The sequence below is a fragment of the Cuculus canorus genome, chromosome Z, assembly GCF_017976375.1.
Source record: "Cuculus canorus isolate bCucCan1 chromosome Z, bCucCan1.pri, whole genome shotgun sequence".
NCBI lineage: Eukaryota > Metazoa > Chordata > Aves > Cuculiformes > Cuculidae > Cuculus > Cuculus canorus.
Window position 1 is genome coordinate 72,732,823 of NC_071441.1, and position 72,089 is coordinate 72,804,911.

Sequence of the window (72,089 nt, forward strand, 5' to 3'; positions counted from 1 at the left end):
CTGCAAGTGATGTGCCAGGCTACATGGCAGAGTTCTTAACTTGGTGTAGGTCCTTTATTTTCTACGCAGGTCATACGAAGGTTTGGGCACCTACAATTTGGTATACTATAAACAAGTGCAGGTGCTGAAGACATAAAGAACACCACAGATATAGCAAAAATATATTTATGATTTCCTCCCCCTGGTGGGTTTGGGGGACAAAGATTGGAGACCTGAATAAGATCGAGGCAGGCTTTCCTAAAATATCCCAGCTCCCCGATTCCACTCCTGACTGGGAGCTGCTCATGAGGCTTTTTGCACCAAAGCATGTCTACATAAATTTGTTTCCTAGCGCCCTCACACCTGACATTTTGTCTTATTTGTCACAAATGTGGGAAGAAATAACAGAGGCACCCCCATGCACATTGCCTTTTTGCTATTCCTAGGCTTGCCTAGGAAAAAGAATTAAGGGTTTGAAGACCCTTCACAAAAAAACTCACATGGAACTTCATTTCTCATCAACCTGAGTGTGCAGAGCACAAAGCTGAGGCTTGGTCCAGGAGATGGTGCTACTACCAGCCACATTAATGGTGGAAATTACTGTGGCTGCCCAGCTAGGTGTTTGCTGCATGCCTGAAATGTGTTCTGAGTCATCTACAGGGCAAGTATTTTTCTGAGGATTTAAGCATGAAAAGATGAAGAAATTCTATTTTGAGCTGCCTGCTGACCTTCTTCCTATCTTGGTTGGTCACTACAGGAAGAAACGAAATTACCTCAGCGCTTGTATAACCAGGCAATTAAATTCTTTGTAAAGTTGAATACTGGACACCTACGTGCTTCCATGGATCAGGTGCTGGTATGTATTTTTCCGAGGCCACAGAGACTATCTGCAACGGATCAAGAGATTTCATCCGGAATTACTCACTCTGCCCTTGTCCTTTGCACAACAAAAGCTGCCACTGCTTCTCTGCAGCTGCCTGTTTCAATTGCTATTTGAAGGATGGCCTGGATTTTAAGGGTTTGTCTACACTGTCAGCTGGAGACAGAGGCATGCTGTGCTCTGAACTGGTAAACGTGAGCTACCTTTCCCTAGGATCTGTGCAGAGATGTAAATGCAAATTGTTGCCAAGTTAATGAGTCCAGCTGAGTGACATCGCGTCCTACCGGGCTTTAGGCACATGCATTTCTTCCAGGGAGAGCAGTGATGTAGTGATCAACATCCATCTTAAAACCACATTATTTTGTTTGGTGTCTGGGAGAAAAAGTATTAGAGAGACAAATAGGATTTTAAAATAACAAACAGCAGGAATATATATTTAGTCTTAGTTTTTCAATTTGATGTGTCACCGTGAGTCAAGTTAGATAGGCTCTGATTCCAGGAATGGGACTTTTTAATGTTCTAATAGAGCATCAATTTTCTTATGGAGTGGAGCTTATGTACCCTTTATTTTTGCTAGCATGCATGAGTTAACATTGAAATCTTTAGGTTAATACCAGAAGCATGAACCTGATTTAATATCAAAACAGACTGAGCAGTATTAAGTAAATATTTAAGTGCAGTTGCCATAAACACTATTCTCTGTGTTACCACAGCTACAATTTTAGTGCTTAATTTGAGAATTAAGTGTTTTAAAACAAGCACGGGATAGCTACAGATCCCCTACTTGCTACAAAGGGATTCGATGATCTGGATGAGAATGGATTAGAGCTGCAGAGACGCCTTACTTGGAGTACAAGCACTTGAGTGACTAATAGGAAAAGCAGTTTTCACTGGATAATTCATCTGATGGTTGCCTAAACTTCTCTCTAGAGAGAAACACTTTTGGGAGTAAATCTGTTTGTGAAATACAGAGCCATATACTGACAGCTACCGAAAAAAAAGGACTTAATTAATGAGACACTTGTCACACTAATGAGCACCAATTCATATGAGGAGTCTGACACTCCGGAATTAACATATTTGATTGTTCTTTCTCGTTCTTGTTATTTTCCCTGCAATAACCTTAGCATATAAAGTCCACAAAGAATGATAGGGTGTCTGTTTATAAATATCTCAGCGTCACTTGGACTAGCACGTGGAAGTGTCACGCACAAAGCAAAGCTCAGCTCAATTTAGTAGGAGGATTAAGCCATTAAACAGCCTATGAGCATAAGAAGCTCTGTACCTGCTCTCTCATCTGCACTACTGCTTAACCAGCAGCAAACGTGTCATAAATGCTGCATCATATGCCTACGCACTCCTGCCCTGGGTTAGCATAATAAACACCCTAAATTGTATTACACTGTGTATCAGTTGCTCAGTATTCAAGGTCTGTTCCTCCCTAACCTAATATTATGATTTATCCCTACCTTTGATTTTCTGTATTGACTGCTAGCTGTTTCTGTAAGGTTACTGTGGAAACAAGAAGAGGATCCAAAGATAGCAGTTTGTCTGTAGCATGTCTGTGCATCCATATGTCACATCTATATGGCCCAGAGGTGTTGACATGCAAGAACAAACGCTACCATAGGCAGGGTTTGCAAGTTAAGATATTGTAGCAGTCACTCTTCTGTTGGTATTATATATGAGGGTGCACAGTTGGCAAGTATATGGAAGTCTTAAATGCCATTTTTCCTGAAGGATGCTCCATGACATCTTATTCTGGACTAAGAAAAGACATTTACTTCTGCAAAATTCTGCAAAATACAGTAGTCTTTTCTTGATTTCCCCCCACCCAGGGGGAGGTTCGGAAAGCTTGCTTCCTTACACATAGTAGTATTTTGCCATTGTATCCTCCATCTATAAATCTCAAATAATCAATGTAGCCCTGTTTCCATCTTAAAAATCAGGAGAAAGAGGCTTTGAATGCTGAATGCCCAGCCCTCCCCCTGCCTTTGCTGCATAATTTCAGTGATTGAACTGACCTCAGTGGGAAAGCCAGTCCCACACACAGCCTTAGCCAGATCCAGCCTTCAATGCCAGTTCCCCAGATTCCCATCAGTAAATGTGACTCTGAATAAGCAGCAGGGTAGACACCTAACACTTTGGGATGTTTTAGCCCAACCAATATAACATATCCTGGGATCAGAAGAATTTCCTTCATGAGTTAAGAGTAGTTGGACCATATGTATACCTAAAAATTATTTTACCATTTGTCTAGGCTTGCTTATGCCTGTGCTCTGGGGGCAGATTTTTAGTACTGTAAGCTCCTTTCAACCACAGATATCCCCTGTATGACATTTCTGGGAAGGCAACTGCAAATCCTGAATGTAGGTGCTGGAACTGAGAGCACAACACTCCTGTAAATCTGAAAATACAGATGTCTTTTCCCTGCTGATGCTGTGTAATGAAGAGATTTACCTGCTAACGCCTTAAGAGAGAACATTTTCCTGCACAGGGCAAAGAATATTGAAAAACCTTTGGTGTGCCATGGTTAGAAGGAGATTAGGGCTCCCATGGCTTCAGATTTCTATGGCTCAGTTCTTTTTTCCATGAGATGGACCCCCTCCAAAGCAGATTTACCAGCATTGCTCTATGGGCTCTACTGCCTTACCGGCTCTCCTGCCCTGCAGACATCTGCAGGGATGCACACTGCAGCTGGCAGAACACCTGGGGTGGGGGATGGATTTAATTCCCCTGTGTACTACATAAATAATATTCTCTTTTACCCCACTTAGTTTTCTCTGTAACCTGCTTGCTTCAATACCATCTTAGATCAAGAGTTGTTATCACTGCTCATGCACAAGGCTCTCCTGTCCCAGGAGAAGTGCAGCACTCAGGCTTGGTTCATGTAGGAGATTAGGAGTGAGAGACTTCAGGAGAGACTGGGATTTCTTTGTGAAAAGCACTGTAAGAAGAAGAGTTCTTGCCCAAAGAAGGTGCAAGAGGCAAAACAGCAATGAGGGTGGGAGCATGCTACTGTTGCAGGCAGCCTAAATAACTTGCTGAAGGTCACACACAGGATTGATGACACCACTCAGATAATGATTTCTTCTCAGTGATCAGTTAGAAATTACAATTAGTCCCCTCTCAGAAGATGTATTCCAATTTCACACACGTGGAAACTGAGATACGATGCTGTAATACCCCAGCCATCATTCTGTGGTGAAATCAGGGGCAGTAAAAGATCTCCTTGATTCTTCTTTCATAGTCATCCCACTTTTGGGTAGATTTTAAAGTGAAGACAACTGAAACCACCTCTCATGTGCTGTGACACCACTTACTGAGAGCTGTGTGTTATACAAGCATTAGTTGATTCAGAAGAGAGAAAACATCATCTGAGTGCTAGGGAGATCCATCGGTATCCACTCACATGGCTGCAGAGCTGTCATGTTTCCTGAGTTATTTATAAGGTCAAAGGAAAAGAGGCAAAATATAACTCTCTCGACACCACCACACAGGCTTCACAGCCTCTCAGTATGTAAATGGTAGCTATCATTTCACTCAAATCGGTCTTCAAGAGATTTGGAGATGTTTCATTGCCACATGTCTAATAAGCTGGAAAGTCTCAGTGCATTCTCATCTACTTAAGACATAAGTAAAGAGAAAAAAAACCCACAATAAATGGGTATAAAGAATTGTCTCCTTGAGAAACCCCTTCAGGTTAGGGGTAAAGCCCATTAAAAGTTGCGTGGTTTTCAATGTAATTATGATTTTCATTTACAGCTTCAGGCACTATGGTAATATAGATGATTTATAATGACAAATTCTAATAAAAAGTAATAAAAAAGCTTTCTTTAGAGGCAGGATTCATAGAGGAAAAATTGGATGAACCACACTATTATAGCAGTATTCTTGGTCAGTTTAAAACAAAAATAAAATTGCTTATATTAAAAGATATTTCGTGAACAAATAGAAGTTTAAAGTATACTCAGCTTGATGTGAAGCATTCTGTATTTTGATAAACCAGGATCTACATGTTTTCTGCACCTCTATCAAGTAGTCAGCTTCTGTAGAAATCATTACCTTTATATGTTTGTACTTTTCAATTCATGTATTACTTTCTTGAAAGAAGTACACTCTAATTCTAAAGCTTCCCAGTGGCTGTGCTTTCTGCAGCTTTCCAAGCAGCACTAGTTCAGGGCTACACGTCCAAAATTTCTCCCCAAGTATTCAGAGCAAAAGGGCTTTCTGTGCCTGCCTTCGTTAGTGTAAGCAGGTAGTGCACTGAGGAAGTCTTAATAGGGCAAATGTTGTACTGGAAACAAGAAATCAACAACAATAAAGAGTGCCAACAGGCTCAGAGGTCAACAACCCCTTGATCCAGCCCAAAACAGCAGCAGATGTCAAAGGCACCTATGGGTTAAGAGCAATTCCTCTGAATTTAACTTTATTACATTGATCATTCAGTCTCATTTAAAAAAAAATAGCTTGTACATTCACAGCAGAGAAAGAAGTTAAAGCAAAAGGGTCATCAGGATGTTAGCCTCTACAGGATGGTGAGAGACAGGCAATATATTCATGTGAAATACACAGCGAGAGCTTAATCTGATTTAGAAATTGTAAAAGCTTCTCTCTTATTGATTGCCCCAAAAAAGTTCTCACAGCCTTAGAAGTAGGTTCTCTGGATCATTCACGTTTCTCAATATCTTTTTTTTTTTTTTTTTCATTATTTTTCTAGCAAAGTCCTTCTATAAGTTCAAGATTTCTTTCTTGTAGTAAGATGAATTATTGGTCCAAGGAAGGTGTACTTCACATCTGGGGATTGACTGTAATGTAAATGCACAGCAGAGCCATACTAAGGCAATATCAGTGAAAGGGAATATTGTGCCTTACTAAAATTGCTATAATTGATGTTGTGAATTACCCAGTTATTTACAATCAGACAGAATGATTGCAGAATGATGCATTTCAGAGCAGTAACTCCACTTACAGGCCAAGATACTGTGTTTGTATGCAGGAAATCTACAAAAGATGGGCGCTCTCTCAATGTGTTTGCAATATATTTGTGAATGGTCCACATGTAAATAAAAAGGACATATTCTACCTGAATCAGAATGGATATATATGTGAAATATAGGTATAGTAGATTTAATGATGACCATAGGTATGGAAAGGTGATTTTGGGAGGCAGGGAGATAGAAAAGTAGGCTGAGGAGCAAGAACTATGTCTTAGAATTAAAGCACTGGTTGAAGAGTCCTGATTCACATGCGTAATCTGCCCTTCCCTATGCATTGTTCTCCCTGTTTGTGAAGTGAAAATGATGATACTGGCCTCTTCTGCCAAGCATTTTGCTTTAGATATGGCATGATGTATCAGAAGTTATAGATTTCCTGGAAATGAGGGGGTATAAATGGACTACAAGTATAAATATCACAGTCTGGCCTTCCTAAATATATCGAAATGTTTTTCTGGCTTGGATGAGAAATATTTCATTAGCTCAAAGGATGTGTGAAACTGGAATTTGGAGTCATGAACCTGTTTCAGGTTCTGATTTAGACCAGCAGAAAAACAGTTTCCTGACCTTAAATGAACCTGAGAGAGACAGGTTTTGTTTCCTGTGCCTAGCAGATATTTTTTTCCTGAGCAGCTCCCAAGATCCCAAGATAATTCAAAGATTTGTCCTTGGTCAGATTCAATTTATCTATACATCTTTAATTCCTCTCATTTGCACAGGAAGGGCACTATTAAAACTGAAGCACAAAGTACTACTAAAACTGAAATACTGTGGGTTTTTATTTATTATTTCTGTAGTGTTAAGGTAAGAAGTTACACTTTACACAATTTTCTTTCCCGATCACTTAGCACGAGGTACCAAATCCAGCAGTCTGGCTATATATTTCAATTTTTTTTCATGCCAGTGTGAATTCTTGGTTTCCTTCAAACCTTTTCTTTGATATGTCTGTGGGAGTTTTCCTCATTTCTGCTTAGCTGTTCAATGATTGTTGTTCTTTATCTCAGAGGATTTTTCTTTTCTGTGGAATTTAAGTGATATTTATGGGAAAGGACCAACATTACAGATGCTTATTGCATCTAAGTAAATTCACCTGTGTGCAAGTGTACTGAAATAGCTTTTCCTCAGAGCTTGTGCTGGTGGTCGTGCGTGTGATTTTCCATTGTCTTTAGTGGGAACATTTCCTATGTAAGATGCCTTTGTGAACTATAACTTTACTTGATAAATTTTAAAAGAGCTTTCTTTAGTCTCTGAGTTTTATAAACTGTCTTTCAGTGAAGAAAATGCTTAAAAGTGTTCATAGCATTTCTTGTGCATTTCAGCTTGATATTGTCCGCACCGTGCAATGAGGTCTAAATTTTGGACCACGGATAATGGAACGTTTAAAGACAGGACTGATCATCACCAGTCTTTTGATAAACAAAAACCTCGCATCATAAAATTTTAGAACAATCTTTCAAATAACAGTCAACCTCAATAAACTGATGAGAAGTCATTTCTTCCAGGTTCTTTATGTATGCTCTGTAATACTTATATTTCTGTATTGGGTAGGCCTGTTCAGGAATTTACTAGTAAGCAATATCATCAGAAAATTAATATGCTTGGATATTCACATTGATAATGCTTCTCTGTTTTGAATTATTTCATTAGTTATACTTTTGAATAGTTGAAATACTGTATAAGGAATACATAATCTTACATTTAGGAATGTTTAGAAATTTTATGTTTAGAAATGACCTTTTGTTCTTTTAACTTTAGAAGTTTTAAAATTATCAAAATCAAAGTAAAGTAAGCCATTTCAAAGTCTGAAAAAGAAAAAAAGATCTATTCAGATGAGCAAAATTAAGTTTGGCAAGGTCAGTCCATGGTTTTAAGATCTGTATTTTCATCTCATGAGTCAGAGCAGAAAATCACTGTGAAATCTCAAAGTCAGATTTCTTCACATCCAATTCCAGTGAGTTTCTCAAAAAACCCATTTCAGCTCATCCTGCCATTTGAACATATTTTAAATAAAATGCTAAAAGGAAACAATTGCTTCACTTAACTCTCCTGTTAAAAAGTTACAGCAACTAGTCAAAGCTAGTCATATGTATTGCAATTATTGATGATATGTGAAGACAGCTGCCTCCAGAGGGCAATTCACTGCACCTATTTCAGAACCATTCTAGGGAGGAACTAATTATCCCCAGGAGTTTCTATTATGAATATGCGTTGCTCTTAATTACAGGGGCAACCAAGGTGACTCTCTAAGGGAAATGTTTCACTTCTATATGGTTAAACCCAACTGAGATGTATCCTGGTGATGAATAGGTGATGAAATCTTTTTGAGAAATTCTTTGGTTTTATTTTGTTATAATCTCATTTTATGCCCTATCTGAGCCCTGACCATAGACAATTCAGCTAACTGAAGGATCCAGTTGATATGAAGCTTTGTAAAAAAAGTCTTCATCAGATACTGCTGAGTGTTGATCTTGCAGCAGCTTTCAGCCCAACCGTTCCCAAGGACTTCAGCAGGTGGTCATTTGTATGGAAGAATCACTCTTGTTTGCTGCTTGGAAGCAGTAATGTTAACTTCAGAGAAAACAGTTCAAGAAGATAATTGGAACCAGTAATGCTTTAAATCTTTCCGTAATAAGTAACTGAAAGTAAACATAATTACACCAAGGATGGCGTTTATATTTATGTTTAAATTCTGAGCTCTATTTAAGAAGAACTCGCCTTTTGCCTTCTGTAGCAGATATTGCAGATGTCTTTTTTTGTGCTACCTGCCTATTTCTGACTTGCAATGAAAGCCAATACTTTCTGTTATTCTCACTGTACATAGTATCTAATAACCAGCTGTCTGGTCCAGGTACTTTCATTTTCCCTCTGCAGAAAGGAAGAAAAAAAAAATAATATTTCCAATTCAATCCTTATAGGTCCCTGAAATGTTCAATCTGGCAAAGTTATCATATTCTTTTATTAAGGAGGTCACCAGTTTCCTGAGGCCTTTTTATTCATCCTCAGAGTTGAATTCTGGCATTTACTAAATCAAGTATTGGTTACAAATTAGGAAAGAAAGAAGCGAAATGAGATGCAGCCTGGAGTCTCTGCTTTAAGGTTGAAAGTTTAAATACCATTTTGGGTGCAAAGATACAGAACTCCATATGTCATTGCCTTTGCAGAATGGGTAGGTACCTACTCTCCCAGTTTGTGTGGGACACTGTGCAGAAACCAGCATATGGACCTTTCAGCTGGAGTCTGCTTTAGTAATGAATATCTCTCCCACCTGATAATATTTCACATAAGTAAATGAGCTCCTCCAACCAGGGGAAGCAGAAAAGCTCAGAGGGAGTGTAGTAAGAAAAAGTGAATCTGTGCTTAGATCAATGGCTCAGAAGTGGCCAAAGAGAGTGATCTGAAATGGCTACAGCTGCAGTTCCTCTGCAATGTGCCCAAAGGACTGAGATCCAGTCCGCAGGCCAGCTGGTAGAAATTAGGTCATTGCTGTGCTCTTCAAGTCTGACACTGATTAAAACTGGCCATCTCCACACTTCCAGTAAGCTGTAGCTGCTGGCACAAAATGTTACCAGTTCTGTTCAAGGATGTCTTATGGACTGGAATACTTGCTTCATGCCAAAATATGCAGATAAAATACCACAGTAGCGTTGCATTCTCATGAGGTCCAAGAGACAGCCATGGAAAGCTGCCGTTTGACGTCAAATATATGTTTTAATATTCTCTTTGTCGAATTGTCATGTAAAGGCATATATGTGGTCTATTAATTTGCACGGAGCAAGCTCACAGGAGGCCGTGTAAACTAAAGTTTGTTCTACCAAGGAACAGAGGCTGCGTGAGATCCAAAGAATCTCATGGGGGTTTATATTTATATATGCAACTGGACTTTGGCGACCTGACTCCCCAGCATAATTCATTAGCCAGTTTCTAAGAATATGTAAAACGTCCTGAAACTATTCAAACTATTTTCATTTCAAGAATGACAGAAGGGTGACACTACTTTTCTTTTGCACGTTATCATCCAGCTGTAGGAGGTTTCTGGGAGGTGTGAAACAATGATCGTCCCTCCCTGGGGTCGTCTTAACTCTTTCTTATTATTTCTCTCTATAGCTCTCTACACTTTGCTTTCTTTTCCTCTGAGAGACAGAAATTCAAAATAAGATGTGGAGGTGCACTTCTGCAACCCAGCCTGGCCCTAACGGCAAATGCAAGCAGGAGCACTGGTACCAGCGACAGCCCTTGAAGGTCTATGGACCACTACAGACATCTTCTTTTCTTGGGAAACGCCTAGATTTTAGCTGCTGATACAGCTTTTCTTTCTTGAGTTACGTAGCATTACACTAGTTGGTCAGATAAAGAAACCCTCCTTATTTTTCAGACAAACTGAAGATTCTCATTCCTGTCTAAATAATAACCTTGCAAATCATGGAATCACCAGGTTGGAAAAGACCTCTTGGATCATTGAGTCCAACCATTCCTGTCTGCCACTAAACCATGTCCCTGAGCATCTCATTGACCCATCTTTGAAACGCCTCCAGGGATAGTGACTCCACCACCTCCCTGGGCAGCCTCTGCCGGGGCCCAATGACTCTTTCTGTAAAAAATTTTTCCTGATATTCAGTCTGAACCTTCGTTGGTGCAACTTGAGACTTTGTCCTATCACCTGTCACTTGGGAGAAGAGGCCAGCACTCTCCTCTCTACAAATTCCTTTTGCTCACAGTTCAGAAGTGCCTCCAAATCCACTTTTTAATACATGGAAATCTAACAGAAGTTCAGCTCCTGGTTCCTGCCACTGCAAGAGCTTTTGCATTGAAATCTGTGGGTTAATGGCAAGGCACTAAAGAACTGAAAAGAAAAAAAATATCCTAAAAATGTTTAACTTGCATTCTTTTTGGGAAGTGACTGTATTCCTGCCTCTAGAGAGTCATGTACTGAGTGAGATATTTTCTCTAACCCCAATGGGAAAAGAAGATAACTACCTGCTTTGCAGCTTTCTGTGCTCTCAAGGTTTGTAATTTGTGCTTCATAAACGAAAATACCACACTGACTGCAATTAGTCTTTCTTTTGTGTGTGTGTGTGCAAGTGTGTGCACTCAGGAAAACAAAGAAGCTTACGTTTATTGAAGAGAGAATCTGCAATTTTCCTCAAGATCATTGCCATTTATCACAGAAATGTTTTTTTACTTTCCACTCTCAATAATAACAACAGCAAAAAAAGTGTTTGTGTGTGTTAAAATTAGCTATTACTTTGAAAAAACTCTGCAAAACTTAACCGATCCTTGTCTTGATAATTATTGAATGCCAATCAGAACTGATTTTATTCTAATTGTTTCTGAGAGGGTGATGAATTCTCTGTCATTTGATGGTACAATGAGAAGTGCCAGCAGTTGGGCTACAGATACTTCAGACCCAGTTATTAATTTCTTTCCATTTGTGCTGATCCTTGTCCACTGGAAAATCTATCCCAACTGGATGTCTAGACACATTGTGCCCCTTACACTTATTCAGATAATGCCTTCCAGCTGGATACAGCACCAGCACAATGCTTCAGAGCACTCTAAGCTCCAACACAGCCTAAGAGGATGTGCTGGTAAGAGCTTTGTCCTCCAGCTTCTGAGAACTTGCAAAAACATCTCGCTGTAGAGGATGTCCTGAATAGGGTTTGCTTATTTTATCTTGCCTCCAGAAGGAAGAAACATCTTGTTCAGATGAAAGGAGGGAGAAATTTGTCTTAGTTGCATACCAGCCCTTACTGTAAGAGAAGTGCTCATCAAAGTGCTATTTCTGACTCATTTAAATTGAGAGGGATGTTTATAACACGTATCTGTAATATTTTCTGTTTAAAGATAGCAAATCTCAGTACGTTGTAACCCAAATTACATTTTCCTAGCTTTCAAACTTTAGGATATGTGAAGTACTCTTTCATTATAAGTCAGTGATGGATCCTGTTAGAGAAAATGATCATTATTTTTCTTTCTTTACTTCCTTTCCTACACAAATCTGAAGTTTCAAATGATTTATCCTGAACAACCTGATAGTTATTATACAGTATTTCAGATGGTTTACAGAGATATATTTCTATAGAAATAAATTTGCAGCAGTTTGAGAGGGGAGTACTATGTTATTAATATCAGTCTTTTTGCTATTCTAACTTCGGAAACTATGGAAAAACATTTGCATTTATAAAATCTGAAAGAAACCATACACACATATGTGTACATGTAATTCTTTATATACGAGCACATTTCAAAATGCTCTGCAGAACAAAGTATTACAAGCAGTGACAGATAACACAGAAGCGACTGATGTGAGTCAGTTCAATGAATTACCAGTTCATTTTGAATTATTCAGTCAGCTTTGCTAACAGTATCATAGATGATTAAAGCAGCAAAAATAGATATTGGCTTTCAAAGGCATGCCTGACACAAAGCATATTGAGATGCTCTAATGAAACAGAGTCCAACTGGCATGTACCGGCCTGCTTACCCCCCAAACATTGTGTTAAGAGTCTGTGAAGTTCAAAGCATTTTTGTTAAAAACAACGGAGGCTACTCGTGAACTCTGGCTGGCATCCTGATTCCAAGGAGCTAGGAAAACCAGCTCAATATTCCCATCCACACAACTCTGCTGCCTATAGTCCCCAAGGCCGTAACTCAGAACAAGAGCTTGATGTCTAAGTTTAAAGACAAATTTAATTGCAATGCACTCTTTAAGCAGACAAGAGGTCTGCACAATCCACGGGAGACCTATGGCTGGCAACGCGATGGTCTTTGAGGTGTTATGACTTCTGTTTCAACAGCTCTGCAGCTGCACCAGTCGTCAGGGACTGTCATCAGTAGCACATGCTAATGAAGCACCTTGTTGTTAAAGATGGGGCAGCCACATCCATACTTGCTTACTAGGGATGTTCTGTGGCCACCATACCTCTTGAAACCATAGTCAGATATATTTGTTTATTACTTCAGGTCAAAACTCTTAAAAATAAATGAACCTTACTCATAACGAGTTCTGCTGTCTGGAACTGTTGCCTTGTCTTGTTGGACTCAATACTCAAAATGTCACCAGAGATGTACTAAGCACCACTGAAATAAACACGGACTTCATCCTTCAAAGAATCTGTCTCACTTTCACCCACCCATCTTTCAATGTTATTTTATCTCTCTGAAAATGTAAACTCATCTCTCCGCATTACCAGCGGGTGGGTATGAACACAAGGTTGGGGTGAGGTTATCTGTCAGGCCCAATGACCAGTACACAGAAAAAGAAGCCCCATCACCTTCCGTGTCTGTAGAGCTTGGAACAGACTGATAGGGCAGCAAGGACCTGTGATTGTTCCTGCTGCTGGCTGATTTTTCAGAGCAAGAGACATTCGTTTTCCCTTCTTCCTCACCACCTGTGTCTACTTTTAATCCTTGTCCTTTAATCAACACCCTTCAAACTTGAGGAAACTTTCACATTTGATGATTAAAAAAACCCCACAAAACTCCTCCCTGACATGAAGGGCAAATAAGAAGTTGATATTTGCTGCTCAGATGACAGGTGCTGGGTGCCAGAGGCAACTGTCAGGTTCATGGAGCACCTAGTGAAGTCCTGTTAAATGCCACAGCCAGAATAAGAGCAAAGAAAAGAAAAATCCTTCCTTCAACAAGTAACTCTAACTTGTTTAAGGTTTTCAGATCTGTATCTGGTCATGGAGAAGGTTCACTGAAAGTTACAGAGAAAATGCAAATATCTTTAAGAATAAGAAACTATTTTTCCTCCTAAAAGAATTCATAAAAGTTCTTCAGAGCTGAAGGATGCTGTCAAGTGTCTCGTTTTTCTGCATTTTCCACCACATGGCTAGCAATAATTTTTACCTCCTGTGAAATAGAAGGACATGTCCATGGCATGAATTGGTATCAAAAAGTGATGAATTGCTGGAAATTTGGGAGGCAAATACCTATTAGCAGAGGATTTGGAGCCACATTACTTTGCAACAAAACAGATACAAAAAGAAGAAAAAGCAGGTAAACTTAAACAATAAATGAGACAAATTTCGATAGCAGAAGGAATTTTCTGCTGGCACAAAGCTCTCTGGGAAAAGGGTAACTCTCACTGTGTCTTCCAAAGAAGCCCATGGCTGTTTCTATTTGTATGGTTTATGGAAAGACAACTCCAATATGTATTTAATTAAATACTATGACCTGTAGGTATTAGCCTAGGTTTTATTTTGTTTGCTTGTAAGAAGTTCTGCAAACAGCATCTTCTGATGTGGGACAGGCAGTGAGAAAACTGCACAGATCTAATGTCAAATAGGGCATTTGATCTTGTCTTTGGATGACTGTGTTAACTGAATTCCATACAAAGTTAACTCTCAGTAAGTAGCCTAAGTTTTTATCTGTTTATACTTTACTGTCATCAACCTCATTTTCCCAGCTATAATTACAGTGGTAGCTCCACTATTGCTCTAGCTATATACGAAAAGAAAACATTTGCATATGTCACATTAGCCATTGATACGCAGAAATGCTGTATTTGCATAGATAATTGTGGTATCTGAATGCCAGAGAAATTAGATGTGCTGAGACCTGGAATAAAAAGTAAAAGACACAGAACTGAATTTATATGAAGGAGTTCAATGAAGTTTAGGCTCATATCCTAGCTACAGATTCAATTACTTTGTTGTCTTCAAAATCTGAATTTTAATTCAGAAGTAGGAGTCTAGATAACAAGGGAGGGGAGTAAAATTATCTGTCTTCATTGCAATAAAGTTTTTAGAATTGAGAAAATGACAAGCCTTATCTCAAAGGGCTTACAAATAACTATTTTAATAGATGGATGGCTCTATCTCCCTGGATAAATGGGTATCATCTGGAAATGTTTCTAATTATTATTTTATTCTGTTAATTGTTTTCATAGGTTTACAGCTATTGGAGCTATTATCCCCTCCTCTCCTCTCCTCTCCTCTCCTCTCCTCTCCTCTCCTCTCCTCTCCTCTCCTCTCCTCTCCTCTCCTCTCCTCTCCTCTCCTCTCCTCTCCTCTCCTCTCCTCTCCTCTCCTCTCCTCTCCTCTCCTCTCCTCTCCTCTCCTCTCCTCTCCTCTCCTCTCCTCTCCTCTCCTCTCCTCTCCTCTCCTCTCCTCTCCTCTCCTCTCCTCTCCTCTCCTCTCCTCTCCTCTCCTCCTCCCAGCATCACATAAAGTTTATGTATAATTCAATCAGTGCATTGAGGCAAACTATTTGATGATCATAATAAAAAAAAATAAAATCTCATTTTGCTGTACTTTGTAGAGCTACTTTCATTATCACATGTCACTTGGTTACAAGAGTTTATGGGACTGTAACTCTCCAAAGGACATTTTAAATACACACTTTTTATGGCAACTAAATTCCAAGGTAAACGAAAGCTTTAAAATAAGGTATTGGAATTGTTTCATTTTGTCTTTGAGTGATACAAATTGGAGCCACAAAAAGTCTTGTTTCACCCTTAAATCCCTGCAGCTTCCACCTCCCTTTTGAGCATGTTACCACTAGAAAGGTATATATAATTTGCTGTGGGAGTTCTGAATGAGTAACCAGGCAGCAGTGTATCCACTATGAGAAATGGGGATGGTGTCAAAACTGAAACTTGATCATACAGCACTAGTACAGGACTTGAATGGTAAGTCCTCAACAATAGGTTTTGTTTTGCTTTCCTTTCTGACCACTTTTAACCTCTATCTAAAGGTAGATTGATTTATTCTCACTAAAAGGAAAAACTCATGTTCCCACCAGTAAGGAATATCGGTGCTGCAGCAATCTAGTTGTTGTTACGTATTTACCTCTTCATCTCACTCCCAAGAATGAAGAAGCCACGAGATTCTTCCAGAAGCAGTCTGGAAAAAATACTACTCCTGGTCACATCTGAGCTAGCTGAAAATTGTGGAAGTTTTCCTGTTGGCTTATGTAGTCAATATCTGAGAGCATGGGCCAAGCACTTAGAGCGAAGAGCTGAGATGAAAAATTACAAGCAAGCAAGAAGGAAAAGCTTATTTTTTATATAGGAAATTTAAGATGTAAAACTCCTTCCTCAACTACAGACAATTTTTATGATAATCTTCAGTTTTGCCTCATAAGACACAAAAATAAACAAAATATCAGAAAAGAGAAGGCCAGATTTTTATTAAGGTGGCTGTTGTGAAATTCACTGGATTACAGGGAGAGGTGGAGAGAGGTCAGCTTAGCGGCATTGGTGAACAAAATACCAACAACAGGCACTTGCAGCCCAGCCCAACCATATCCTTGGCTGCATCAAAAGAAGCATGGCCAAAACATCAAGGGAGATGATTTTCCCCCTCTACTTGGCTCTTCTGAGACCTCACCTGTAGTACTACATCGAGCTCTGGAGCCCTCAGCACAGGAAGGATACGGAGCTGTTGGAGTAGGTCCAGATGAGGCCATGGAAATGATCAGCTGGCTGAAGAAACTCTCTGCAAGGACAGGCTGAGATAGTTGGTGTTGTTCAGCCCGAAGAAGGGAGGCTTCAGGGAGACCATATAGCATCCTTCCACCCTTCCAGTACTTAAAAGGGGCCTATAGAAAAGCTGGGAAGAGTCTCTTTAGCTGGGGACACAGTGATAGGATGAGCGGTAATAGTTTTAAACTCTGGGAGGGTAGGTTTTGTCTGGGTATAAGGAAGAACTTTTTTGCATTGAGGATGGTGAAATACTGGAAGAGGTTGCCTAGTGAGATAGTGGAGGCCCCATCCCTGGAAACATTCAAGGTCAGGTTGGATGGGTCTCTGAGGAACCTGATCCAGGTAAAGCTGTCCCTGCTCCTGCAGCTGGGTGGACTATATGACTTGTAAAGTTCCCTTCCAATCCAAAGCATTCTATGATTCTACACACTCCCATAAGGTCACAGACCAGATTGATAAAGGGACAAAACCATAATTCAACAAACAAGCAGGGGTGGCGCAGACAAAGCAAAGAACACTGATAAAACAGGGTAAAAAAGTATTGAGCCCGGTGTTTCTATTCAACCAAAATTAAGCCTGTAAGTTTGTATTGAGTATCAATGAACCAGGAACAAAACCAAAGCCTAAGGAACAGAGTGACATCCTGGCAGGGTAGACACAACTACATGGTAGGAACCCTCTCTTCTTTGAGAATGAGGTCTAAGGCATAGGCTTTTTCCCATAATTCCCTTCAGCGACAGATAGAGGTCTTTATGGCTAGCTTTTAAGCATAACACCATCAAGGGAAGCTCCTTTACTTTTGTAATAAACTCAGATAGAGTTTAGGTTTGGATTTTTTTTTTTTTAATTTTATTTCCTTCTTCATTATTCTTCACACAACATAATATGTTCAGTTCTTAAAAGGCCTAGAGCATGCGAAAGTAAAACTCTGAAGTGAATGAAAACACATCAAGGAGACAAACAAGTACAAGTATCAGACGAGAGAAGAGAGAGCTTTCAGGAAGAAAGTCATCCCGGCCACTGCTGTGCTGGGACCGTTTACTTGTCACATGGTGCTTAATCATAATAAATTAAGTTTTATTTTGCATTTTGTAACATGTTAACTTAGCTCAGCAGGTAATGGGAGGAGTCCTGGGTCGCCAAATGGTGTTTAACTGAGAATAACAACAATATCCCCCCTGCAGGCTGGCATAAATAATGAATTCAAAATGTGCCTCTTTTGAGAAGATTATTCCAGCTGCTTCTTGTTCCTAAAGCTCATTGGGAGGTTTAACACCAGAAAGTCAGCCCTCCTGAAGCTACAATTATCATCCTCAAGCAGCAGTCTTGGGAAATGGTTTTATCAAAGCAGTTTTAACACAAACTGCAAGGGATGCTGGAAAGTTCAGTGAAGGTCCAGCCAAGGTGACCTATATCCCACCTGAGGGTCTGCTATGGGATGGTCTCAGTGTGTCCAGTGTGTGCCTGAAATATCACCAAATCTGAGATGTGCTGATATTTCCACCTTCTTTGCACCAGCTAAAACACTAGTGTGGGGCTTCAGAGAATAATGCCCAGAGCAAGGATCCCAGGCAAGTAAAACAGCTAAGGAGTTTTAGGTCAGACAGTAGGAGAAGGAAAAATAAAATCCGAAATTTTCTAAGGCTAAGTGTAGATAAGCATGGCAAGAGATTGCCTCAGGAAACAGAAGAACCTCCGTTACTGCAGGATATTATAAGGACAGGTTAGACGAGCAGCTGCCAGGAGTGGTTTAGGAATAGTCTGCCTGCTTTTGAGTAGACAGATCGGACTAGTGACTCCCTCGAGGGCCCTTGCAGCCTTGTATTCAATGACTGATGGAAACTGTGACATGCTTGCAAGAAACATGCTTTCAGGTTCAAATGGGTCATATTCAATGTCCCCTCCTGTTCTCTGGAGCTATGAGATGTTTTGCGGCTCTCCACATTAGGATTGTGTTCAGATGCTTAATTAAAGATATGATTGGCCGAAAATACATTTTCCTGAGACTAATGACAGGCTTGCCACTTGTTAATAGCAGTTTCCTGGTGGGTATCTTCCCATGAGAAAAAAGAATAAGACCCAGTAACTGTAAAGAAGGTACTGATTGGCCATTAAATAATAGAAACAAATATGTCTGAGTATTTACAGTTGCCTGGGTTTTGCTGAATTTCTGGAGGCAGAGGTAGTTTTTTCAGGTTTTTCTCCCTTTTGTTGCTATGAACTCTTGCAAATTACCCCCAGGTCCTATCTGCCAGACCTCAAAATCAAATCTTAAGAGAACAGAGCACTCAAAATAATACTTCAATCCTTCTTTGTCAGCAAACCATCAGAATGTCAGTGTTAAATGCAGCCTCATGCCTGTGCAGTAGAGCTGAGATTAGCTGCGCTGCTGCCCAGTCTGGGTCCTGTAGTAGCTGCTGTGGAAAACTACAGGTGTTTATTTTCAGTCTTAAAAAGAGACTCCCTTGAGAATTGCTCTTAAGCCTGCTGGAGATTAGCTGTGCCTTGAAGGTCATCTTTCAAAATCCTCATTGTCACGGCATAAAGCTCCTCTCTATATCACAACCGCTTGGCTAAACTCAGTCCCGCCAGAACTATGTTTTTATCAGGCAAAGTACCTCCAGCGTAAATATGACTAATTTCTGTTCTCCATCGCTCAGAATACTGCACTTATCTCATGTTCTTGGGCTGACCCTCTTTGTTGTGGTGTCTTTGTGCTTATGGGATTTATTTTTATTTGTTCAGCCTCTTGCAAGGAGGAATGGTGATGCTCATAAAGAGAGAGATGACTTCCCATGCTGCAATGGAATTGGCACACGCAGTGTGCCTCAGTTACCCTTGCACAAATCTTGATAATAAGTACTGATAGGATGAGGGGTAATGGTTTTAAGCTGAAAGAGGGTAGATTTAGATTAGATATGAGGAAGAAATTTTTATCCTGAAAGTATTAAGACACTGGTATATGTTGCCCAGAGATGTTGTGGATGCCCCATTTCAGGAGGTGTTCAAAGCCAGGTTGGATGAGGCTATGAGCAACCAGATCCAGTAGACAGTGTCTCCACTCATGGTAGAAGGGTTGGAACTAGATGATTTTTAAGATAACTTCCAACCCAAACTAGTCTATGATTCTATGATTCTACCATTTTATGAGTCTTCTGATGATTCTAGGGGTTAAAATTTGCTAGCGCTCAGTCTGAAAGCACAAATTTCTTCTGTAGAACTACACATTTTCTATTGATATGGATTATTACATTTTCTTTTCAGGCTTTCTGTGCTCTAAAAAGGTCCGATGTAAATTAAAAAAGAAAATGAAATGAGGCTGATTTGAACAGATAAACAAAAGACTACGTGAATTCAATTTATGGTTTAGCTGGAAATACATGTTTTTTTCCTAGAAATCTCTTTAGTCCTGTTTCAACAACACAAATATGTCTGTAGTAATTCATAGCGTATAATGTGAGGTTTTATAGAGGTACTTTGTACTATACACTATATATTACTTGAGAGAGAAAAAAATATTTCTGTCTTACAATTGTTTAGTATAAAAATTATTCTGTTTCCCTGGCTACACTGAATGATCTTTCTCATACTCAATAGTGTTATTAATTTTAATAGAGTTGTTTAAATTAGGCTTTAGTCACCCTGTTTATTAGTTGTATTCCCATGGGATTCCCATAGCAGTAGGCCCGGCTCTTTTTACGTCTAAGGGAAACATGATCTGTATAAACACCAGCCTAAACGAAGAACAGAATGACTAAAGTCAGGAAATGGTAAATCTGAGGAAGAGATGATAAAGGTTGCAGGAGAGAGAGCTGAGTGTCTACAAGCTCCATTGGGAGGGCAGGTCCCACACAGAGGAGCCTTTCATCCAGTATCTTGCCCCAAGTTTAGGTTGATGCCTGGAGTTGTGTCCCACTGGGTATGTGGACTTGTCAGTGAGACCTTCCTGACTTAAGAAAACAGACTGGGTGCCTTAAATACATCCAGTAGCTGCATAGTGATTCTCAATTTATCAGAGTTATTTCCCTATAAAATTTTATTTCCATAGTTCAGTATCCCCCAAGAATCATGCCAGTGGGTACGTTCAGGTCTGTTCTTCCACTAAGACGTGCAGAGGTTCAGCCTATATGAGTTTAAGATCCCTGAGGCATGTTGCTGTTGAGTATTCTGCATGATGGACGCACTAGCTGCACAGTCTCTGTTGGAAAAGCCACCTGGCAAATAGCTTTCTGCATCCTCTTCTCTCTCCTATTTTTGCATTAGGTCGTCAGATTCTTAGAAACAAACATCTTAATTAGCTCAGTCCTTCTTAATGGCTACAAGTCACGTGCATGGACACTTGAAGTTATAAAGTTATCTTAGAAACTTCAAATGCAAAATGTGCACCTCAGTATAAAGGGCAAACATATTGAAAAGTCTCTAGAAATGTCAGTATGCAAAAGTACATAAAAGCACTTACTTGAAGTTCTGTAAAATTTGGGAATGATACTATACTCATGAAGATAAGATGATGCAGGAATTATGTTTAGGAAACAGGATAAGAATGCATGAAATGAGGCAACCTAGTCTGATTTTAACAGGGTGTGAGGACAGAATGATCCATGCTCTAGAACTAAGTGGAAAATGGCAAAGAGAATTTTCATGTGGATATGTAATAAAAAGTTAAATAAAAATTATACCAGTTTCTTGACCTAGGACTGATGTGCATATCCTACAGGAAAGCTGCAATCCAGTTGAGGATGGAAGGGATAGAAATATAATTGCCATGTCCATGTGTAAGTGAGAAGAGTAAGGCTCTGAGTTGGGAGATTTATACCAAGGGTCTCTGCCCAATCTTGTGACTCAGCTGGAAACAACCAGGGAGGACAAAGGGGAAGATTATTAGCCAGCAATATGGAAGGACCGTGAAAAATGCCAGAACTATCTGTCAGTATAAGTAGAGATAGGGAAATATTAAAGACATTGTACAAGGCACTGAGACATCTCAATGGGAGTTATGTGTATAGTTTGGCCATCTGTAATGGAGAAAGATGAAATAAATCTGAAACAAATGATGGGAGAGAAATATAGAATGCACCCATGAAGTGCAAGTGGATAAATAATTTCTGCCGAGAACATGAGAACAGGCGGGAAATACTCAGTCCTGGCTGGTTTAGACTATCACAGAGTGCTTGTGGGCCACAAATATGATAACATAATAAAAAAGGTGAATGGTATTTCAAGATGTGTGACACAAAGTATTTTTATCAGACACGGAGAATTGGTAATATTGTTGCTTGGGGTAGTGGCTAGACCATGTGCTTGAAACAGAAATGAGGGAAAAAAAAGTAAACCCCGAAACAACACCTCCCCTATTTACCTATTTGTATGATATGATTGCTATTAAGATCAACCTAGAGGACTGAACATCAGGAAAGGAGAAGATCTACTCTAACTCGATCAAATTGTTGGCCCAGGAATAAATGGTTATGAGTGAGATATGAGTGCATACATATATAATCCTAACATCTGAGGAGACTGTCTAGTTACCAGAGTAGGGAGGGTATAGAATCTGTTAGTTGGTGGAAGAAAAACAGGGAAATCTTCCTGGATGTAAAATAGAGTTTGGAAAACACGTGGCTGGAAGTTTAAGCTGAAGAAGCCTGCAGTGTTGAAGGGTTCTTGGGAAGTAAGTGGTTAAATTAGTTCAATCCCTTCAAATTTAACATCAGTGTAATGGCAGTTTAGGGAAGCGGGTGACAAAAAGAGAGAGAGAATTAATTTGATCTGTCAGTCCGAAGTGTAATTTAGATCTCTTTCTTTATGAAATGGTCTTAGAATTCTAAGGAAATAAGTCAGCTACTTATACTGTCATGAAGATCATCGGCATATTACCTAATTGGTACTAGTATTTTATAAAGGTGTGGAAACTGGAATTTTAATAAGCAATAATCACAAAAGCACAACTTATTAGCTTTCTCTCTGAAGCATCACCTTATTGTACAATCGGGCTAGTTTTAGAAAAATAATTCGGAATCATGTCTCCTTTGACTGGATTTAAAAGAAGATCTCTGTTGCATTTCTTACTCTAAAAAACAGAAAACAATAAATAAGTAGGAATAACGTTCAGTATTACCTGAAAGATAGAAGCTTATTTTAGCGAAGGAAACAAATAAATGTCCCTGATCTGTTACTATATGATTGCACAGTGAATAGAATGACTTCTTGTGATGATGATTGTTATTTGAAAAATTTTGCTTCATATCTCTAGCTTATTACAGACTTTCTCAGAAAAGTCACTTTATCTCTCAGTACCACCATTTCCCCCGTGTTTAAAAGAAATAATACCATTCCTTTGCTTGCCAGGGATGTTAAGAGGACAAATGTTTTCAAGACTGAAAGGCTTTCTTTAACTGTAGTGTAGGAACTGAGTTGTAAATAAAAAAAAAAAATCTAGTCTTGTAGACTCAGGTTTGTGGGTCTGTAAAGTGAAAGCTCTCATCTATTGAGAATACACGTGGTTGGTGGGAACTGAAGTGAGAGAAGATGATGTTATGGTAGAATTAGTCTGATAGATATCCATAACCGAGCATACTATCTCCATCTATGGAAAAGAAAAAAAACTTAAATGTCTTAAACTCAGTCAACTGTCTAAATGTAATGATGCTGTCATTATGTAGTCAGCACCCATTGACAAATGCAAGGCACTGCAGAAGCATAAAGCACTTCAAGTAAATAGTAACACAATTTCATCAGAGGTTAAAAAGCGCACCCTTAGCCCTTGCCTCATTCATATTATTCTGCATTTTTTATTTATTTTAGCAAGTTGGTTATTAAGGTTGTTATATTATGCCCTTCAATTTATCCCTGCACATCAGTTGACAACGGGACCCTCAAGTGATGAAAGAGCCTTTGAGTTGGGATTAATATTATATTTCATATAAAGAAAAAATTCTTCCTGTATTATAGCCACCTTCAAAGTGTACTAAAGACAGAAGTTTCTGTTGGTTTCTGAGCTCTGGCTTCTGCTTAAGAGGCTTGTCAATGTCAAATCGAAAATATACCGTGGAAACCAACAGAAAAGGAATTTGTCTTCAGTTTAATTTTTTTCATTATTCCAGTCATTCTAAATAATCAGGCATTCATACATGTGGACCTGAATGCGTGTGCATGACTGCATGCACAGAGAAATAAGTTTTTTAAATGATGTAAGTAGAAGATCTGAAGACTTGACAAGAATCTGACTTTTCTGATGGAGCTTTGTATGGCCTCCTTTTGCACATGGCATGTCCCTTTCTGCTTCTGAAAAATGAAGAAAACGCAGTGGCCATCTGTCCCAGTGTATATACAGTAGCCCCGATACATCCAGAGTGCTTAATGGATTTCTTAGTGGGACTTCTGGGCTGAAGATCTAGAAGGTTTATGCAAAGCTGGCTCCACAGTTCGTTCTTCTTCCTTGTCATTTACGCTTAAACTAATTCAGATTTTTGTAGCCTTCAAAAATTGCTTCTATTTCTTTTCAGAGAGCAAACTGTTCACACACCCAAATAAGAGAGAGATCCTCTAGTCCACTTATAAAACGAAACCCAGCACTTTCATGTATCATGATATCTCCCTAGTTTTGGGTGTTGTGTCTGAGCAATCTCAGAAAAGGGAGTGTAGGGACCATTTAGAGTGATTCTTTCACGATGCACTACAGACCATATACAGTAGCTGTTGAATAATTCTTCCCCTTTTGGTCAGATATGGGCTTTAGCAAAGAGAAGATGCTAGTGCTAGTAGATTTTCCAGAAACCCTGTGATGGTGGTGTGTTTCTCTTCTCTTTCTCTAGTTCGAAGTGGCTTGTTTAATAATTTTTAACTTTGATAACAATCCTGCAGTACAGTAGATCACGTCTCAGAGGTACATTTTTCACTGTCATCTCAAGGAGAAAAAAAAAATCCTGACATTCAGTCTGAATTAAAAGGCAATAAATGTTTAAAGAGATGAGAATTAATAAATAATCTTTTATTTCTTTCCATATAGTAATTATTCACTCTGGGCCTAATCTAAATACTAGCTTCTCCCTTCCCCCCAGGGCTTCTATGCAAGGCAGGTGAATGTAGACTTTGGTTCCTTGCTGATCAGGACAAAGCATTTCAACTTGGATGATGGGCGGAACTGAGAGCCTCAAGATCTGGTCTTGCTGACCTTGCTGGAACCAGAGGAGAAGAGGGTGGGAAGTGAGCCAGGAGCAGAAATGACCATGTATAGACGCACACGCTCCTTCCCAAAGGAGAAATAAGCCAAAAGTCAGTGTCTCACATGTCTGGACAGGCAGGTGAGAGGAAATGACTTACTGAAAGTCTTGCACTTATAAACCAGCAGATATCCCAAACTGCTGTCTGTGCACCCAGTCAGCAGAGCTCTTTATGGTCTGGTAGCCTGAGAATCTTGGCCTGTGCATGAGAGTGGCTCAGCTTCACCCTTTCTAGTGACCAGGTCTTAGTTTTACTTTTTACCTTCCTACCTTGTCCTACCCCAGATGACAGAAACTTGTGGACAAGGAGGAGAAGGATAGGCAATAAAAAATACAAAGGCTGATCGTTCAAGATAGATGATGCCAAACACAGGAGCTCCAAATTGCATAATTATGCTGTTATTTTTGATAAATTCTGTGTTCCTTTATTAGCAAATACCTAAAGAAACTAATTGTGATTTGGTTTAACTGAAAAGGTGGTGTGTAATAATAACAGAGCAGGGTGTAATAGTAAGTCCAGGTAACATATGATTACATGTATACAAGAAGAGAGCAATAGAATAGAGTCATAGAATAGTTAGGGTTGGAAGGGACTTTAAAGATCATACAGCTCCAATCCCCCTGCCATGGGCAGGGACATCTCGCTAGGTCAGGCTGCCCAACCTCATCCTCATCCAATGTCTCATCCAACCTGGCCTTGAACACCTCCGGGGGGGGGGGAGCCACAACCTCCCTGGGTAATCTGTGCCAGTGTCTCACCATCCTCATGGTGAAGAAATTCTTCCTAATGTCCAGTCTAAATCTGTCCCTCTCCAGTTTATACCCATTTCCCCTAGTCCTGACACTACAAGTGAATAGTCCCTCCCCAGCTTTTTTGTAAACCCCTTCAGGTACTGGAAGGTCGCTATAAGACCTCCTCTGAGCCTTCTCTTCTCCAGGCTGAACAAGCCCAGCTCTCTCAGCCTGTCCTCACAAGAGAGGTGCTCCAGCCCTCCGATCATCTTTGTAGCCCTCCTCTGGACCCATTCCAACAGTTCCGTATCCTTCTTATGTTGAGGATTCCTGAACTGGACACAATACTCCAGATGAGGTCTCACGAGAGAGGAACAGAGGGGCAGAACCACTTCCCTCCCTGGGCTGGCCACGCTTCTTTTGATGCAGCCCAGGACACGGTTGACCTTCTGGGCTGCAAGCACACACTGCCGGCTCATTGACCAGCACCCACAAGACTTCTCTGCAGAGCACCTCTCAATCACATATGATAGAATCACATACTAATATCACAATAATAGTAGCCCAGGCTGGGTAGTCCTATGCTGAAATAACAGCATAATTTTTGGCATATTTAGCAATGCCAGCATAATGTTGGCATTTCCTAAATGGCATTCTATGGATATTTTTTCTGTTTTCCTAAGCAGAAAGAGTAATTCTACTGAAGAACTAGCGTTTTGACCATTACTGCCCTGCAGCAGAATAACCATCTCTTTCATCTGTTGTAGTGGTAAATGGGAACTGTTATATATGGTGAAGAACAAGTGTTTCCTCATCTGGTTGGAGGTGGTTAGGAAGGAAAATTATCTCCAAAATATGTAGTCAAGCCTAAGGCAAACAGTAGGTAAACTGACTTAGTGGAGCAAGACATGTTTGTCATGCTTGGTTTTAGCAATCTTAAATCTTATTTAGTATAAACAGGACACAGTTGTTCATTTAGTGGTCAGTGGACAGACAAGAGAAATCTTCAGAAATTCCTACTAATAACTGTTACTGAGCTCCAACTGGAAGGAATATCTCCCGGGATTGTTCCATTTCTTTACAATGACAACAGAGGGACCATAGATAACTAGATTTTAGTAAACATCGAATCTTTAAATTGTTAAAATCAGGCAAGGTCAGTCTAATCAGTGCCTGTTCTGGGATTTCTCATGTAGTATGTGCCCAGCTGAAACAGGAACAGCAATACCTGCTTGTGAAGACATATAAAAAAGAAAGTCCATCAAGGCAGGTGGAACAGGAAGACAGAAAATGACAAGCTCCAGGCTACAGGTAATTTTTGACTAGATGCCGTCAATAGAATAACTTGTTGACATAAGATATCCCACCATCCTTCAGTCGCCAGAGCTATTTCAGAACTATGCTTGGACAAATGGAGTTTTGCAGGCTCCTTGAAAAAAAAGACATGCAGGGTGGTTTTGTGGTACCCTTCACAAGAAATGCAGAAAAGACCTACGTGACCCTGTGCTAATAAATTGCAAAAGAACTTTAAGGGTTTTGAAAACCTTCATTTCCATTTGTCTTTTCCTCAATTTGTTGAGGAGGAAGCATGATTAATACCTTCTATCTTGTGTTGTAGTTTGCATAGCTGGTGCTGACAGCTGTGGATTGCTTCTTACCAAGCGTTCTCTCTTTGCCCTGCGTGTGAACTGCAGGTGTTACTGTCACAGTGACAATCATACTTTTGCTGTGGAGAGAACATAATCTTTTCAGGGGATTTCTTAGCTCCTTTCTAACTGTACCCGTGCGTTACTTTTCTGCATTATACAGAAAAAAATTACGTGGAGGCATTACTTGTGAGATTTTTTTTTTGCCCATCCAAGGTCTGCATGAGCCATGCCTTCAGAAAGCAGAATTTTGTGTGTCTTTTCTCTGCTTTTCTCTTCGTATGACGTTTATTAGCTTGGCCTTGACCTCTGACACTGTGAAGAGGATGAAATATTTAATTTTTTTTTTCACTTTTAGCTTATGATGCAATCTAGGTCATTGCAACCTGCAATGTATTAAAACATTGGGACCTCATTAAAGAGGTTTAACTCTATTTTATTTCATTTCCTTCCTTAGTCACAGCAACTAGATTAATATGGTAACACTTTGCAGTAAGTGGACATTAATTAATGCTGAATTACACCAGAATTCCTCTGGAATCACATATTAACAGTCACACTAAGTCCAAAGGAGCTTACTATGATTAATGTTATTGTAAGGAATTCCAAAGAAATTAATAACCATTTGTCGCTTACAATGAATTGTTGCCAATTAATTTCATCCTATTTTCTGGCAAAGTCCTGGTTTTGCCATGAAAATGAGAAGCTGGAAGTTTAAAGCCTAGTACATTACAGAAGTGTGAGCTTCCACTCTTTGACCTAGTCAGGACTTTTCAGTGCAACTTATCCAGTTTCTACCCTTTGTTTGGGAAATAGAGCAAGTGCCCCTTGGTTTGGGATACAAAACCTGGGACAGAGGAAGAGTAATTTTAATTCATGTGCCATAATTCACTCCTCTGTATTGGAAATTCGAATCCTCAGACTATTCATTACCTTGACAAACACTGTAATGAGTGCAGAAAATGGCAGCACATAAATCCATTCTCCTGACAAAGAACATAATGAGAATGGGAAGTGATACAAACCAAATAGTGATTGCTTTACAATCTGGAGACTGTATATGCTTGCTTCTTGTGTCAAAAAGGTTTTTCCTTCTTATTTCCTTCCCTCTCTATCAGCTGATGACTGAAATCTAGCAAGAGGGTGAAAACCTGTGCCTTTCCAGGACTCCCTGATATCCAGACCCCAGGGTCCTCAGGGGCTGCATAACCCTTTATTGTTCACTGAGTATCTTGGTAGCTCTACAGGTCTTAAACGAACTAATAATTTAAGAGATATTTAACCTCTGCCAGTAAATCTCTTTGTTCTTCTTTCCAAAGGTATGTGTCGCTCATCCATCATCATCTTATTCACAAGAATTGCTTATCTGCTTTCAGAGGTCAGTATTGACTTCGGCAATAAGGGAACAGGTATGAAAGGATGTGGACAATTAATTCAAACATGCAGCATCCCTAAATTCTGTACATTTTTTTCTGAATATAGTAAATGTATGCTGGGAAATTGCTCAGGAATCACAGAATCACAGAATCACAAGGTTGGAAAGGACCCATTGGATCATTGAGTCCAACCATTCCTAACACTCCCTAAACCATGTCCCTCAGCACTTCATCCACATGTTCCTTAAACACCTCCAGGGAAGGTGACTCGACCACCTCCCTGGGCAGCCTCTGTCAGTGCCCAATGACTCTTTCTGTGAAGAATTTTTTTCTGATATCCAACCTGAACCTCCCCTGACAGAGCTTCAGGCCATTCCCTCTTGTCCTGTCCCCTGTCACTTGGGAGAAGAGCCCAGCTCCCTCCTCTCCACAACCTCCTTTCAGGCAGTTGTAGAGAGTAATAAGGTCTCCCCTCAGCCTCCTCTTCTCCAGGCTAAACAACCTCAGCTCTCTCAGCCGCTCCTCGTAAGACTTGTTCTCCAGCCCTCTCACCAGCTTCATTGCTCTTCTCTGGACACACTCCAGAGCCTCAACATCCTTCTTGTTGTGAGGGGTCCAGAACTGAACACAGTATTCAAGGTGCGGTCTCACCAGTGCTGAGTACAGAGGGAGAATAACCTCCCTGGACTTGCTGGTGACCCCATTTCTGATATAAACTTGCACTTTTGATAGTGGTGTCATACGCAAATGGCACAAGGGTCAAGTTGCTGTGGTTTTATACGGACCACAGAATCAAGTTCATGTTTTTCACAACACAGCTGGACATAGAGATCATTAGTATATGTCGTGCTGTATGAATGACTGTGTAAAAGATTTTACATTTTATATGAAACAGAATAATCAAACAGATTAAAATGTTTTCAGAGGTTAGATTTTTTCACTTGTCTGAAAGACTTTTCTAACAGTTAATGAAGGATTCTGTGATATCCTGTTATGCTTCCAAGCACTAGCAATTTGAAAGTTTCCATTCCAAAATCAAATTTCAGGAAAGATGGTCCTTTCTGAAGGAAACTCCATCCTGGACTTCCCACCAAGATGAAATTTTACAAAGGTGTATAATACTTTCAACTGTTCTTTAATGGCACGATTGAAGTCTTAGCATTGAAAAATGCCTTGAGAACTTTACATGCACAAAAATATTAATGCTAATAATAAAATCAATTGCATTGCCTTTTTACTCACAAAATTATCCCAGTACCCAATAACATAATGTCATTCAAAACATAGCATCTTTTTCTTGTCATCAAAAACAAAGTTCATTTAATATAATATAAAATTTCTTCTTGCTACTATATACTGAAATCTAAGCATTTATTTGAGCCTTCTTTTTTCCTTCCTTTTTATTTCTGAGGAAAATGCTCACAGGCAATAACATAGCTTGCTTAACTGCACAATACTTTATGTTGTAGGTTCTTTAATTTTCTGACACTGAAACCTGAAAACATCAAATGTGTGAAACAAAGACTTTTTTCAAGTATTCGGTATCAGAAAAGATTATCAAAGCTTGGGGAAAGTGGGAAATAAATGCACCAAGCACAACCAAGGAAATGTTAAAAAGGAATCCCTAATTTTGTCCCAGTGCTTTGTAAAACAGCTTTCCACCTTCTCTGTATTCAGTCCCAAGTCCTATATGACCTTCGGCTCTAAAGATGAGAGTAATATATTTAACTACAGTATTTTTTATTTACTATAGAAGCTGAGATGCAAAACACTTAATCTGCATCGTAAAATGGAAAGTGGCTGAGTTTGCAGTGACCTTGACCAGTCCTACTCAAAAAATTGATCATTTCAAAAAAAGTGCAGCCTTTTGGCTGTGCTAAATTGGACTCAAATTCGTGGCATGTGTTATTTTTCAACATCTGACTTTTTTTTTTTTTTTTTCCTGAGGAATCAGAGAATACATATCTAGGAGATATTTTGCATGTATTTATTTATGAGTGCATAGATTTTCTCTGGTTAAATGACAGTGAGCGGGAAATAGCAGTGGGAGGTTTTCAGGGGAGTTATCCACTCAGTCCCTACTGACCTTCTGCAGAAACTGGATACCGAGCTACCCTTTGTTGAAAGCAAAGAACAGAAAACTGAAGGCAGAAGCATCAACACCCTCAGCAACGAAACATATTAGTGAACACGTTGACTAAAATCAGTGATAAAATCCTTTTCCCATTTGAATTTAGACTGGAAGCGAGGCATCAGCCATTTCTTTGGGTGAAACAGTGAACATCTGCACTGTACAGCCACAAATCCACAGCGTCTTTCTATATCTCCTGTTTCACGGCATGCTGCCCCTTGATTGCCTTATAGAGCTATGGGTTGGTTGGTTTTTTGTTGTTGTTGGTTTTGTTTTATTTTTTTAAATATAAACTAAAGAAAAACACTTTTGTTAAGTTGAATTATGTTTTTATTAGAATAAACACAGGCTCGTGGCCAAAGAAGCCAAATATCATATTTTATTTTCGGCAGGTGCTCTGTTTCTTGTTCCGTACCTCTTAGATGCCTTAATGTCTTTAAGCTGCTCACTGTCTCTCTTTTTCTCTCTAATGGGTTGTTGTGATTGTTGTTTTTTTGTTTTGTGACATTGACGTGCTGGTCCCTATAGTAGTAGGAAGTGTCTAGCCCAGGCTACCACCTAATCTGGCAACTAGAAAGCTGTTGCATTCACCCAAAGCAGGAGAACAGCAAATCCTAGAGGAACGTGAGTGGTTCATTTTTTAAAGGCATTGCCAAACCTACTGGTGCTTAACAGCTGGTCAGTGGCAAAGCAGCATTTGCAGGCATTTGAAAATTGGCTCCACTATGCTATTCAAAATTTATTTGTTCAAAATTTTGCATAACATTAACATTTAAAAATTGTCCAGGTGGTAGAGAGCAGTGGAATAACTCTCCCATGCTACGAAACAAGGGGACAAAGAATGTGGTAAAGACGTACATCAGGATGCTTAAGGTGATGATTAGAGACTAATCAAACCAATGTCATAAATGGAAATAGATTCATAAGGTTAATACCAATTCTAGAGACCACGGATCATTTTATGGGATGTGCTATATAACTTTTGCTCCTTCCCCCAAATTTATGGTCTTTAACAGAGATTTCAAACAAAACATACTAGCAATTTGATTCTAAAGGTCAATAAAGGAAGAATAAGAAAAAAAAAAAAAAGAGAAAAAAACCCCAGGAAAAATAAAAAGCCAGTGGAGGCCATTTCATTCATTCTGTTTCTGGTAGTGTTATTTTGCCAATTAAACTGTTATAAGGATAATAAAAAGAAAGCATCTGTGGAAAATGAAGGTTTGCATTTATAAAGAGAGATACTGTGAATTCTAAAAGCCTTTAAAATTATATTCCCTACTAAATAAATATATCAGTCAACAAGTTGTACAAAGCTACATAAAATCCACTGCACATCTGATTAGTCTTTGAGCTATTTTAGATTTTTTTTTTTTTTAAAAATAAATCCTCTCTGCAGAACTGTTTATGTGCAAAATTTGTAAGGCATGCTGAGGAAACAGATTTGCCTTAAGGCTGGGATTCTGTCTCCTTACGCCAAAATGATTAGAAGCGTGGAGAAAACCAAACTAAAGCAAAAAAAAAACACTCATAAAGAAGAGTGATTAGAGAGACTGAGTTTGCTTATTTAAAAGAAAGAAGAATAAAAAGAAGTGAGGTGTAAAAAAGCAAGCTAGGAAGTACTCCAAAAAGAAGGCATAATGACCTTCCTCCCCCTTTAAGTAGTAGTTTTGTAGCATACTATGGTCAAATATTTTGCACTCCTGTGGTAGGAGCTATCATAGATGGTCTTTTCAGTGTTGTGATCCAGAGAATAAATGAGGTGCATGCCTAAGAGCTTGTTCATTTTTCCATTTAAAACTGCTAATCCAAGGAAGTATACTATCTTTTTAAAAAAGCTTCTCTTCTTTCTGGAAGAAGGAGCCAAAAGCAATCTGTACTTTGCAGGAGGACAGAAGGTCTGAGAACGTGAAGTATAGGAAGTGATAAGATGGATGTTGCTGCGTGTGGTGGTGGAGTGTGTGTTGCAGAGACAGAACGATGCTCTGTTTGGTAGAAAGAACAATGTTTTTTTTTGGACATTCCCGAAAGTGTTGATATCTTTGAAAGGAGGACAATGAAAGGGCCAACAATTTACCAAGGATTGAGAGTAGTTTTATTACAAACCACTTTTTAGAGAAGTCAAAAAAGGACCTGTCTGCTGAGACTTCTTAGGCAGAAAGAGAGCCCTTATGACACAGGAGCTCAGAAAACATATTATAAACATGACTTCCTAATATGATGTGAAAGTGAGAAAAAGACCCTCTGTGGAAAAACTTCACAGCACTTGAATGGCTGCTGAAGAATATATCAGCTCAGAGAACCGTTGCGCAGCCACTACATACCAGCACAGGCAGAAAGGCTGTGATGAGTGATGAGGAGAGGGAAAAGTAACGCACTCATTCCATAGTTAAACAACCCGTTGGGAGAGATTTTCCAAATATTATAAATGCTGCTTGCATCAGACACAGATGGAGTGGGAATTGAGACCAAACATACTTTGGAAAAAAAGCAATAGAACAGTCATAAGCACTGTCTTGGTGAAACCCTGTTCTTCACATGCTTATGTTTAGCCACGGAGCAGGCAAGAGGGTAAAAGATCACGTTCTTAAGAAACATTTTGAAATGCACTATGTTCTCTGTTGTAATTTGATCCTTTGGGTTATGCCAAGAAGAGAGGAATGGGAGAAACAGAAGATGTATAGAATGAACAAGAATCACTGTTGGGAGAGCCCCTTCTAGAACTAAGAACCTTTCCTGAGGCAGTCTGGTTTGGGGAGATATAAATACCTTCCCCTCTACACAGGTACCCACCCACACCTCCACATCCCCCACACATACTCATTTTGACAAATTTGCTGTAGTTCATGAAAAATACATTAGCAAAAAAAATTCTGGCCAGTTCTTGTCCACAAGACCTTTGAGAATGAAATTCAGCACAGCATGGAAGACATTCATGGGTGCTCTGTGAAATGAAATCCCACTTCAGACATCAGTGCACAGGTTAAGTACTCCCTTCATTTCCAGCATTACCCACACAGAAAATATAAACTCAGAAAGAATACTCTGAATGTGCCCAGTATTTATATCTTTCCCAGAAAGAAATTAGCAGGTGTAACAGCCTCCGCAAAGGTGGGGTGTAAACATCACGAGAGATTTCAGCCCGAACAAGAAATGGAGTATCTGCCATCTCATAATTGGAATTTAGATTTAATTAAGGTGAAGAGAAAAATACTCATCATTTTTCAGTGAAATGCAGGAACTTTTGGTGCAGTTATCTAAACACAAGAGAGCAGCCTTTTGAAAATTTCAACATGTTTCGGGGTAAAAAATATCTTGTTATTGTATCTCTCAAGTTCATCGTTAGATGACAAGAAAAATTGTGTCTAACTGTGGCTCTGGTGGTTTTTTATGCTTCTGTCTCCCGAATCACAATACAGTATTGAAATCCAGCTTCCTAACCCTGAGAGCCTGATTTTACAAAATTAAGCTCTAGTGCTGTTGTGTGTGTATGTGGTGGGACCTGATCAGATTGGAGATAGGCAGGTAGGTAACCCCTAGTCCTTCTTGAGACGCCAACTCTCACTTTTGAGTAAACCAGAAGAAGGAGCAGGAAAAATTGCCCTATCTGCATGAGCTGCTATGTTTTATTGTCCTATCTTGTTTCTCAGACGTCTCTTATACAGTGGAATGGTCCACATTTCAGGATGGATAAAATTTCCAGCAACTGGCTTCTTGGTGTAATCTCTCCCAAGGAATGGGATCCTTCCCCATCCATGTCACAGGCTCCTGTTTGGATATCTGGAGATGTGCCTGGTTATATGATTTCCAAACATGCCTGCTCTGTTCTCATACAGAAACTACACCTGCCACTGAAGCTAAGCTGGGTATCTCACTGTGGGTCTTGGTGCTTATCAAAGCAAAATTATGATGCTAACACATAAAACTAGCGAAGACCACTGCGAGGACAGTAAGCGACTTCACACACAGAACACACAAAACAGTTTCACCTAGTTATTACTTTGTGAAGTATAGAACATCTGGTTAAGTTGCTAGACATCTATTAATAAAAGCATTTAATCTTGATTTAAGACTTCAAGCAAAAGTGTATCCATTATGCTCTAAGATAAAATGTTCCAGTGGTTTATAACTTTCAGTGTTAAAAAAGTGAAGCAATTTGTAGTTAGGATTTTTCTTCTGCTGTGAACTTTTAAAATTCATTATATTTTCCCCTTCCTAGATTAAAGAACTGACTGTCAGTAGTCTTCTTTTCTTGTAGGTTCTTTTGGATTGGTCAAATCAAACCATAACCTCTTCTTGGGTAACACTTAGAAGGGAATTTCCTTGGTTTCAACAAAAGGGACCTTTTTTTTTCTCAACTTCAGGCCAAGCTTGCAGTTCTTGTTGAATTTTCTCACCTTTGTTAAAGTGTTTTGCACATCTTATGTAGAGGGCTGGACACAGTATCCCAGTTGGTGCGCTAGTGATGTTTGGAAAGGTAATGTGGGGATGGCATTGCCTTTGTGTCCTAATTTTTATAAGACCATTAGTTGCTGTTGATTTACATCCCTCAAACTCATTGCAGAGATACTGTTTTGTGAGAGACTATCCTTAGTCCTGTGTGACATAAATCCTTTACTTCTGTATGCTTGGCTGGAATTTAACGGTAATATTTTTTCAAGTTAATAGAGAAGCTCTTTAAAAAGGAATAAAAGACATTATTTTCATGCCAAGCATTATGGTTAAAGGCCTGAATCTGCTTTCAGAAAATCTGGGTTCTATTTTAGATTTTACTGTAAAATTCCTACATAAATCTTAACCATCAAGGGGTCTTAATTTTCCTCTGCTCTAGCTCTACTATATAAAAGGGTGTCAGAATTTTTCCACACCATTTTTATTGTCTAGGCAACAAGTAATCAAACAAATATATTGTGAGCCTGAATAACAGGAACATAGTAAAGGTCTAGAGAGGAAGTATGGAAGCAGAAAGCATATAGAGCAGGAAAACTGTTAGGAGCATAGACTTGGAGAAAGAGGTTCTTGGGCCATGTAATTTTGAATTCTTTATTACGTGGATTATGATCTAAATTTTCAGTTACTGAGCTCCATTTTACAATTCACTGGTCTTTCCCACATTTAACATCCCTCTTCTGATAATGTCAAATCTCTGACCGAAGTGTCCTGTTTGCCCATGCCGCTTACACCATCTGTTTGCAAATACAAAGCGATGATGTGTTATGTTGCCAGTTTTCTGTGCTTGAAAAACAATAATTCAGATAATTCAGTCCAAAGGAATCATATGTATCAGGAGGGTCATGAAGGTGATCACGGTGCTGGAGTACCCCTCCTATGAAGAAAGTCTGAGAGAGCTGTGGTTTTTCAGACTGAAGAAGAGAATGCTCTGGGAAGACCTTAGAGCTGATATCTAAATCTAGCCTACACAAAACCTGCCCTTTTTCAAGTGCGTTTAGAGATAGGACAAAGGGTAATGGCTTTAAATTGAAAAATAGTAGATTCAGATTAAATATAAGCGAGAAATTCTACACTATGAGGTTCGTGAGACACTGGAACCAGATCCCCAGAGAAGTCATCCCTGGAAGCGTTCAAAGTCAGGCTGGATGGGTTCTTAGCAGACTGTTTAGTGGAAGGTCTTTCTGCCCATGGCAGAGGGACTGAAAGTAGATGGTTTTTAAGGTTCCTTACAATCCAAACCATTCTATGATTAAACGACATTTTATATATATATTTATCTCTTGTCACTGTATATGTCATTTTCAGTGACTGTGTTTGGATAGATTGGAAACCAATATAACATTGGTTAACCTTGTCCGGGCTGTGTGTTCACACACATATACTGGTCCAAACTCAAATCACTGTACGGCAGAGACCAACATGATGGAGCTGGAGCATGTGGTCAGAGCTGGACCACAGAAATAGGGCCATGGAGGATGGCTGGCGACATCAGCTGAGCGTTGGTATGGCAAGCACTGTGCATTTCAGTCACACAGAAAAAGGTGACATTTATATTTTTATAATATTTATCCCAGCCAGATATAGGGCATAGTGATTAAGATACAAATGAGATCAATTCCTCTTCTCTGGAGATAAATTCAGATTAATTTGCTCTCCCTGTCTTACCACTGTGGGGTTTTTTCCATCAAAACTTTCTCTTTTTCATTATTTTTTTCCTTCCTGTTCCCTTCTAGACATTCAACAGAACAATTGATTTTTATTCATTCACTATTGCTAAAATGATGCCAAGACATCGAATTATCTCAGAAGCAGTAGTGAAGTCTGATGAGTATTTAATTTAGGCAAAGTGCAAATGGTCTAAAAATCTGCCCTAAGCATGTGTGCATGTTTGCGTTTGTCATATGTAATATTTGTAAAGAAAAAAAAAATCAGGCTTTCCTTTAGAGGATTTTGGGGTCTAAACAAGATTTACTACTGAACTTTGTTTTCTTCTCTGAAAAGATGCCATGAGTTGATTTATTCTCCTTTAAAATAAACAAACAGCAAAAGTAAAAGGGTGCTCAGTGCTGCTGCCCCCAACATGACTTATTCCACTTACAAGTCAGGGGGATGTTAAGGGGGAGTAGTTCCACAGCACCAGCAATTTCTGCTGCAAAACAGTGAAGAAAATCATCTAGCCCTTGTCTCTTTATTCTGTCTTTTCTTGCTCTCCTTATATGGGATTTAAAGTATTTGTGGTTTTAACTGCAATCACTTAACTTCTCTGGCTCCTGAAGTAAAAAGCGAGCAGGCAATTCTTCTGTGTACACTCCCAGGTCAATACTTGAAAGTTCGTTTAGGTGTTCGGCTGTGTGCTGCTAACCAATTCATCCCAGCAAGCCCTGTGTGTTCGGCTGGTTACACTCATTGCCCTCCACGGAGCTGCACATAGAAGCAGCCGTCTATGGTATTTCAGTAATGAGAGCTCCAAGGGAGGGATAATTATTTTAGTGAAACAATGATTTTTCACGGAGTTCAGTGAAAGAAATTGGATATATGTCACCATCATGGGAGGCAGGGAAGAAAACCTCAGCCCAAGCTGTTGCTGTTGAGAACTGCAGAAGGCTGGAGAGGAAGCATCAATGTCCGTATCCGATGACCCTTGCTCTGACTGTGTCAGAGCTGGACCTCCATCATAGGTCTGGATGTTTCCCTTCTAAAAGCTGCGAGCTTGCCTTATTACCACTGTAAATAGTAGCTAAGTCCAAGAAAACAGCATCAAACTGCTCCTACCTGTCATCCCTGTGGATTTCCTTTGTACAGCCTTGGTTGCCTTACCCATTCATACCATACTTGCCTGATTTTTAACTGTAATAGTTAAAAATACAAATAATAATCAAGATGTGTAATCAAGATGCTTAAAACGTCAAGTCAGAGAACAAATTAATTAGCATGCAGTTCATAAATTTGACATTGATGAATTACAGCATAGCTATTGATTAATCATATATCAATTACGGCGGTCTAAGCACTATAACTACAAATCAATTTAGTCATATCCATGAATTGATACTCAGTGTAAGAAATTAAATCAAAGACTCTGAATGGTAAGGCTAAGGTTTAACTCCCAGCTGATGCAGAAGTAACGTGCTTGATTAACGCTAATGGAAAGCTAACTAGATACGCCTGCAGTGCACTGATATGAGAATGAGCTTCAGCTGATGGAAGAATCACTCACTATTTATCTTTTTTTGGGGCCTGCTGTAGGCATCCTATTAATGAGAAAGTATGACCCCAACCTGTGTGTAATAGAGCTGCTCCTAAGGTAAGCAGGCTGTTTATTCAACCACGATACTATAGGAGTTAATTTGGTAAGGTCTATTTCTACAGCACCTTAGTACAGCTAGGTTTTATTAAACACCAGAAATAGGGGGGGAAATTTATGCACATTATTCTTGTAGCTTCACTGGAGTGTTTAACAGGATGTTTTCTGCCATTCCTGGATGTAATTCAGGAGAGTAGAGAACAGATTCCAGTGACCTAAGCACAGGCATCACTGGAGAGTAATTAATTTGAAAACAGTTTTTGAGCAGTTTTGATAACAAATTTGAAGACCATGCTTTGTTTCTCCATATTTGTCAGAGATCTGTAGATTATGCACACATACAAAGAAACAAACTGTAAGTTAGGTGCAGCCTTATAAATTTTTTTCAAGGTATTTTGCAGTTTCAAATTTAAAAATAAAAAAAAATATATTCCAAGAAAATCCGGAGAGTCATTAATTTTTTTTTTTTTTACCCATTATGAAAAAGATCGTGGAAGTGGTTGTTCTGTTGAAACAAATAGTTTTAATTCAGATGGGATCCTCTGTGTGCTGCTGTGACACAACTTGTAAGTAAACTGTTGATAAAACAACTCTTTATTGACGAGGTGTTTTGCCTTTCAAGGAAGACAAGACTTTAAAGTCTTAGAGTAAAATATTATCTTCTTAAAATTACAAGTGCAAGGATTTTTATGTGGATTGTCTTCTCCTCCCTGATGTCATCTTGTGGGCACTATTAGTCTTTCATCTGATGTGGAAGTGGGCACATACATGAGAGCGATTTCATAGAGCCCTGGATGTCTGTCTTCTTTGCTTGCATCCTGCCAGTCTGTGAACTTTAAAGCACCCACGCTCCGAGATTGTTTTGACTCGGTTTGTATTATCCAAATGTTTGTGAGATATCAGGAAGCAGAAACTCTATTTCGCTGTTTTTTGCAGGCAGCTGGGTCTGCTTGTGACCTCAAGAAGGAATTTCTGCAATGAAAACAACCCAACATCTATGTTTCATCCTCCCATTCCTGGAAGTAACAAAAGCCTTGTGGAACATATTGCTACACTGTTGTCAACATAATGATAGTATTTGTAAAATAAACACCCACTAAACATTGCAATAATTAAAATGCCTTTTTTTTCCTCCTCCCAACCTTATGTTCCTTTGAACACAATGACATCAATGTTCATTAATTCTATATTTGAATGTTCATCTTCTGTGGCAGCTCTACCAAATAAACAAAGTAAAACAATATTTAACAATGAGAAGATGTAAAATGTTTACATGAGAAGAGAATAAAACCAGTGATGGCAACAAAACTCTTCATCAAACTCAATTATACAGACCAGGCACAATCTGCCACAGCTGACAGTTTGCCAACCTTAGTTATGGTTTTTTGCAAAAAGAAGTGTTTCATTTACAGCCCCATGGAAAAATTTGCTTGTTAAATGTCATGAAGGAAAAGCTCGAAGTGGGTGAATATTTGGCAAAAGTTTTGATCATAGTGATCGCCAAGAAACTATGGGTATAAATCAGATGTGGTCATTCTCTCTAGAACACTGAGAAGACATCAGTTGGGTTAATGTCTTTAAGTATACACCTATCCACCAGAAACTATGCCAGTCTTTACCCCTGAGGTATATTTTAACAGCAGTAAGCAAAACCCTTCAGTAAAATGCGAAGCCTCTCCTCCTAAAAAAGAACCTTTTAGCAGCTGGCAATTTCTGTGTTTTCTGTCCATTTAACTGGAGATTTGTGAAAGTTAGCTAAACAGCGATCTGGAAAACAACAGACTTTAATACTTTCCATCATCCTGTATTGAAGAAAAGTGTCATCTAAGAAGAAAAAGCAAAAAGGATACGAACCATGTATTTTTTAAAAGTCTGTGTTCCTAAGACCGTGGTTTGTCTTGGAGCAGAGGATCAAAAAAAAGTCCTTGGGCTTCACTGAAGTTCAAAGACAAATTGGGAGTTTGACTCTCCTTAGACTAGCCTAGACTGGTCTCAGAAACCAACCTGACTTACACCTGGGAGGTTTTATAAAACCTGTGCATCATTTTAGGTAGTGGGATGTGTTTATATGGAACTTTGTATAAAACTGTCTGAATCCTACTCTCTAGACAGGAATATTTGGTTTTTTATTAGGGAAAAATGTTTACCTAGCCTCTAAGGAGGCAATTTAGACTAATTATTTCCTTCCTACCATGAGTAAATTCTGTATTATTTTGTAACAGAAAGTGAAATACAGCTAAAATATGGAATACGGTTTTGAAGTGTGCATGCTGCAGTACACATAAATAAAAGGAAAATATCAAAAAGACGGACAGGCAAATGTAATGTCACTTATATGACTTACAGATGAGAAGCTTCTATGAATATCAAGAACAGTCCAATAAAACGGCTCAGTCAACTTCTTGGTGCAGCAACAGATCCACCTACAATCATATGCTTTTTTTGAGGGGTCTTAAAACTGTCTGAATTGCCAATCCTTTTAGATGTCCATCTAAAAGTCCAGGCTAAGTGCCAAGAGGAAATCAATCTATGCTGACTCTCTGAAATCTTCCAAGTGTGATAAGCCTAATAGGAACATTTGTCCATTTTATGTTTCCTTCAGGGGCTTTTACAGTGAAAACCTCACCTCTTTTCTACTGCTTTGCATGCAATAGTGATTAATTTTCAGTTGGGCATACTCACTCAAAGCAAAATTAGCTTCTTGCTAGAGCTGTGTGACAGTGAAGTAATTGCTAGCATGTTTTGATAGAGGAATACTTTTTCTTTAAAAAAATGCCTGACAATATGCCTATGAAACCATGCACATATATATGAAGGCAATAAAACTAAACACTGTGGGAATACATAGTTGGTGGTAGTTCAGCGTATTTTCAGTTTCCTTGGAAAACCTTGCAAAAACTTTTGCTCAGTTACCTGTGTTCTTCAAAAGAAGGTGCTGAGAATTTCCCAGCTGTTCTTGCACCCCAGAAGCAAGAGAGATGACAAACTGTTTAGAAGTTTCTCTTGCATTGGTGAAGCCTTATTTCATGATGGACTAGCAGGTGAACAGCCCTTAGGTGTCTGCCTGACTTCCTAGATATGTATCTTACATCTGTCACTCTGGCACCTAGAAATTAGGCTCTGTCTTCTGTTACATATTTATTCATGCCCTGTCACCCTTGTTCCATTTCTGCTCCTGTATTTCTTCCCTCCATCCAAGTTTTCCTTGCTTTTGATTTTATTAGGGCTCACTGGTCTGCCATGAGCTGGTTTGGGAGGATTCCAAAGTGGTGACTCTGCAGCTCAAAAATGGACAGTGATAGAAATTGCCAGAAACTGGCCTCCCTGTATGTGAGCTGAGTCTTCTGCACCTCACTTCTCTCACTCCTTTTCCAGAAAAGGAGGAATTCACAAGAGATAAAGATGATAGTGAAATTTAGTCAAATTAGGGGCTGTGAGTACACAGGTAAATCTGCAAAACAACCTCCATTGTTCTTGCCATTTCACAAATGCTCTGCAAAGATGCTAGCTAACAGCCAGCACGTCTTTACTTCTTGCTCAAGAGGAAAGTGTCTTCCAGATTCATTCATTTAGAGAGAGTTAACTCCATCTTGGAGCTGCAGACACTTGACTGATTGATGCTCCTAGAAAATCTGCTGATTGGAAAGACTGTATATCACATTAGCTGCTTCAGAGTTACTTTAGTAATGGGTTCCAAAGGAGAGGAGGAAAAAAAAAAAAGGTTTGTACCAACCTAGGTGTAACTCATTTACCTCATTATTTCTGATTCAGAATTGACATGACATAGATCAATCATCGACGACATTGTGCTCCTAAGAATGGATGTTTCAGGCACTCTTGAATTGCCAAAGAATCACAGATTAATGCATTTTAAGCCTTTTGCTTTTATGTTGTCAAAATAAATGGGATGTGGGTCAGCGATATATGTGTGTTATTACTTTTCGTATGTCTTATTGGTGATTTAACGGAAACAAACGCTTTCAGTTCCTGTTGTCAGTAGACCAGAGTTTAACAGTGTAAGAGTGATGTCCCAAGTCTAACCTTGGTTTCCTTCCCCTGAGGATATGTCTATCTTGCATGCTGTTCATTTCCTCCAGACAGACTTCAGCTAGTTTTTGAAGTGGTTATCACTAGTAGCTGGCAGTGAAGCTCAGGCTGACCTTCAATGTACTGTACTTTGAAATCGTACCTAAGACAAAACACTGGGCCTTTACAGAGTTTCCCAATGAGCTTTCTGAGTTTTAGAGCAAAGTGTGCCATGCTGCAGTGGACTTCTGTCACACCCTGATTTAGCTCATTTCCTCAAGGCACGAATTATTTTTGTTCTAGTATCTGTTGAAAACCTGATGGAGTATGAGGCTGATATTCTATATCCTGTCTTCCATATTAAACACTATGACTATGTGATTATTATTAACTACCCTCACAAAGGGCTGTTAAATGATAACTGGTTTACTACTATGCCTAATCTTTGCACCTATTTACTATGGACACTGTGGATGTTTAAACTTTGCATGCATTTAAAAGTGATTTGAGATCTTAATTAATTGAAAGCATATAAGACCAGGACTGTTAAATTAAAGACAGTGTCTTCACTTCCGGAAGAAGCTGAGCATCAGCTAAAGGGAGGCTGAGAGACAATTTTAAGGGAAGAAACACTTCTTTACTTTTCCTGTCCATCAACATCTGGATGGTGTCAGATACCAGGTAGCATACTGGGCATTTAACATGACTCAGTGTGGCTCTTATTAAATACATTGATTTACAGGGATAATCGAGTTATCATTTAATCACCTTTTGAAGGGAGTCCAGAATATTTCTTATGCTCAGCACTCGTTCTCTTCCAAAGACAGCTAAACTACATGTGTTGTCACTAAATCATTGGGAAAATAAAAGACCAAAACACAAAACGCCTCATGGCAACTCTGCTGTATGAACTGCTTTGGTGCCTCTACCTGCCTTATGAGTTACTCATGGCCCACATTACTCTTTTCTACCTCTCCTTTCCCCTCTTCATGTTTATGGAAATCTCTGCCCTGACAGTTGCTGACTAAGGTGTTGTGTGTGGCTAAATTGAGGAGATTAAAGTAACTTTTTTTTCCCTCCACACAATTGTTGTAAAATTTAGTGAGAAATTAATGCACTGAGACTGGGCTCAAGCAGAAATTCCACCATAGATTCAGACATCACTCCTATCACAACCACTCTTCTTCTATGAATCATTTAATTTTTTGATAAAAAAACATTATAAGGAGGTGAAAAGTTGGAAATCTGTCATGAATAATAAACCTTGGTCTCCCATCCCTCAGCAGTCCAAAGACCCCACCAACTTCGCTAACTGTTCCCTGGAACAATCAGCGTCTAAGGGAGAAATTCTGATGTTGCTCATATCCTAATGGTGTTATTAAAGTAAGTGAATGGAAAAGAAATTTAAGGAAGGGCAGAATGTTATTCCAATTTACAACATTTTATATTGAATTTAATTAATCTTTGCATTAATTTACTCAGGCATAGCCAAGAGGTGAATCTGACCATATGGTTATATCATATGTGTAGTGCTCACATTTTGCAAACACTTCACATACCTGTTTAGCCCCAATACTGTTATGGTTATAGTGCATGTTTAAAATTCATTTTGAAAACCTGATTGCCGTAAGAATACATCATCAAATTTTAATTAATCCCCAGGACAAAGCTGGAATGGGCATCTAGGGGAATCTTCTCTATTGAACTGACACACTAGTTAAAAAGTATAGCAATAAAATTCCAATTCTTTGAAGAACTGTTTGGATTCTGAAAAACTACCAGTGCATTTAAATATTTAATGCATTTGATAAGGGAGTTCTTAAATATAATTTTTAATGAAATTTTGTTTCTGCTATTATGTGATTATTCTAGCTTCTGTCATGTATGAAAGTGTCTTGGATGTTTCAAGTATTTAAAGTGGAAGTCTGTTAAGTCTCTAAAATCCTGTGAGATGATTCATTCAGATTACTTTGGATCATTATTCATTATTAAATTGCAATATTTTCAGTTTTGGAAATGCAATTATATATCAGGCCAGTGATAACTGGCACTTACACTCTTTACGCTTTAAAATGAGGTGTACACATTAATCAATGCAGATTCAGCTTCTTTCTGCCTTGAGTGTCTCAAGGTCTGGGAGGAATACAGTTGCTGTACCTTAAATATCTTGGTCTGAGATAGTCACTATGTGCTCCATTTATACTGCATAAAACTAAACTAATATTTCCAGGCAGTGATTCATCCCACTTTAAGATGGTCTAAGCAGGCTAGGTGACTCAGCCTCCAGAGGTGCCTGTTTTTATCATTGATTGAGAAGCCTAGTGTGAAGTTGAACTGAGTTATGTAACTTATAAATAGCTGCTGTTTGAGGGGGTCATAGGGTCGTCTGGATTAGAGGAAGCTGTACATCTCCATTGACACTCTCTCTCAAGTATTGTTTGAAATGAGAATGGACTGCCTGTGTGACACTCTCCTACCACCACTGCTTTGGTGAGGATATAACTTGTTCTGGTTTTTTTAGTTTGTTGCTTTGGTGTTTTTTTGGGGGGTGGATGGGGTGCGGGTTTTTTTTCGGCAGGGGGGCGAGGGTACTTGTTTTTTGGAATTTGGCTAATACTGAGTTGGAGGAAGAGACATGACCGAGTTTTCAGTGTCTTCCTTCTCTTCTTGATCCTCTGATTTTTAAGTCAAGACATGTTTGCTTTGATGCATTCTTTGCTCAGACAGTAGAGTTGGAACAATTCAAGATGACGAATGAGATGGATAGGAAGCAAGCATGTTTCGAAAAGTTATAGAACCAGATCTATGGTTGTGTAGTATATTCTTCCAAAGAGGATATCCAGCAGACAGGGAAACAACAATGAAAGCAAATTAGCTCTATGTGTTATATGAACCTTCCTCACCTGAATCGCTATCGTGTCTTTCAGGATTGTAGAGGGAAGAACAGTAATTCTCCCTTGTCCCATTCTCATATGTCGAGGTCTTAGAGAAGGAAGTCTTTGAATACGATACATCAGTGACTGAATGTAATTAACCAAATCAACCCAGCAGGTTTTTCATCTTGTATTTCTCTAACTCTTTTCCTTCATAAAAAGGGAGAATTTCCACATTAACAATGTGTGATTTGAGACTTTCTGTTTCCTTTAACAATTTTCATATGGGTGACATGACTCCTACCTCATCAAGCATTTTACCTTACAGCATTGCTTCTGTATATCTTGTGAACCTTGAAGAGAGGTAGTTACTCCTTCCAGTGTATTTATGCTTCAGTTGAGGACAGTTGTATGTTTCAGGGAAAGAAATATGTTTTTTTTTTCTTCAAGAAATCAAAAAAAATATGGCTAGAAGGGACACCTAGAGGTCATTTAGTCCACCTTCTTTCATAAAAACAGGGTCAGCTATATTGCTTGTGACAAATACTAGTCCAATTTTTCTTAAAAATCTCCAGTGATGAAAATATTTCATGATGTCAGATTTTAATCTTCTTCGCTTTATTACTCCTTGTCATAAAAACAGTAGACAAAGAAAAGAATCTATTTCTTTCCTCTAGCTACCTTTTAGTGTTGAAAACCATTTCCACATTTTCCCTCAATTTTTCTTTTATTCAGATTAAATGATCTTAATTTCTTCAAACTTTTCTCCTAGTTCGTGTTTTCTATACCTGACTAAATTGATCACATTCTCTTTTGAGGTTCCTTTACAAATGGTCTCCATCCTTCTAAACCATTGTGTCTTCTACTAACAAGCACTAAGATTTTGCCTCAAGTTCAGCTGTGAATCTTCGTCGGCAGCAGTTTAATATTACTCAGATCCCATTCCGCAATACTGCGGCCAGACCAGAAATCCACATTAGTATTTGTGTAGTTCTGTATTTCCGAGAGTTTAATTTCACAGTTGCCCTTCCTGAACGACCAGTACTTTTTCTCCACTTATCTCCAATTGTTTTGAATTCCAGTCCTTTTCCCCACTGTGTTTGCAGATGCTCACCTTGGTGCTCTCTGTGGCGGTAATAAATATGCTTTCTATTCTTTCATCCAAACTGTTTATGAAATTATGACTGGTATCAGACATAGACAGAATCCTAAATAGCCAATGGTATTGAGTAGAGGCAGCTATCTAATTAAGATTCATTGACAGCAGCTCTACACTCCTGCACTCTAGACTTTCACTGAGATAATGTTTCTCAAACTTTTTTCTAAGTCCTTCATGTAAGACAGTGTCAAAGCTTTGATAAAGTCAAAGTATACGACATTTCCTGTTTCTCCCTTATGCTCAAAGACAGTTACTTTTTCATAGCAAGAATTAGATTAGTTTGATGTGATTTGTTTTTGATGAATGCAAAATAGCTGTTGCTCGTCTCTTATTATCCTCTAGATACTTAAGAGCTTTTAAACTATTTATTCCAACATTTTCTTGAGAATCTGACTTCAGCTAAATCTGTATATCTGTTACAGTTCCCTGAATCTTTTAAAGATACACATTGCATTTTCTCTTTTCAAGGAAGAATTTCAAAGCACTAGAAAAAAATCTGGAATTTTCTTTTTCTAAGATTCAACCAGCAGTTTTACAAGAAGACTTACAAAACTCCAAAATCTGTTTTATAGGTATTAAGAATTTATGCAAAGCCTCCTCTGCATTCAGTTATTGAGTGAGATGATAGATACTTATGCAGGCTTGTGGTTCAGACACTATTATACCTACGGAATTGTAATTCTGTTACAATAGCCCTATCTACCACAGCTCTTCAAAGCAGCACAATGGCACGAGGACTAGAATTGCAATTTTGCTTCTTCTTTGCTTCCCTATAAATCAGGGAAAAAAATTCTCTTTGCTGTTAGCAATATTATTGCAATGACAGAGGTGATCTGTTCAAACTCAGGAAGCAAAAGTTAACGATACATAAAAAATTGCATTCTCCTACCTCTGCCCTTCACCTTCTGCAGTGTTTACAATATCTTGAGGGCCATTAGGTAGAAATACACAGATCAAAGGTATCTAAAATGCACAAGTTTCAAAGTCCTGTCCTCAGATCCCTTTCAAAAGTTTGTTCTGGAAAGGTTTGAACCTGCAAGGAAGTAAATGAATAAGCAAGCAAAGAGGAGGTGAAATATAGGAATATCTACAAATATTGAATTAATCTGATTTAAATACAGACTGTGTAAAAATCAGGGCTGTGTCAATACATGGTCTTGCAGAAAATGTGACCAAAATGCCTTACTTCTTATATATTGAATGCAAACTACAAATATGGTATTGTCTCTTCAACAGCTCCACCATAAGATTATTAATTTAAATCTCTCCAAGCCACATATTCTCTATTACATTTCTTTCATATTTATTTATTTCATCGTAACTATTTCTTCTTCTCTTGATTCACACGCAGTTCTATTCTGTCCTTGTCTCTGTCCATTCTGAAAATGAATATGAAAATATTTGGCCTTTCAATACTCTGTTAAATTCCAGATAGCAAACTGTGTGGGTGTTAGCTTATCTTGAAAGCAGGGTCCTGTTTTATTTATAACTCTTCTTTTTGGCCCTGTATGTCTTCATGCTGTAGTACCCTCCCAGTACATTCTTCCTGTATACGATAGTTCATAGGCAGCTTCACTAACAACTAAATATTTAGTTTATTACTAAAAGAAAGGATGTGCTTATAACAATCACACTGAAATTTGGCGTGGGTAATAATCTGATGAACATCCGATAGGATTTGGTGGCCTGTTTTGACATTCTGGTTTGAAATATGGCTATCTTGCTCTAGTATTTGATTGGAGAACATGCATGAGTTGGTTCTGTTTATCAGGAATGGTGCTTCTGACTTTGATAGCTCTATGATTAATTGTGTTTCCTATAGGCAAGACACAGTCAGCCTAAGAGACTAAGTAATTTTAGGAGAATTGTTCCCAAAAGCTTCTTTAGTGGGCCCCGTTAATCTGAAGAGTCTGCACACAATACTCACTTTGTTTTTGAAATGAAAAAAAAACCCCACCCAAAGTGACTCTTTGACCCTCCTCCCCCCCAAAAAAAACCCCCTGAAGAACTAAAACGCAAAACCAAAACTAAAAAAACCAAGAATCGTGATTCAGAAAGACTTAGATTTTGGTTAAAAGACCGCACAATTAGACTCCTGTACCTAAGCGTCTACTTCTGAGGCTTGGTTTAATGTCTATTTCACTAATGTAATAAAATCATCAGTGTTGTGATGCAAAACTAGGAAGGAGTTGAAGCAGAAATGCTGAGCAGCTGCTAGCTCCAGCTGACTGAAGACAGGGAGGTCAGTATATTTTGGTGTGGTTTGCTATAAACCATGCCTGCTTCCTCAACCAAGGTGAGTGTCCCATTGCAACAAACAGCAGTAATTCACAAAAGAAGCTTTCTTTATAGTAAATGTGAATAGACAGAGGTGAAAGATGGTGGAAGTGAAGCACAGTTGTTCTGAACTGACAGGTGGAAATTGATTCACAAATAAAATGTTGCAAGACTCAGTAAACTGGGGAATAAGTAGTGAATTGTGCATTTATGGTAGAATCACAAGATAAGTGGTAAAAAAAGTCTTGTATGGGGATCATCTGAAATCCAATATAGAACATTGATTTTTTTTTCTTTTCTATTTTTATATATAGTATAGATATGTCAATATTATGGTTGGTAGTGTTATTTCTGCCCACTGCTGTGACAGTATTTTCTTTTTTATGCCATTTCATATACAACATGACTGTTACAACCCAGCTCCTGAAAAATTATTGGTTTTAAATGCAGCTGCATTTAAGATCAACAATGTTCAGAGATGACATTCTTATGTCTGCTCTTACATGAAGATCACAAGATCAGTAAGACAGTAAGATATTTTAAGATAGTCAGTAAGACGGTCAGTAAGGTAAGTCATTGTGGACAAGTGAACATGATATTCAACTTGAATCTGCTAGCATTCCTTCTGCATGAGCTATTTTGAATTTTTGAATTTTTCAAAAGACAAACTTATTGAAAGCTAGCAAACTCTGTCAGCAGCTACTTGCTTCTTTTCCACAAAGTACACAAAAAATGAAATTTAATGAATTTTGCCAGGATTCAGGATTTATTGTGACAGCTTCTCTACAGCTTTAGACTTGGTAGCATTTAATACCTGTAGTGAAGTAATGCTTAATAATTATATGAATTTCCTCTTTTTTTTTTTTTTTTGTTTTACATCTCAAAGAAGGTCTGCCAATGATATAATCACAAGTTAATCCTTTGATATCTTACATTTTATCCTCTGCAAAATACCACTTACAAAGCAGACCAAACACCTTGAGCTCTTAGAGGGAGAGATCTTTTATATTACTGGGCTGTTGTTATTAGAAAACATATGCTAATTTTTATTTATTGCTACTGCAATACTATTTTTGTTCCCAATGTAGGATGAGAACTGCACGTGTAGACAGTGTCTATTCTTAGTCTATGTAGGAGGGACACCAGATGGATATGACAAATAAATGGAGGAAGCGCAAGGTACCAGTAGGATGATTATGATTTGCGTAGTAAGTGGCAGTCACAGCACACCCACTGTCTAGCTATTGTTGGGTGTTTTGTAGTCATTATGGCACAGCAGGTAAACATTAATGGGAAAAGATTACATACTGTGAGACAGAGCATTAACCTATGTAAATCATAGGAGCTCAGCTGAAGTCAATGAAGCAGTAAAGTTTTGGGCCAGCTGAGGATATGGCTTTAGGTTATTCTTTTGAAAAAGATCTTGACTCTCTCTCACCATATCCTTCAGATTTTTCTCTCTACAGAGCTAGTTCTTCAAATGTACATATATCCATAATTATTGTGTAGGAGTTACTATTATTTGGGGGAAGAGAATGCAATACATATAACATGCCTGGGTGAAAGTTTTGTATCTGTCACGGTCAGCAGTTCCTGTAATTACACCCACTGTCAATATCAGCTCTTGGAATCCCTCTTTCATACAATCTACTTTTGTCCTCCTTCATCAATGAAGCTGAGTGTGACATCCTCTAACAAGGTTGGTAAAATGGTTATGCGACTCAATTATTAACTCAAATGCAACTCACATACTGCAGCAAATGGAATTTCTTCTGACAGGCTGCTTGTCATATTATGGCCTTATTTGATTAACTCACCCCTTTGGAGGTGTTCATGATCTCATTATATCTTTAATGATAAAATTCCCTTCTGCTATGTGCTATTTTATATTACTTTAAAAGGGACTCATTCATTTTTCTCTTGTCACTTGCATAATTGGATAAATATTTAAGAGGGGCAAGTTCATTAAATTTCTGCTAAAACTGTACTTGCTACCAAAATATATTCCAAACACCTTAAAAGTTGGTCTTTTGGCCATCGCGGTAGCAGGTGGCAAATCCAATGAAACTTTCCTTCTTGGAGATGACATGAAGTCCTTATACTTCTGTACTCTGCAGAACACTCAAAATGAATAACAACAAAGGAATTTACTCCAACAGAAAATAATGGATTTAATATATTACACTGCAGAGAGTTTAAATTGGAAGATGGGAGCCATCAGTGAGGTGACATGTTACTGTATTAATCAAATGTGAGAGGTAGTGCGTCTTCTGGTTAAAATGTTAGCGATTCAGGGTCAGTGTTCTGAGCCTTGTGCTGCTGAATCACAAGGCCAGGAAGAGATTCTTCAGTTGTCTTTGAAAGGGATTTAATTTATGTCAGCAAATACATTCTGTATGTATTCCTTTGGTCCACAGGCTTCGTTCTACCATGGGATATTATGATGTCCAAACATGTTGCTTATAAATATATACGGAAGATAGGACTCTATATGATGTCAAAAACTGGCTTCACAATTTGTATTCAGAGTAATTTACTGACTTAAAAGTATTGACATCAAACACAAGCACAAATAAGCAGTTAATGCTTAAAAATGTGAGTGGAATCACAGCTTCACAGGACTCTTAAGGGCTTCAAAACTAGTATTTTTTTTTTCATTGCTTCTTTCACCGTGTCTTTAAAATAATAAAATCACTTATGCTATCTACACCTGCAGTTAAAACATTGCATTCATTTACTTTTAGACCTTAACATTAAAATCATATTTTGAAAGGATTACATTATGAAAAATGTCCACTAAAATAATCACTGACTTTTTGTACTTTGAAAAAAATAGGGTGAAGTATACATTTATCAAAACTGAAACCTCTAATTTGATTATCTCTAATTTTATCTGATTGTCTATTGTCCAATGGGTGACGTGAAATTCCAGTCACAAGATGTTAACATCAGTAAGTCTATAAAACCTTAGGCTCCTAGATAGTAGCATAAGTAGGATCTCAATAGGTCTTCCGGTCCATTCCTTTGCCTGAGTATAATATCTCTTCAGACAGTGCCTTTCAGATAAATGTTTGCATAGTCTGTTCTAAAAATCCTCCCATGCTGGAGATTTCATAGCTTCCCCAGACAAACTGCACCAATGTTTCTCTATCCTTGCCAAGAGTTTTTGTCTGATATCTTCATTAAATATATATTCTCAAATAATTTCATGTGTCATTTTAAATTTTTCAAATTTATTTTATAAATTGAGGAATTGGAAGTAGATAGGTCTGATAAAAAAAATAAAAGAAGAAAACCTGAATGAGAGATATGTGTTAGAGGAAATGTACAATTTCCCAAGTCATATTTGATAAAATTATTTATGGCTTTCTGCTATTTAGAGGCACCAAACCTCTTCACATTGAGCAGGGTCTCTGACTGAGTCTCTAGAGGCAAATGTTTCTCTCCTTTAGCTATAAGAGACTGAAGATGACATTAGATGACCCAATTATCTAAAAGTATCTCTTTGTGCCAAGTCCAGAATAACGCGGATGCATTTATGGACAAGGAACCAGTCTCAGTTGGCACTTTGCTTACAGCCACTCAGTTTAGGATGCTAAGAAATACTGCTTGCATAAACATGAGCTAATCCTTCATGGTTGGCCTCACTGTCAAAGTACAGTACCAGAAACATCTAATTTACCAGGATGGGCGTAGTCTGTAGTCCACTGCCTAATTCCAAAAGTTCCAGGAAAGGCCACAGAGGAAGGTCATGTCTAGATATTTGACATAGCAATTTCCATAAATTAAATTTATTCTGGGATCTGGACACCAGTCTGAAAACTTTCAGGGGGTTCATCTCTTTGGGAAAAAGAAAAAAAAAAAGAAGAAAAAAATTCCCAAAGCAAATCCTGATTCCTTATTCTTCTCCTTCAGTTACTCCACCAGGCAGATGAAAACCGTTGTCATATGATTCAGATGGGCAATCACACAATGGCATTCTGGACAATAAGCACTGAATAATTTTACTGGGAACCTGCCAGAGGCCGAAAAAGAATGATGAATAAATTAATAAACAAATCTGTTTGCAGAAATTAAGGTTGATTGCTAAATGATTTCCCAGCTCACAAATGGGGCTAAATTAATTGTGAGATTTGTTCTGTAATAGAATGATTTGGCCTTTATAGCACCTGACTGAATGCATGCTGAATTCAGCTTAAAAAGTCTTAGCTACTTCTGTGGACTTCAAATTAGACCTATGCAACATTATTCACTGTCACATCGTCCTACGCTCTTGGAAAGAAAGTTGTCATTACTTTCACTGCAGATGTGGGGAAACTGCAGTACGGTCATAGAAAAGGTCACTAGTACAGCTCAATGACATAAGATACAGATGGGAAATGAGAAAACAACAGTCATACGCATAAGGCTTTATTACTATTATACACAGAGAAGTAAAAATAATAATCCATAATAGTCTGGGATTGATTCATTTGATATTGGGTGTGAATAGCAGGAGTTTGAGGACAGAAAGTGAACTTTGGATTACCTACAATATCACATCAAAGTTATAATTTTTTTCTTCAAGAGCATTCTTTTTCTTGCTACAAGTTAATTTTTTATCTGCAATATGAGAAAAAGTCATCTGCCATCTGAAGTCCTGTGTAATCCTGTCCCAGACATTCATTTGAAACCAGTAGGTGACAGTTGTACTATTTCACCCAAATTCATCTATCCTTTTAACCTGCGGGGGCGAAATAGGAAGCAAAATAGCTTTTGCTCTTAACAGATCAAACCAAAGAAAAACAGAGGTGAGAAATGGATTGTGTGCTGCACTCACTCACTCATTTGAGGGAGGGGAGATTTATTGACCACAGGAGTCAATAAAATTGCAGCACAATCTGAGTTTTCATTCTGAGTCCTGAAGTAACTCTCTGAACTTTGGCAGGATCTTGCTGCAAACAAGTTGGATTCCGAAGTGTTTGCAGTTTAACCTATGGTTAAGTCAAAGAACACATGAAGGGACTAAAAGGGAATAAAAAATCCCACCCTGCATGAGAAAGACCTGCCTCATTCTGCTGCTAGTGTAGAAGGCTTACAGGTTTAGGCATCTGGTGTATCCTTCTGTAAGCGTATGAGGGAAGGTGTATAGGAGGGGGTGGATATCTATCTCAATCCCCATAGTTTTCCACTCTCCAAGATCAAAGGAATCATAGGCTCAACAGCATGCACTACCTCAGAAGTCTCCAAGGAATGGAACATTCAAATAATGAAAACAGAGGAGAAACAGTGTAAAAAGAAATGTTTTCTGTGGGGAAACCATGTAAATTTCTCAATCTAATATTTTTGATAAAAAACAAAAAAAATGTCAATCCAGTACAGCTAAATGTTAATAAAATATTTCGTTGTTGTTACATAAGATGTTTGCTATTAAGGAGTGGAGAAATGTGGATTCCTTTAAGAGCTCTAAGGAGGTAAGAAACTGTATTAAAAGAAGTGATAAGAGGCTAAAAATAACTTTCTGACAGAGGTTGGATTCATGCATTATTACTTTTTTAAACAGTAATCTTGGCATGAAATATTGAAGATTGCTTATGAAATTTGCTGATGGCATGAAGGAGGAAGGCATCATCAGTGCAGAAAAAATATTAGGTACCACATAGGAAAAAAAGGAGAATGTAGTGGACAAGGGTAAAAATGGTTAAATTTTCTATTACAATGTGGAAGCTCATGAGCTGAGGGAGTAATAGCTAGAATTTCATGTATAAACTGCTAGGTCATTGCTTAGTAACATCATAAGGGAAGAAAGGCCTGGATATTCTCGTCAATCATCGGAGGAGAGTGTTCAACAGCATACAGCCACGGGAAAAGCAGCTGTGATTGCTCAATGAGGTATTTTCAGTAGAGATAAGGATTAATTAATTTCTCTAGACAAAATTGTGATGAGACATCTCTGGAAATTGTATACATAATTTTGACATGTGGGTTTAGGAAAGAAGTTATAAAACTGGAACAAGTTTAGTTATTAACCTTTAGAGAAGGAAGATTTAATAATTGTGAATCAGGAGGCTGACACTGTGTGCACATTCTCACCACTGGCAGCTCTGAGCACATGCTATGCTTAGCTCCAAACCAACCATAACTTCTGTGCTTGCCGATAATAAGGCAACGACTTTAAGATCCTACATGCTGCAGCTAGTCACAGTCTTTTAACAAAGTTTCCATTCCTCACTAGTATAATTCAATAACTTGAAGCATCATCAGAGAGACATAACATCTCCACAAAGTAAGAGAAAAGGGATGGTCATACCATAAAATTCTTCAAGCAGAGTTTGCATTATTTAGCTGAGGCCAAGAGGTGGCTAAATTACTCAAACCATTTAAGATATTGTGGATAAGAAGGGTGAAGTATGCTATTTAAGCTGAGTAACAACTCTTTCACTAAGTCATGAGTGTACAATGTGTGTATAAAAGGGCCATTTGGTTGTTAATGCTTGAATGTCGACAGTCTTCTCCGTGCACATTTGAAGGCTGATTTTTCTCCATCCTATGGGTACCTATCACAAGATATAAGTTTTCTTAGTAGCAAATTACCTCAGTAGTAGATTTGTTTTGGAAAATGTTATGTTTCTGTTATTTGTCACTTCAAACACAAATTTGGCTTCTTCTGCTGCTTTGGTTACTGCGACTGCTTTTGCTAAGTTTCCTCCCCTGACCAGTCTGTCACTCTTGCTTGTGTTGCTTTTGGTGTCCATGTTGTGGCAGGATAGTGGGAGACAAGAGGAAACTAGAAGATTTTTAGAGTGGAGAGTACTGAAGTAGGAGGCTCCCAGTGATATATTCAAGGTTTGAGATAACTGCTTAATCACAGATATGAGGAGCTACCTGTCCCAAAAGGCACAGCCGTTCTATAGGCTCTGTGTCATATCTGTCTGTCTTGTATGAAAGCCTCATGAAGCCAAGACCATCTCAAACAGTGCCAGAGGCCTAAGGAGGCAACTGAGTCAGTCAACTCCTCAATGTGTCTGCTAACCATTAGAGCATCGTTGTCCCTCTACTTATGTTCAACCTGGCTCCAATGCTGACAGTTGTTGTGGATGGGAAAACTAATAATCTTAAATGCAGAATGGTACAGAAATAGAGTGACTTTCTTGAAAAATTAGGGCTGTTTTTAAACAAAACACACACTTGGGAAGGGCGGGGGAGAAGCCCTACTGCTGGACTTCATAGTAGGACTGAAAAGATCAAAAGGATCTGAAGAATACAATAGGCCAAAGGTTTCAAACTTGTAAGCTTAAGTTTAAATGTGACAGCAGTTTAAATTCTCTGAAAACCAAACTTCCTATTAGACCCCGAGTGCTAGACAGCAGAATTTTTCACACCTGAGATGTGCAAGACTAGAATTAGTGTCAAACCACAGAATCATCTTAGCATGATGTTACCATTGTTTACCATCTTTCATCTGTGAAAGCAGTACACCTTAGGTGTTTAAATTCACACCACAACCAGTCCTTTTCTCTTCAGCTTTCAGGAAGTACTCACCTAAGTGTTACATGATGTGTTATGCATATTTTTTAAAAACTGATTATTTAGATTTTAGAATAAAGAAAACGACAAAAGAAAGGCCCACATTCTCTCTGTATTGGTGCAGCTTTTTCAGTCAATGCAACCCTGTCAGCCTAGACCTGGCCTACATTCCCATCTTTCCAAGACTGTAAAATCCAATTATCTAAGACAAATAAAAAAAAAAATAAGATAAATGAAATAAAAAAATCAAAATATGAAAAGAACAGCACATGAGAATAAAAATTATTCAGCGGTGCAGCTGCTTAGATTTGTTGTCTTCACACCTTAGAGATTCCATTAAGTTTCCAACACAGACTGACTGACTGCTTTTTTTGTAGTCTACTAGTGCACTAAATATCCAGACATAAAATGTACCAAAAAAAATCTTCTAAGCCAGGGGGAATAGAACTGTAAATGTGTAGAACTCTGTGTCTGTGTATATATATGTCACATCAGTTAAGAAGGAAAGTATAGTTCCTTGATTGCCTATACAAGCTCCATTTACTAAACACCAGAAGTACCAGACATACATTTTTCAAGGAGCATTACATTGGCCAAAGGTCGCAAAAACAATTTCAGAAGCAGCCTGCCCACATTAGTTTCTTGAGATCTTGATTACAAATTTATAAGAGACATACCCTAGACATTGAGATATGGTCTCAAAGATTACTGTCCTTCCTGCCATCTGCACACTCCACTGGGAACATTAGAAACCCTGTCCATCAAGCAAAATAAACAGCTCTTCTCATGAACAGGCCCAAAGAATGCCCTATAAATCATACCTGTCAAAAATGCTAGTAGCATTGCAGAAGACAGAAATCAATCCAAAACTCATTAGTTCACCTGACAAGTGCTTAATCTTATATTGTTTAATGCCGACCTGAACAACTCTGATAGAATAGAACCATGCATACCAGTGGCTGGATTTTCTATTATAGAAACTTTTGCAGTGATTATAGCTCCATCTTTCTCTCAAATCTTCTTCCATTTCATTCTTCTTTTCTCTATGCCACCTGCCAGAAGATATTGACTGCAAAAGAGTTTTCTTCCTTCTAAACGGATGGATAGATACATCATGAGTGCCTCATTTGATAGCTTGCAAGACTGTACATCTACATTTTACAAATGTCTTCTGCTAAGGAGAATAAATAAGTATGGATTGGATTATATACAGTATTATTTGAAGAGGTGGCAAGCAGAATGGGCATGTGACTAACTTTTAATTAGATTTGTATTAAATCTTTTAATCTACTATTATGGAAGAGAGTACGAAGTAATTCCTAGGTCATGTGAGATAACAAGAAAATAGAAGTATATAATGTAGAAGTTGTAAGTCAAGGTGCTCTTTATCTGTAGATCTGGGAAATAACATATCAACAGTCACATGTAGAACTCGCATTTTGTGTCCTTGAAATATTGGAGGACTGTGTGGTTTGATTTCACTGGCTTTATTCAAGTGATTTAAACGTGACCAGGAACTGTCAGTGTCTAAATTCACCTTTAAATTCAGGTGATTTAAATGTGACCAGGAATGGCTTGCATCCATACTGTCGGGCTCCCTGATTCTCCAAGAAAGGATGTGTGACTATTCCTAATTGTTCAAGAGATGTTTAGGAGAGCCCTAACTGGCAGTGACCAAAACTACGGTGAGATGACCCCAACAGTCTTAACAAAACAGATTTGAATTTACTAGTATATTTTTAGTCTCTACTGATTCTGCCTAGTTTACTAGCATATGCAGAACTATAGTATCTGAGATCACAGAAGTGAAATATGTCTTAGTATAAGAAAACATTAGATTTTAGGAAGAAAGTTGTTGCCAAAGTGACACTAACAAATCCACATGATATATAAGTGGTGATTTTATTTCTCGGTTTCTACAAAATCAAAACTCCAGAATCCATATCACCTCTCGATAAGGTATTATGTTGTTATAAGATGAAATTTGCAAGGTGGTGAGTGTTTGACATTCTTGCTAGCGTTCTGTTATCAAGTGGCCCTGTGGATCTATAAACATCACAGAAGAAGCAGAAGAAGGAATCCTCACAGCCAGTCATAAGGAAATCTAACAGCGCAGCACAGTAACTTCCCACATAAATCCAGTGAAGAGACTACTTGTAAGGGATGTGCTCCAGTCAGGCCACAAGACACAAGGCTGATCTGTCTGGACTTTAATGTCAGAGCATATGTTGTGGGACGAATAATTAGCCCTGTCTTTTACTGTGTGCTTGTCAGTGTTGTGCATACAGCTATAATTGCAAATCGGCATTAAAGCAGGGATGAAATCAACTTTTTCTTGTTCTCCTTTTTGATATGAAAGAGTCAGTTAAATATTTGAAGCAAGATTCCCCCTTGTCAGCCTTGTCTGTTTTTGCACAAGGTACCTTTCCTGCACGTCATAGGTTTTGCTGGAGTCAGGAATTAGATCTAAATCTGGAATTGTACCTGCTAATGATTTATTCTGATTTTTTTTTTCATTCTAACTGGTCCAAGATATGTGCAAAGAAATTAGCTAATACGAAGACTGATTATCTAAGCCATTGTTTTACAATGGCAGAAGATAGGTAAGACATTTTCTGGAAGAGAACCTGATTTGAGAACCAGAGTGTGGGAATACAGGATTTGGAACTGGGTAGATTTGGGGCTCATTGAGAGGAAAAGAGCTGAAAGGATTTGAAAATATAAGGGAGTAGATTAGTGCTTCTGCTGGACCAGAACAGACTGAGAAAGAATATCCAATTTTGAACTGTACAAAATTTGTATCAAACAGTAAGGACAAGCATCAGAATCTGATAGCAGATGCTCAAGAATAATTTACAGCTTGTGCTTGTTTAGGAACAATAAGTTCTGTAAATATATCCCCTGTTTGCTTTTTACAGAGCAAAAAGAAGAGAGAAAAGCAGAACAATGCAATGGGATTATAAAATTCTGTAGCAGTAGGAGTTAAGAAAATGGAACTAGTGGGTGGTTTCTGTGACAGACACAGGAGAACGTGAAAAACCTGTTTGATGATGTAGCTTTTGATGTACCTTCACCATTCATGGGTGATTTTTAGTTCACTCTGATTTCCCTTCTCACATTGCTTGTTTTTAGGGGCGGGAAAAATGGCACTTCCACTTTAATAGTCTATAATAAACCTTACAGACTTTAAAGTTCTTGTACTCTTACTCCTTTGCATCCATCTTTCTATTTTTAAGCAATCTTCTCCCCCATATTCTTCATCCTACCTACTTATACCCTTCTAAGAACCCTTGCAGCCTACTTTTTTTTCCCTCCAGGCAATCATCACCCACCTTACATGGAAGGTAAGGAGATTTGCCTTACAACCTATTACACAGAGATTTGTCTTTAATTTTGGTTTATTATGAACCTGGAAGGGAGCAGGGATGGTAAAGACATGCAAATGCACAATTACGTTATTGTTCAAATGCTCTGAGGAGTTCCAGATGAAGAAAAACTGCTGTTTTGCTTCAACTGTATTGACTTCAATAACAATTCTCGCTGCATCTTTGGGGAGAATATTCCACTTAAAGATGGACTGAAAGTTCATATAGGGGCATGGGTGACAGAACTGGGAATTTTTAGAAGATCTAAGAATTTTAGTCTCAACTTTTGTTTTTTGTTTTTTTTTTCTCCTCCAATATATAATTTGAGTAGCAACAACAGCAAAAATAAAAGTAATAGTAGAACTTCCATCCTAGGAGATACTCAGAAGTCCACAGGACAAGGTCCTATGCAACTTGATTTAATTGAGCCTACATTTAGCATCACGCTAGATCAGATAACATCCGTGCATCTCTTCTGACCTTAATTACTTTATGAATTTAAGATTACTAGCTGTTAATAACAATGGCCCTGAAAATGAAGATTTGAGACACACAGAGAACAAGGTGATTATTTACTATACCTTTTTCGGGGTCTTCAATTTTAAAAAGTTATCTGCCAATACGTAGGCATAATGTTTTTTAAATCAGGGGATAATTTGTTTTCCTGAAGGGGAGAAGGAACTGTAATTTCACTTTAAGCACACGTCCGAATGTCGGGGAATTCATGGGGTTTGAAAATGTGCATAATGTTAGGTATGCGTTACATATTTCCTGGAGTTGTAGTCTATGGTGGGGAAGCAATATTAATAACGGAAAAATGCAGTTCCTAGAGATTAGAGAGAGATTACATCCCTAAGTACTTCACCTGGGAAAGTCTTTTAGCATTCCTCAGAAAACAAGACCATTATAATGGAAAGTCTTCCCTTGGTGACCCTTCAAATCTTATTAGTAAATGGGATCTTTCCTTCCGCAGGGGCTTGATTGACCAACAGAAAAATAGAGCGATTCCTGCAAAGTTCACAGGGAGGGAGAATGACTCTTGTGTTTCTACCTGTGTTGTGGGCAACATGAAAAAGAAAAAGTGCCTGTGGGTTTACGTCCTGTGTGTCACTTTATGCTCCTCCATTTCCAACCAGATTCCAGAGATGCTTCTCTAGCACTGGAATAAACTTTAAGCATCCTGCTTTTTAATTGAAAGAGAAAACTCACATCTATCATTAAGCAATAATTATTTTGTTTTTCTAGGGAGGATTCAGTAATATAAACACTTCACAGATAAAGTTCCAGGGCTTCGGGCCAAGATATTTATTGATTTAGAAGGTACTTATCTCTTAGCTTACTCCGATGTAAAAAATATAATGATAGTAATTATGTTAAAAAACTGATCACATTTTAAATTATTTAAAAGTGCTCTACCAGAATTTAACAGGATAATAATTGCTCCAGCAGTTTTATGACCTGCGGGGAAAAAAATTAGCCACAGGAAAAGGAGGATCCTACCTGCTATTTGTATTTAATTCTTATTTATTTAACTCTTTTATTTAATTATTTTTAATGTGGCATCTTCATTTCAAACAGACCTGCCATTTGGGGAAATAGACTGAACTCTGAGGACAGGAAAATGTTCAAACCCTTTGAAAATTTTAGTTAATCTAGAAGTCCCTAAAGAAAGATATATCAGAGTATTGTCAGATTGAATATCTAGATAAACATTTGACAAAACTTTTATCTGTAGCTCAGAATCTTAGTTTCTTAGAGAAATTCAGACACCTGATCTTTTTTTTCCTCTTTCCAAAACTGAACAAAATGTCACAGTATGAAATTTCCTATGAAGTTTTTTACGCATGATTAAAATATTTCCCGTTCTGATTGTTGGTTAGATGTAATGTGAAATGTAGTGTTTCTGTCAGTAGTAGTGTAAAACACATTTTACAATCAAGGTCATTGTTTTTTGAGCTTGCCTTCTCAAATCCAACACTCAAATATACCGAGAAGAATGAAACAAAGTGTTATGCTTTTATTTTTGTATATCTTTTGGAAAAGAAAATGTAATCTATATGGACATGTATAGGTGGAGAAGAGATCAGAGCACCAAGCTGGTATAAATGTCCTCAAAGGAACCAGAAAGCCCATAAAATATGCCTTTCCCAGACCATCCTTCACATCTCCCTCTCAATTTTATGAATTCAACCTGTGCTTCTATCAAAGATATTCTAAAAGGAATTTAATCAGATTATCTCAGGTTGATAAAAATACTCAGCCTGAACTAAATTGTTTCAATTTGCTGAACATTATAAATAAATAAGTAAAAATGCTGATCCTAAGTGATGTTTGCTGTTCTGATTTGATTTCATTTCTGACCTGAAAAAATCAATTACTTCCACAGTCAAGTTTTATCCCCCCTTCTCCTCTAACTTCATACTTAGGTTAATGGACTGTTGAGTCAGAAGGGACCACTGTGTTAATGTAATCTGACTGCCTGTGTAGCTCAGGCCATGGGATTTCCTTGCACTAATTCCTGCCTGTACTAAAATACTTCTTTATTAAAAAGGAAAAAAAAAAATATAAAAAAATCTTACAGACTTAATTCAATTTTATTTGTCATTATCAGAAGTTCATCACTTCTTAGAGGGATTAATCCCAGTCAGGACTACATCTGTATGCAAGTAGAAGTGAAAATTTTAAAATATATGTGTATTTTCTAATCAAAATAAATTGGTTTGGGGTTGTGGGGTGGAGGGTGCATTTGGGTTTTTTTGTTTGGTTATTTTTTTTCCCTCTAGTAAGCATAGATTTATTTAGCTTGTTTTTGGGAATATCAGCCTACTTTGACACAATAGAAAAAGTAGTATCTCATCCCTGAATTCCCTCCTGACTCCGATGGCTTTAAACCTTTAGCTGTTATTTTTCCTATTCTGTTTAGGTAGCAAACTTAAAGAACATGTCTGCACAGTACTTTCAGAAATAACTAAAACCAAAAGCATTGTAGCTGTCAGTTCATACATTATTTACAGAAAATTTAGCCCAGATTAAGGTCTGTAGTGATGTAACTATGCTGCTTCCAAGACAGAGTATCTCTGCATGGCATTATATTATACTACATAAGTGTATCATCTCTTTTAGAGACAACCCTGGCATCTCTGCATGGGGTGCTGTTGCACAAGGTAGGTAGCTCTACGCTGAGCTCTTCAGGGCAAGAACTGCCTTTTCATTACATGCATGTATGTGTAACAGCCTTTCCCTGGGGCCTCTAGGTATTGCTGTGCTAGAAATAAATTATAATAATGAATAAGTGACCTGGACACATGCAGTCCAGGAACCTCAGATGTATGCAAATGGTGTTTCAGTGCAAAGGGCTAACACTAAATCCAGACAATAAAGTTAAGTTATAGTTCTATTCTGTGCATTTTGAACTTTATGCGAGCTTGTTATGCAGAACGTTTTGCCCCACCAGAAAAAAAAAAAAGTGTGAAATAATAACATCCACCTGTTTACTATTACCAAGGGCACAAGAAAATTCCTAAATGCTCCCACTAAGCTGTGACTGAGAAATATTCTGACTGTAAACCCCACTGACAGAAACCGAGTAAATTATTCTGTTCCAAATAGTCAGCCATATATTTGCAAATTATCTGCTCGTGAATTTTACAGCATGCACAGCTCAGAGACATTGGCCTATAATTATGGAACAGCTGAGCATATGTAAGGGCTGGGATAAATATCCAGCTGGGGCTGAGCACAGTCTCAGATGGATGGAAGTGGGGTTGTGTTATTGTAGGGTTATAGTTGTAGCAGGGAATGTGAAGGCAGTAATACATTCACTGGCCAAAGTCTTGTACGTCTAATACTCTTCCTTCTTTTTGGTCTTGGCACTGGGTTGAAACACACCCCATTTCAAAGGAGAGTTTGCATTCAGAACACTAGTAATGTGATGTTTGAAGGAGATAATTAAATTTCTTATAGTTACAGGGAACGGTGGATGTCTTTCTTACACTTGTTTTTATAAATTCCAACCTAGTAGTTTCTATTGTATGTAAGGATGTTGAAAGCCCTGTGATATTTTTATAAGATCCATGAGTTTCTACATTGTGGTGGCCTCCTCTCCACTTTTTTTCTTCAAAAAAAATCCCATTAAAGCAAAATCTATTTTTCATGAGAATAAAACAACAAAGGGAGAAGTAATAGTGATCTGCAGGAATCACAAATTCACCTGCTAGAAGTGCCCTTGGCAGTCTTCCTAGAATAATTTGTTGTGGTTTTGGATTGTTTTTAACAGACTCAAATGTATGGCACACTGTTAAGAGTTATTTCTCCCTGTTCAATAAACACACAGATCAGACTCTATCCACCAGTCAGCATTAAGGCTGCCTCTGTCCAAAAATCATCTGAGAGTATCTTTTCATCAGGTCTTTTGGGTAACATTGATATTAATATAAGTGGTAAATCATTCCAGGCTTTGTACTTAACATTTCAGATCAAACATCCTACTGAGATGAATAATTATGGTGGTAAAAATTATGTACACCAAAGAGTTCTGTATGTATGGGTTTACAAAAAGTGCTGCAGGAGTCAAAAACCCTAACAAAGATGAAGCAGTATAAAAGTCACCTTCTCTGCCACAGTGGAGCGACTTGATGGTCAAGAATCACTAGCCAATATGCTTTGTTGGACATAAAGTTTGCAGTATAAAAGAGCAGTGTCCGGAGTTCCCTTTGTGATAGCAATACCTTCTCCATAATGATGTATTTAGCTTTTAACAGGCACTAGAGAAATATCCTAGCAGCATTTCAGCTGATAAAAAAAAAAGGGTGATTAAAAAAAATAATCATTATTTGTGTTTTGAATTCTTACTTCAAGTTTAATTTCAACAGTAAATATGTGAGGAGAAGAGTAAAGAGGTCTAAGGAAATAAATCCTAGCAGTTAAAAATCCTAGCAGCAAAGGCTGAACGTACCCTGTATCATAGGGACCATGTTAAAAACTTCTAACTTCTTTTGTAGGTGTGGGTCAGAAATGCAATCCATATCTGTGGCAGAAGGATGGTGGTACAGCATAGGAAATATTATTTATACTACTCTGTGGATAACTGCCAATCCTCTGAGTTAAAATCCACATTTTTTTTGGCTTCAGATATCTCAGACATTTAAAAAACTATGCCTTACCGATTAACTAGGCAGGGAGAGATTGCTAATGTCTCAGCATTAAGATTTTGGAACTAGAAAAATAAATCTGTACTAATGAATTTTAAGATAAATTTTGGTGAATTGAACAGCTTCAAAACAACAGTATCTCTGTTCTCAGCCTATCATGCCTGCCTTAGATTGCATGCATTTGTCTGCTCATATGCATTTATATGTATTTCACAGGAAATGCAAAAGGTTAAAACCATCTTGTAATCCTGACTGATGCTAGGAATCACTTTATTAATAAATACTGATGAAACATTCATTTTATAGTGCTGATGAAAGCTTCTCAGTAGCTGAACTACGAATCAGCTTTTTAAGACAATTTAGCCCTGTCTCTTTGCATTATTATCTGAGAATGCATTATTCTTCACTGCACAAAGTGTCTGCTCCTTCTGTGCTGCAAAAACTCATTCTTTAGCCTGCAAAGGTTGAACTTTGTAAGGCTCAGTAGGGCCAAGTGCAAGGTCCTACACCTGGATTGGAACAATCTGTGGTTTCAAATCTGCATCAGGGAGGTTGTGATTGAGAGCAGCCCTGTGGAGAAGGACTTGGTGGTGCTGATTGATGAGAAGCTCGACATGAGCCGGCAGTGTGCGCTCATAGCCCAGAAGGCCAACTGCATCCTGGGCTGCATCAAAAAAAGCTTGGCCAGCAGGCTGAGGGAGGGGATTCTTCCCACCTACTCCACTCTTGTGAGACCCCACCTGGAGTACTGGGTCCAGTTCTGGAATCTCCAACATAAGAAGGATACGGAAATGTTGGAATGGGTCCAGAGGAGGGCTACAAGGATGATCAGAGGGCTGGAGAACCTCCCGTGTGAGGACAGGCTGAGAGAGCTGGGGTTGTTCAGCCTGGAGGAAAGAAGGCTCTGGGGAGACCTTACAGCAGCTTTCCTGGATGATATTGAAAGTCCCTTCCAACACAAACCAATCTATGATTCTATTATTATATGAAATGTGATATTTGTGCTCTTTTACAAGAGAAGCTGCTCTATAATAAATATCATGGGAATCACTAAAAGGAAAGACATAAGCCTAGTTCCTCTGTTGTTCTTAAAGTAGATCTTACCATATTGTGGTAAGATCCAGTGCGATTCAGGGTGGCCTCATTTTCCATTAGAAGAAAAGTACAAGGGATTCCTGTGGCGAAAGAACAAAGAACAGTAGCTCACATCCAAAAGATTAAGGGGGTACTAAGCAGGAATGTAGAGTGCTATAAGGAAAGTGGTACTTTGAGTACGTCCTTAGCAAAACATCTTCTTTTCTCTCAGACAGCTAAGACTTTATGATAGTATTCATCGAGATTTTTAATACTCTCTGACACCAAAAATTCCTTGTATGTTTTAATAATAAAAGAACACTGTGTGTTTAAATTCTTTGTGGAGGTATTATGGTGAATAAAATGCAACAAAACACTAATCAGAAACCTTTGAAATGAGAAAGAAAGCAAATCAGCAGTTCTAGTGAGATCAGCTTTGGTGTCTTGTGGGCACAGTTTAGGAGTCATCAAGCAGAGCAGGGTGATGGCAAATGAGGGAAAAGCGTGATGAGGAAGGAAGAGAACCTGATGTGCACATTTTACCGGTTGCCTAGGATGAAGTGGATGAAGTTTCCTCAACTCAGCAATCAGTCTTGTAGTTTGAATACCTCTCCTCTTCGCAAACATCCTAATCCATGATGCCACAACAAAGTCAAGTCTGCTCTCTGTGGGTGCGACTGGACTTTTCCAGCCTGACTGCAGAGACTCTTGATGGTGGGCTATAGCTGGGGAGGAGTTTTTCTGTGTGTCGACCCTCCATAAAGACACCATAGCCAGTGCAGGGACACTTGCTGAAGGGGTTGGGGGTAGGAGCTGTGATCCAGCAAACTGACTCAGGCGCTCAGTCCTGAGTCATGACTGTGACACTCAAAACCAAGGGCAATTAAAGATAACTCTTTAAACTCAGGAAAATAATATGCAATACCCAGGAATCAGTCTTTATTTCCACCTGGTTCCTTGCTGTAGAGGTATTGCAGCTGTAGATGAAACAATACAGGGAACGAACAGCAGGCACTTAGCTAGCAGCAAAATAATTGTGATCAGTGTGATAAGTACTGCTGAAATCACTCCTCCTTTCCCACCCCTTTCAAAGATAAAGGCCTCATGATAAGAAGGCAGCTAGGAAAACTAAATTTATTTTGCTAGCTAGAAATACCTGTAATTTATTCCTGAGAAGTACAGAGATCATGCTGATATTATAGAACAGATTGAGAAGGGGAGAAACCATGCTAAGATCCCTGCACATTTTCTATGTCCTCCCACAGTTTTCCCGCAGGGGCTGAAATCACAGCCTTGGTGTACAGGAGCAGATTTGACAACAGCTTTCCTTGAGCCAGATTTTCACTTCTAATAGTAAAGTCAAAGTTTTTCCTCTTTTTAAATTATTTTTATTCATTTGACTCTTCTCCTCTCCATTCAGATAATATGTCTTCTGGTTTACACAGGGCAATAACTCTAATTGCTTCTCTGTTAGCATCCCGCACACCCTCCCTGACCTCACCTTCACTCCTTTTTCTTCTGAGATGACCTTGCTGGCCAGATCCATGAGTCCTGCCTCAAGCAATCGGGCAGAGAGAGGGTATGTAAGGGAAGAGGGATGGATTTTGTTTCAAGAGCTGCCGCTGGTAATATTTGGATTAAATACTTGTTCATGATAAATAATCTCTGCTTGCACTGAACAATGCACTTCTCTGTAGAGCACCAAGTCAGAGAGATAGCTCTTCCTACCTGGAGCAACAAGTCTGAGCTGGTGTTGTCCTTCGTGCAAAAGAAGTGCAGGGCTGAGTTTCTAACAGGCACAATGCTCATGGTTTTTAGTCTTGCTTGACTGGGGCAAGCTTAAGTACCTGTCTGCTGAATCTTTGGTAAAGGTGAATGGGAAATTTCTGTTGTTTCTGGGCTTTTGGGGTTTAGTTTACTTGTTTTCTTTTTTCTTTTTTTTTTTTTTTTTTACATTTAGAAATAAATTTCATCTGTTCTTTAAATATACAAAAGAAGACAAAATATCATCTCTAAAAGCTGCTTTTCCAGATCCTTAAACCTCATCTAGGTACCCTCACTGTGCCCTGGGGACAACAGAGCTCCCGGGGAGGGGAAAACAGGAGAAAAGTCACTTTTAAGGTTGCTCCCTGCTGCATATGAACAAACCTTGACTTCCCATCGGCTAAAAATATTTCCGGAAACAGAAAGAAAAGTGTTAGCCTCACATCCAAGGGAGGCTGCAGGAAGCATCAGTAAAAATACGGTATTTGGGAATAGACTGGGAGTGGGAATCAGTGATTGGACCGAGCCCTCCCTCCAGCCCTGCTGTGATGGAGTTTGGGAAGCAAAGTGATCAGAGCAGTTGCCTTTCTCCTTGTAGCATCACCTGCTTGGAAATTTCCACTGTCTCCACGGCGGGTCCAGCAGGTGGCACTGCGCAGTAGCCCATGGCCAGGGAGCGGCACGGCTGGACCAGCTGCCTTCTCTCGCCGGGATGAAGATGCTCACGACAGACAGTCTTGTTTTTTTCTTTTTCCTTTTTTTTTTTTTTACCGTTATCCTACCCACCCGTCACCCCACCCCCCGAGATGAAAAATGCAGTAATCAGCACCAGCGCGGGTGGAAATGGAAAGCAAAAATGCCTGAAAATTGGATTATTTCCCCTTTTGAAATCATTGTGCAGTGATAGGAAGGTTTTTCTAACCCCCCCCTAAGCTGCCTTCAGGTCTGGTGTGGTTCATGGTTAGTACCGAGAAAGATACCTTTTCCTTCCTCCCCTTTTAAATCTCTCTCCCTACCATCTCTTTCTGCTTTCTTCAGTCAGACAGCCCAGCAAAAAAGTTTCCTTCCACCTTGTGAATCAGAGGTTTTTTTACCCCAGTCAGAGCTAGAGCATTTACTGTGCTGGTGGCTGCTCTGACGATGAAAGATCTTAGCTTTTTCCTCTGTTTTTCATACCGAGAGGCACAGGTATCTTTATGAGACAAGCTGCAGCCCTAAAACTGCCACTGGCCTTTTGTATGACTGCACCGCTTGTTTTCCTATTTACTCCTGGGAAAAGTTTCTTTATTTCATTTGCTCATAGGAGAGGGGCAGTCTCTTACACTCCACACAGCATAGCACCATGGAGATCTGATTTTATCTTACCTGGAGATATTAGAGCTTTAGCAGTAATTACTCTTCAGGTTAATCACTAACATTCTATATAAAAACTTCATATTTACTTTGAGATGTGGCACGGGGAAATGAGAATGCAAATGGACTACTTTTTGCTTAGAAACCATGTAACGTGCTTTATATACTTTTTTTTTTTAAATACATAACTGTGTACACAAAGAAATTCATCATCTTGTTAAATGGGCTTTAAAAAAACTCTCTCACAGTGTATCTCTAGGCAAAACAGTTCCTGCCATCATGTAATGTGATTTGCATTTGCAGAGGTTTTTTGAGCTGTGGCTTCCTGGCACAGCACATCATTGGAGACTGAAGCCCTGTTTTAGAGTGGTGCTTTGTGCGCAGGGAAGAGGTTTCATTTCCTCATAGAATCATAGAATCACTAGGCTGGAAAGGACCCACTGGATTATCGAGTCCAACCATTCCTATCAATCCCTAAACCATGTCCCTCAGCACCTCATCCATTCATGCCCTAAACACCTCCAGGGAAGATGACTCAACCACCTCCCTGGGCAGACTCTGCCAGTGCCCCATGACCCTTTCTGTGAAAAATGTTTTCCTAATGTCCACCCTGAACCTCCCCTGGTGAAGCTTCAGGCCATTCCCCCTTGTCCTGTCCCCTGTCACTTGGGAGAAGAGCCCAGCTCCCTCCTCTCTACAACCTCCTTTCAGGCAGTTGTAGAGAGCAATAAGGTCTCCCCTCAGCCTCCTCTTCTCCAGGATAAACAACCCCAGCTCTCCCAGCCTCTCCTCATAACACTTGTTCTCCAGCCCCCTCCCCAGCTTCGTTGCTCTTCTCTGGAGACGCTCCAGAGCCTCAACATCCTTCTTGTGGTGAGGGGCCCAGAACTGAACACAGTACGCAAGGTGTGGTCTCACCAATCCCGAGTACAGAGGGAGAATCACCTCCCTGGACCTGCTGGTCACGCCATTTTTCATCCAAACCAAGATGCCATTGGCCTTCTTGGCCACCTGGGCACACCGCTGGCTCATGTTAAGTCAGCTGTCAACCAGCACCCCCAGGTTCTTCTCCTCCAGACAGCTCTCCAGCCACTCTTCTCCCAGTCTGTAGTACTGCACAGGGTTGTTGTGCCCCAAGTGCAGGACCCGGGATTTGGCCTTGTTAAACCTCATGCCATTGGTCTCGGCCCAGCAGTCCAGCCTGTTCAGATCCCTTTGCAGAGCCTCCCTACCCTCCAGCAGATCCACACTTCCACCCAGCTTAGTGTCATCTGCAAACTTGCTGAGGGTGCACTCAATGCCTTCATCCAGGTCATTGATAAAGACATTGAACAGGGCTGAACCCAGTACCAAGCCCTGAGGAACCCCACTTGTAACCGTCGTCCAGCTGGAGTTAACTCCATTTAGCACCACTCTCTGGGTTCAGCCATCCAACCAGTTTTTAACCTAGGAGATGTTCCAAACCGATGGCTTATCTAAGGTCCATGCAGGATCCCCACACTGACTTAGCACTGCTACATTGCAAAGTTCTCATGGGCTTTAGAGGTGTGAAGGCTATTTTGGCACCACAAATGCTGTGCATTTGTGCTGGTCACCATGATTTGAGGCTCTCAGAGACTCTAATATAGTGGTATGACTTCATCCCCTGATAAATAACAAAAGCCTCAGATGCTCATTCATGATAAAAATACTGCTTATGGGAAAGCGGAGGAATTAGTCTTAGATGACCAGTTTTTCACTCAGAGTTTATTAACAACAGTAGAAACATAAAAGAAAGGGCATTTCCAGACAGAGAATAACAGGTATGTATAGTGCTGTGTAAGATCGTTACCCCTGGCACAAGCGTTGTCATGTATTGAGCTACGATTATGCGACTGATTCACAGATGTATTACAGAACCACAGAATCATTTGAATTGGAAAGACCTTTAAGATCATTGAGTCTAACTGCAAACCTCACACTGCCTAGTTCACCACTAAACCATGTCTTTTAGATACCTGCAGGAATGGTTACTCTGTCACTTCCCTAGGCAGCCTGCTCCAATGTTTGGCAATTCTTACGGTGAAGTGCCATTTCCTAATATCTGATTTAAACCTCCTCTGGTGCAACCTGAGGCCATTTCCTCTCATGCTATCACTTGTTACTTGAGAAAAGAGAGACCAAGAGCCTTCTTATTATAACCTGCTTTCAGGTAGTTGTAGAAAGCAATAAGGTCTTCCTTCAGCCTTGTTTTCTCCTGAATAACAAAACCTGTCCTAGTTCTAAATACCTAGTTTTATCATAAAATCATAAAATAATTTGAGTTGCAAGAGACCCTTAAAGGTCATCTAATTCAGCCCTCTGCAATGAGCAGGGACGTCATCAACCACATCACTTGCTCAGAGCTGCTTCCAACTTGACATTGAATGTTTCCACAGATGGAGTGTCTACCTGCATCTCTGTGTTACTTGCTTCAGTGTTTCAACTGGTCGGTGTTTCTGGTCACGTTTGTGGTCCTCCTCTGGACCCTCTCCAAAACGTACATGTCTTTCCTGTGCTGAGGGCTCCAGATCTGGTCACACTACACCATGTGGGGTCTCAACAACAGCAGAGTTGAGGGACAAATCACCTCCCTCAGACTGCTGACCATGATTTTTTTCGAGGCAGCGCAGGAAACAGTTGGCCTTCTGGGTTGTGAGTGCACATTGTCAGCTCATGTCTAGCTGTTTATCCACCAATGTGATTAATTCAATAAAGAAGTCTTCCCCAGGGTGAATGGAAAAAGTTAAACTGATGATGTCCCTCAGAAAGTGGGAAATGAATGCAGTGAATCACTGGTTCTCTTGCTTGGTGGGAGACCTTGAGGGTAGCAGAAAAACAGCTTGTTTGCATAAGGAAAGGAGCTCTTAGGCTGCATTTATATAGACTTATCCTCCTTTGGTATTTTGTGGCATTTCTACAGGTCTTGCTCTGGTTAACATGCTTAAACACACATATTTTCAAGGTCAGTTTCACATTAGTGCATTTACTGCTAAGGGCATGTGATTGTCTAAAGCACTGGTTCAGCTCAACCTGTCTGGTATTCCAGCATATTGCACAGTTCACTCACATAATCTCTCAACAGTTTGAGCTATGGAGCATGTTATTACTAATAGAGCAATATTTGCACCTTCCCTGGGGAACCTGAAATCCTCTGATTGCCAAGTGCCAGCGTGTGTGTCCTGAACATAGAATCATAGAATCATAGAACATTTTGGGTTGGAAGGGACCTTAAAGATCATCCAGTTCCAACCCCCCCCTGCCCTGGGCAGGGACATCCCACTGGATCAGGCTGCCCAAAGCCCATCCAACCTGGCCTTGAACACTTCCAGGGATGGGGCAGCCACAGCCTCCCTGGGCAACCTGGGCCAGTGCCTCACCT